At 46.4% G+C, this 71,936-nt stretch overlaps 1 non-coding gene across 1 annotated transcript; it reads right to left on the bottom strand.

Annotated features, from left to right (window-relative positions):
• Positions 1–55,692: 55,692 nt before the first annotated feature.
• On the bottom strand, positions 55,693–55,799 carry LOC118989006 (U6 spliceosomal RNA). Its single transcript, XR_005066908.1, has one exon. It is a non-coding gene; the product is annotated as a U6 spliceosomal RNA (small nuclear RNA).
• Positions 55,800–71,936: the final 16,137 nt, after the last annotated feature.

Below are 71,936 nucleotides of genomic sequence, written 5' to 3'. Positions count from 1 at the left end.
CCATCCCTGGGTGGAGAGTGTCTCTCAGCTCGGAGGGCACAGCCTGCCTCTCACAGCGCCTTGCTGTTCCTTCCACTGGGATGTGCTTCCCCATCTCCATCTGGAAGAATGGACGACCTTTCCAAATATTATCTCAGAAGCCCTCTCTTCTTCCCCCAACACCATGAATTTTTTGCTTCATTATACTCCGGTAGGATTTGTACACATTCCTTTGGAATAGCTCTCGTGTAGTTTCATTATAATTACAATGTATTGGTCTAGATTCTGTCTCTCTAGCTAGAATGCGAGTCTTGTAGTCACAAGTGCATATTTTATATTTTATCTTTGTATTCCCAGTCCTTAGCACAGCATCTGGCAAAACATATTTGCAACTAATAATGACTAAACAGTTCCTTGNGCTTCCCCATCTCCATCTGGAAGAATGGACGACCTTTCCAAATATTATCTCAGAAGCCCTCTCTTCTTCCCCCAACACCATGAATTTTTTGCTTCATTATACTCCGGTAGGATTTGTACACATTCCTTTGGAATAGCTCTCGTGTAGTTGCATTATAATTACAATGTATTGGTCTAGATTCTGTCTCTCTATCTAGAATGTGAGTCTTGTAATCACAAGTGCATATTTTATACTTTATCTTTGTATTCCCAGCCCTTAGCACAGCATCTGGCAAAACATATTTGCAACTAATAATGACTAAACAGTTCCTTGAATTTTTACTATGTGCCAGGCACTGCCCTCAGTACTTTCACGACTTAGCTGGATTACTTCACTTCACTTCACTATGAGGAAGGTTGTTAAAGTCTCTGTTTTGCAGGAGGGAAAGCTGAGCCTTGCAGAGGTTAAGGAAATTTCTAAGGACACACAACTGGGAAGTGACATGCGCACCCTAGTTTATTCAATTTTTCCTTTTAATACAAGTTACTAGTATTTCTTTTTTAAAAATATTTTATTTAGTTATTTCTAGAGAGAGGGGAAGGGAGGGAGAAATAGAGAAACATCATTGTATGGCTGCCTTTCACATGCCTCCAACTGGGGACCTGGCCCGTAACCCCAGCATGTGCCCTAACTGGGAATCAAACCTGTGGCCCTTTGGTTCTCAGGCTGGCACTCAATCCATTAAGCCACACCAGCCAGAGCAAGTTGCAAGTATTTCTTGCTTGGGTGATGATTGAACAAATGAGTGAATGCAGTAACCGAGTCTGTTATTTGAAAAGTTAAAGTGTGTATCTTGAATCGGCAGAGCATGACGATTCAGCTGGCTTCTTTGAAAGGGAGAGGAGGCTGCTTTGCCGAGACCTGCAGAGCCTGAAGAGGAGGGGGTGGAGACTCAGAGAAGTGCAAAGACTTGGCCCAGGGTGCGAAGCAGTAAGGGACAGAGTTAGGATTTGAACTCAACTAGGTTTCCAGCGTGGGGCCCTGAAACTTGGCTCCTGCTTCTGTCAGCTCCCTTCTCCAGGGAAATTCCCACCCTAAGGCCTTTCCAGTTGTAGGTTTAAGGAGTTAAGGCGAGCTCCAAGCTCTCCGGGGGAAACCACCTCTGCCAGGCCTCCCTGCTCTACTGCCAGTAGCCAAGAGGCCCCTGGGCTTTGGGTCCTTTTCTGGCCTCCATGTGACCTTGAGAGGAAATTCCAGAATTCCTTGTGCTCCTGGCAAGAAAGGTGTTTCTCCTTCAACACTCACAGCCTCATCCGGTTCCCGCCTTGGGGCCCTCAGCTTCAGGCTCGTGTGCCCTTTCTCACTGCTGACCCCAGTCCCCTGGTCCCCAGGTTCCCTCGTCCCCACCCAGGTCTTCACACCCCTCCACAAGCCCATCCTTTGCTGCTCCCTGTCTCTTGAAACCCTTTGCTGTTGCCCTGGGGCCCATGGTCAGCCATCAGCAAAATCTCCCGTACCTTCAATCATTGTCACTGAGTGTTGTCTTTCCCTCCTGCTTCCCGCAGAAGCGGCATCTCACCCAGGGCGCAGTAGCACATAGGCCCAGGGTGTGGAGTAGGTATCCTGATTGATCCTGTGGTCCTTCTGGACGATTCTACCATCCCCTTACTAAAAATGTCAAACTTTCAATCCTCTCAAGCCAGCTGGGGTGCTCATCTTACTGCCCTCAACACCTTGAAGATTATAGCTCTTGGCTCACTGTCATTCTCTCCAAGACTGCTCCTGCCCCAGTTTTTGGTGATTTCACTATCTGTGTAGACACTCCAATGCCCTCCAGTGATCTGGCCATCATCTTACCTGAGCCAGAAACTGCCACAGTCACACCCTAGTATGGTGGCACCTAGTAGGACTTAGTATTGAGGGAACTGCTCTTTATCTGCCCTGTGCAATACAGTAACCAGTAGCCCCACATGGCCACTGGGCACCCAAATGGAAGCTAGTACAATGAAGAGCTGGATTTTAAACTTAATTTACCTTTAATGAATTAAAATTTATGGAGTCCCAGGTGGTTAGTAGCTACTGTATTGGATCATACAGCCTGAACCATGAAATCACCACTGATTGTACATCCTTTCAATTCCAGTTTTAAGAATCCCATTCTCTGCTACCTTCTAGTTTCCCAGTTTAATTCTTCCAGTCCTGTCCCCAGTGTGTGCTGGGCTTTACTGGGACCGGCAATTCTGTTACATTTTCACAGGCCCTTACCTGTTCAACTGGATTCCTGGTTCAAGAAGAAATCTTCAACAACAGAGGGCACTAGCAGGAGTTCCCACCACCTTGTCTACTGGTCGACCCACCTCCGGGCCCTTGTGCTCCACGCTCCCTCACAATGTTGGTGGAACTCCCCAGGCTCGTCTTTGGGGCTGTCTTCTCTCGTGTGCTAGTGTCCATCCTCCTGTACCTATCAAAGATGTCTTTGCAATGCTTCCCTCCCCCCGCAGTCACCAGTGGATCACCCTTATCAGCATCACTGTACACAGCCATCCTTCGGTATCTCAGAGGATTGGTTCCAGGACCCCGCAGGTACCAGCATCTGAGGTGCTCAAGCCCCTTATGTAAAATGGTATAGTGCTTACATATAACCTGTGTACATTCTCCTGAGTACTTGAAGTCATCTCTAGATTACTTATAATACCTAATACAATGTAAATGGTATGCAGATAATTGTTTACTGTATTGTTTAGGGAATAATAACAAGAAAAAATCCCAAACGTTCAGTACTGATGCAGCATTGTAGGCCTCACAACAAGGTCATTTATAAAATGTTTTCAATCTGCAGTTGGTTGAGTCTGCAAGTGTGGATTCTGTGGGTACAGAGGGCATACTGTACCCACATGCTGTTAGTTACTCCTCCTCAGAGCTTTGCATTTTCTGTTCCCTTGACCTGACATGCTATTCCAGTAAATACCTGTAAAGCTTGTCTCTTCATTCATTTTGGGCTTTGCACATATATCATACTATTTAAAATTGCAAAACATCCCCCCTTCCTATCCTGTTTAAATTTTTCTTGATAGTGCTTACTACCACCTGACCTGATAAAGAGTCTGTTCATCTGAACTCAGGGATTTTTCTTTTCTCCCCTCCCCTCCCCTCGCCTCCCCTCCCCTCCCCTCCCCTCTCGTCTTTTCTTCCTTCCCCTCCTTTCCCTTTCCCTTTCCCCTTCCTCCCTTATTGCTGTATCTTGGTACTTAGGACTGGTTTGTAGAAATGGTGTGATTTTTCCTTAGAAAGAGGGATGGCTGTCACAATAATGTTACCACCCATCACTCTCATTCAGAAGTTCTTAGAACAGAGCTTCTCAAACTTTAATGTGCATTTGAATCATTGCGGGATCTTATTAAAATGCAGTTTCTGCTTTGGCAGGTCTGAGTCAGGGCCTGAAATTCTGCGATTCTAACAAGTGCCTAGTCACAGAGATGCTCTTGATCCAGACCGCACTTGGAGTAGCAAGGTTGCTTCGCTCATCTCAAGCCTCATTCTTCTTTCTTTTTTTTAAAATGTAGAGTGAGCATAAATCCTCACACAACTTATTTATGAATTTATAACGAAGACCTGACCCTGAGTTCAAGCAGCGCTGTGGTCAGTGCCTCCATCGCTGCAGGTTAGATGTTTGCGCAGAGCTTTGTCCGTCACTAGATCCACTGTAGGAGGAGGCGCTGGCCCGTTAGGCTGTTAAGTGAGTGTTCACTGTCCTGAGCAAAATGGGCAGAATTCGTTTTTATTTTCTTTTTGTGCATGTGTGCAAGAATATTACTATTGATGTTAATAAGTGTCTTAGCGGTTGTCTGATGTCATTTGCCATGTCTTGGCATGAAATCCATGCAAAGACAAGCCCTGACTGCTCAGGTTATTATTACGTCACTCTACCTCCATCCAGAGAACAAGGTGTAGTGTTTCCTATGATAATTACCGCCATCAATTAGTTTTAAAATCACAGTCAGGGCCACTCTGCACAGTTTGTACAGTTTGGAAATGCCTCAGAGAGGCCCAGCTGGGGGTGGGGAGGACTGAAAATCAGTCAGCTCCCTTCTGCCAAGCCAATTGCGTTACCCTTTTTTACCTAGAGGGGGCGCCCGTTTCCAAATGTCATAAAGCTGGAGAGAGCTGTACAGGAAACTAGAGTGTGCTGAACACAGCACTTTGATTTTAGGGATGTGGAGACACCGAGGGCTAGATTGCTTGTTCCAGCTGCCATCATCACCGTCACCACCACCATCTGACACAGGGTGCTGGGTCAATTGCTCTCCGTACATTATCTCATTTGTTCCCTATAATAACCGCTCCAGGAGCTGTTCATCACTATCATAATTATTGTTAATTATGATGGCATTCTTATTTACAGAGATGGAAACTGACACGTGGAGAGGTTAAGCACCTTGCCTCAGGTCACAGAGCTATGTGGAGTGTAATTTTCAAACAGGAGGATCATGACTCTCAGGCAGATACTAAATGATTCCATGTCAGAGACTTTCTGTAACTCACTCATGAGTGAGGAAACAGGTAAGGTCCTTATACAACTTATACAAAGGACATTGGAGGATTTAGCCATATGTGGACAATATAAGGAAAGTATGGTAGGCTGAATGGCCTGCCTCCCCCGAGGAGATCCACATCCTGATCATTGCGAACTTGAGACTATGTTACTTTACATGGAAAGGGGACTTGGCAGGTGTAATTAAGGATTCTGAGATGGGGAGGTTATTCTGCACTACCTGGGTAGGCCCAGTGTAATCACAGCATCTGTATAAGAAGGATCCAGGAGTATCAGAGGAACAGAGAAGACTGAAGAATGGAGGTAGAGGTTAGAATCGTGTGCTTTGAAAATAAAGGAGGGAGCCACACGCCATGGAATGTAGGGGGCCCTGGAGTCTAGAAAAGGCCAGGTAGCGGATCTTTTTCTAGAATCTCCAGAGGAAACCAGCCCTGCCGACTCCTGATTTTAGACCAGTGAAACTGACTTTTGACTTCTAAACTCTAAGATAAATTTATGTTGTTGTTTTTTCTTCAAATTTCTGTTTATTTTTAGAGCGAGGGGAAGGGAGGGAGAAAGAGAAGGAGAGAAACATCAATGTGTGGTTGTCTCTTGCGCTGCCCACACCGGGGACCTGGCCCACAACCCAGGCATGTGCCCTGACCGGGAGTTGAACTGGCGACACTCTGCTTTGCAGTCTGGCGCTCAACTCACCGAGCCACACCAGGTAGGGCAAATTTGTGTTATTTTAAGCCCTAAGATGTGGTGAATTTTTACAGCAGCAGTAGGAAATTAATGCAGAATGATAAATGGGTTAGATAGAAAGCTGGTTAATGTCCAACAGGGATATAAACAATAACTCTTGGAGCAAATTCTCCCACCAGAGTTAAATTATTTTCATCTTTCCTGCACCAAAATATTCAAGTTAACCTCTACCCCCTACAGAGATGAAAACTGCCTAGTCAGTAGAAAATTAAGTTCAGGGTTGCAGTGAAAGGACACTCAGTAATCTCTTCTGCATATCTCAAGTTTAGGAGCTGGGATTTGAACCGGCCCTTTCCAAGTGCACCATTTATGCTTTTAATCATTAAAGGACATAGAACTAGTATTAACTGGACTAGCAAGGCAATCTGAGGCAGAGAAAATTATACATGGGAACTGAGGACATAGCTCCAAAATTGCCACAGTGAGTTCCCCAGCTCCTTCATTGGCTGCCCCCAAACAGAAGACCCCAGAAAGAGCCTTGCTCCTTTCTTAATGTCAACAGTGGGAATTCCTGCACCAGCTCTCCGAAAACTTAGACTCAAGCTTTTAATAGGTGGTTTAGATAGGTCCCTGGTTGGTGTAACTTAAGACCTATGGCGGGAAGCTGAACTACGTACGCAGCATCCCTACTCCTCCCCATCTCATTCAGGAGCAAAAGTCCCTAAAGTCCCTTCTTCAAAACTATATTTCATGGTTATGCATCATAACACTTTGCCTAATAAATGCTTGATAAATGTTTGAATTGCAAGTGGCGTGGGGGTTGGGAGAAATGGAGACGTTGGGATTGGGGAGCCACAGAGTGTTGCCCAGAACCAGCATGGCGTTCTTAAGAGGCGGTGCGGTGAAGGTCCTGACTGCAGCTGGGAACTTCCATAAAGAAGTGGGGTCTGCGGTTGGACAGGTGAAGTGTGGCCAGTGTCTTGAAGGAGAGCTGGGGAATGTAGGTTTACTTCATAAGCCAATCATTCCTGACACCAACTGAGCATTAGAAGAAGCTGGGGAGAGTTAGGAAACACGAACGCACAGACCCTGTATCAGTTTTCAGCGGCTGCCATAACAAAGTACTACAGATCGAGTGGCTTAAACAATAGAAATGTACTTTCTCACAGTTCTGGAAGCTAGAAGTTCAAGACCTGATTGTCAGCAGGGTTGGTTCCTTCTGAGGCCTCTCTCCTTGGGTTGTAGATGGCCATTCTCTCCCCATGCCTTCTCATGGTCTCCCCTCTGTAACGGTGTCCAAATTTCCTTTTCTTATAGGCACACTAATCAGACTGGGTTAGAGTCCATCCTAAAGACCTCATTTTCACTTAATTACCTCTTTAAAGACCCTGTCCCCAAATACAGTCACCTTCTGAGGTACTAGGGGATTAGGACTTCAACAATAGAATATGAGGGGGCACAATTCAGCCCATAACAGACTCCATCCCTAGAGACTCATTTCAGTGATCAGGAACAGGGCTCAGGTTTTGGTGTAGAAGGTTCCATTTTAATGTTTGCCCAGGCATGTGAGGACCATCACTCTGGGGTCTACAGCCTAGACAAGTGGGGATAAAAGCTTGAGATGAAGTGGGCAGTTATCTGCTGGTGAAGCCTTTTCCCTGGCCATCCACTGCTCTCACCAGTGCATGGGGCGGGGCAGGGGGCAGGGCGAATTACTCAAAGACGTTGGGTTTCAGTGGTTTGACCTGCGAAGGGGAAACAGTCACACTTTGCCTGCTTTCAAGCAGGGGGCCGGGCCAGGTAGTTGCTGGAAGTTTCTTCTAGTTCTAAGATTTTTAAATTCTGGAAGCAGCTAGCTATAACGTCAGTTCATGGTGGTGGTGAGGGTTCAAGAAAACAAAAAGAAAGTCACTTTCGACATGTTATGGCCACCACCGAAACCCCTCACCGACACCTCCACAGCCTGCCACCATTCTCGTAAGCTTTATGCCTTTCCTCACGGCTCTCTCTCTACCTGCTGCCACCACCCTACCCGCACTGTCCCCAGCAAGGGGAAATATAATGGCAACAATTGCAGCAGCCATGGCCCCCCTGTCAGTAGAGACATAAGCAGTTGTACACATTTTACCACTGGGCCAGGTTATTAATCTCACACTGTGAGAGGTCTGGAACTGAGGTCTGGAGAGGCTCATGGACTTACTCCAGGCCACAGAACTATTTCAAAGAAAAGCTAAGTCTGTGATCTGGTCTCTCGACCTCACGTTAAGAGTTCTTTCTGAGGACCCACATGACCTCATCGCAGCCTGTCAGCATGGGGGCTGGGCTGTGCCTTCTAGGCAGGAACATACCTTCATGGAAGGCAGGCCCATTAAACTCAGCTCCCCTGTGTCACGGCTTCATGGTTCCCTAAGTGGTCAGATTGAAAAGGGAGGCATGATCCTTTTTATTTTTTCAGTTAAGACTTGGTCAATCAACATAAACCCAACCAACCATGGACTAAGCAAAGCAGAAACGTATTGCCTCATGTAACTGAGAAGCCCAAGGGCAGCTCTGGCTTCAGGGTTCTCCTGTTATAAATGTGGGTCCCTCCTTTCTGTGTGGCTTGTGCAAATTCAGGCCACAGTGATACATCCCTACACACCTAGTAGACTGTTGGCTCAGTGTTGGGTTCCTGGTGATGGCAGGATGGTGGCTCCAGCCTCTGAATCCTCTCGGGAGTCTAGTACAACAGGAAAGATCTAGCCTGGTTTTCAATAGCTCAAAGAAAAGTCATGGAATTAAATAATTCAAAAAATATTCATCAAAGGCCGGCTATGCACAGAAACTCTTCTATATGCTGCGAATACAGAGAGGAAGAGAGAGAAGAGCTTTAGGTCATTATGAAGTTTTCACATGAGAGCTTTTGAGGGCTCTGATTGGACTGTCTTTGGGCACATGTCATCTGTGAACCAATCATTATGGCCAGGAGTTTGTGATGTGCTGATTGGCTTTGGCTGGGTCATGTGCTCCACTTAGAGAACACAAGCTTCTTTCTGAGCGCAGGCACCATGTCATAGTTATGTTTATGGTGTGTCCCCAGGGCATAACTCAGGGACACGCCTATAATAAGAATGTGAGCAATGATGTCGAAACAGTGACAGTGTGGAGGACACACAGGAAAAGGCAAACTAAATTATGAAGAGCTCCTTAGCAAGAGCTCAAAGGATATGAACTCAAGTATGGAAAGACCAAGGCTTTAAAGACATAAGCAAATGCTACGGATTCACAAAGGGCTTGGCAAAGATGCCTGTAGATAAACTTGTTCCCTGAATTCCAATACAGCCAAATGAGAGGGGCACTCAGGAAGTTTTAGAAGGCCAGAAGAATTATTAATATTGAGTGTGATTAGTTTCAAATAGTGGTAATACACACTTGGAATTTATTACCTAGGAATTGGATAGTTATTTAAATTACCTAAAAGAAGTTCATGGGTGGCAGAACAAAAGTAAATCTTCAGAGACTGGAGGATGCTTTAAATATCATCTTTCTCTTGGGGCATGATCACGCCCACGCCCGGTTCTTCTGTCGGAGACAATGTTAGACAAGTGTCCAGAGGGATCACAGACAGGCCCAGGACGGGTCTCAGAAATGCTCTGAGAATAAACAGGGGTTTCTGCTATGTGTTTGAGGTGTGTGTGTGTGTGTGTGTGCATGTGTGTGTTTGATAGGGACGCTTACATTAAAATTAATGTATGAACGAATGTTTAAACAAAAATAACTAAAGAAAAACAATGAGTGGAAGGCTTTCTTAACCTTTACTTTTGAAATAACTATATCCTCACATGAAGTCCCAACAGCAGTAGAGACACAGGTACCCTTCCCCCAGCTCCCCCCACTGGTGACATCTTATAAAGCCGCAGCATCACATCGAAACCAAGAAATTGATTCGGGAGCATTACTTTGGACTACGGACCTTATATTGCTTCCATCGTTATTTAAGCCTTCATCCATTTGCGTGCAATGGCTGGGTGACGTGCTGAGTGCGTGTTTGGTTTTGTGAGAAACTTCCTTCTATTTTCCACAGTGGCTAAACCATTCTACGTTGCTTCCGGCAACATACGAAAGACCTAGTTTCTCTGTTTTCTCACTGGTGTGTGGTACTGTCACTCCTGTCACTCGGCTATTCTACTAGGTGTGTAGGGATGTATCACTGTGGCCTGAATTTGCATTTTCCTATCTTTCTTGTGGCTCTTTGCCATCTGTATATGTTCTTTTGTGAAATTTCTGTTGATGTCTATTTTTCTTTGGAACATCCAAATTAATATTTATTTTGGAAGGCTATTTCATGGATGTTGGTATAACCCAAAACTTTGGGCTTCTCTTTTACATTTTCCTTTGGAGACAACTGATGAATCACACATGTCTCTGGGTCATTTTCTAATTGCATAGTTTGCCTTTTCACTGTGGAGTTTTAAGAGGCCTTTATATAGTCTTGATACAAGGCATTTTTCACACACGAGGCTTGCAAATATTTTCTCCTTGTCTGCAGCTTGTCTTCTCACTCTCTACACGTGACTTTCACAGCGCAAAACAAGCGGAAGTTTTAAATTCCCACCCAGAAAAGTCTAACTTCTCCTCGAAAGTGCTGGACATGGTCTTTCCCTTGGTTGCCACTCATGAGGGCAGACTGAAGGTCTAATTCACATTCAGGTGCCCTTGTTCAGATTTCCAGCAGCTCACCTGCCATGGGCTTAACTCTGATCAGTGGCCACAGCTCTGTGTTTTCCCGGACACCACAAAAAGATGAACTGAGAAAGCGGTGTCCACCACTGAAGGGCAAGTTCTCAACGATCCAGGGGCGGGGGCCTGTAGCACCCTCCCCTTCCTGGCAAACGGGAAAATGCCCCATCATCAGTACGGCGTGAAAGCCAGCATTCAAAATGCCAGGAGGCTTCTCAGGCCGTTTTACCACAACATAAAGTAACAAACAGACCTGATGCATTGGGTGCATTTAACCAATTCAGAGAGCCAAAACACACACCGAATTCAACAGCAGAAATAATCTCAAGTTTGAGTCATCCAGTGTGCCTGTCTATTTTGATTGCATTCACCAGCTCGAAGTCAGATTCAGCCCATGAGCCTCAGTTCTGGTTGAAGTTTGCTGCCATGGAAACCACAAGCGATTGCCTGCCATGCGGTCGGCGTGGAAGGAATGGAACACAAGCTCCACCTTATATAAATTTCCACCGAGGGGAAGAAGATGGAAAGTGATCATGCTTTAGTCACTTTCATTTAGGGTCATAAGACCCTCCAATTCCTTCCTGGAAGCAGAGGCAACAGCTGTACTGTCAGAAATGGTAAGACACTTTTCTCGACGTTTTGCGGGGACCCAATCTTTAGCCAAAATTTTGACGTAATGGCAGCATTGAGTTTCTTTTTAAATGAAAGATCAATTTTCTTTAAACGTGCGACATAGGCCAGTTGGCCCCAGACATGAAGAATTAAGAATGAACGGCACTAAACTGAATTTCTGAAGTGGACGGAGAAATCTTTTTCTTCCGTCCTGTGTCCAGGCTGCCTGGGTCTGCCGGAGGGTGAACTACTAGGTAAGGACTATTTCACAAGGTTGGTAAGTGAACATCAGGCGTTTGCTGATACAGCATTCACTTGCTTTTCATTGTGGCTGCAGCCCTGGCTTCCATGCGCAGATGCCTCTCACCCCAGCTCTCAGCCCACAGGGTCACTCTAATGAATGACTGCATCTCATTCATACAGATCTTTGATGTAGGCATTATCATCGTCATCATCACCACTTGCCCATAGGGGAACTTCTTCTCAGGCAGGATGACTTGTTCAAAGTGTCAGCCAGGCTTGGCACCCAGGTGGTCTTGCTCAGTGTCCAGCCAGGCTTGGGTCTCGCTCCAGAGTCCACACACTCAAGTCTTCACATTCCCTGCGCAGAATAATGGCTTCTGTAGGTTGTGTTTCTGAGAGCAACAGGACGAGTATGGAGGTTTTTTGGGGAGGGTTATCTGGAAAAGTTCATCTTATTTGGGGAAATCTACTGGCAGCTTGAAGGTGGGGGACAATTTGCTTTTTCCTTAACTCTCTCTAGGTTTTGCAAGGAAGGGAAAAAAGATGGTGAGGGAATGAGATAGAAACGACTGCTTTCTCTCTTTGCTCGGGCAATGAGTACGCAGGTTGCAAACTGTGAAACTTAGTGTAATCCAGGGTTACAAATGTCCAGCGGCCAGGGATGGTGCCAGTGTCTGGGGACACCCGTCTGTGGAACCAGAAAGACCTGGAAGTCAAGTGCAGGGCTCTCCTGGGAAGGTAGGAGAGCCTGGACTTGTGCATTAGAGACATTTAGTGCTCGTGAGGGCAAGGACTTTGTCGGTTCTGTTCGCTGCTGAACCACTAATGCTGGACTGGCGCCAGGCCAGGCAATGGTTCCATAAGAACTTGTTGAATGAACAAATGAATGACAAAGTGAATGAATGTAGCAGGCGCTGGCAGGGCCTCCCATTTATTCAGTCACCACGGAGGTGAAGGACGTAAAACCAGGGGTATTCAGACACTCCTCAGCAATTTTTGGCTCATACACCCTGGCTTGATACTCCTAATAATTATCTTATTTAATTCAATTTTTCTTTTTAAGAAGTCACTCCCTTTCCTTTTGTTATCTTCAGATTCTCCTACCTGCTAAGTCAAGTCCTTTATAGCCTAAAATATCTTAATGTGATCCTTTATTTCTCTCCATAACCTATTTGTTCTTTTTGTTTCAGCCAAATTTCTTACGTCATCTACAGTTTTGTCTATATTTTCTCTCCTTCTCTGTACTCCTCAAACCCACATCTAACTCCCCCTCCCCCCAGTCCCCACAACTCCACTAATGTGTTGTCATCCGTGTCCAACAAATGCATCGCGGTTCTTTATTTTATTAAAGATTTTATTTATTTAATTTAGAAGGGAAGGGAGGGAAAAAGAGAGGGAGAAAAACATGCAAGTGGGAGAGAGACATCGATTGGTTGCCTCTTGCAAGCCCCCAACTGGGGACCTAGTCCACAACCCAGAGATATGTGCCCTGACTGGGAATCGAACCCGTGACCTTTTGGTTTGCAGGCTAGCACTCAACCACTGAGCTACACCAGCCAGGCTGGCAATTCTTTATTTTAATGAAATATACTTTAGTCACCTTTGAAAGAGCTGTCTATTCCATGTTAAAATTCTCCTTCCTTGTTATCTGTGACGTCATTTGGTTTGGATCCCCCTCTTCGTTCTCTGACCCAACTTCTTTCACGGATTTATCTTCCTTTGCTCACATGGAGGTCCTATGTGGTTCCATCATCCGGCCTCTGTGGGTCTTGCTCCCTACATTCTTCTGACATGAACCCTGTGTTTTAACTCATGAATAGTCAGTCACATGACCCAGCCAGGCCAATCAAAGGTTTCCCTGGGAGTTTTGTAAGAATTACCAGGAGCACAACTTTCCCTTTCTTGAAGACAATTGGCTGTAAGTATCACAACAGCCTGAAGCTGCCTGGGACTGTCTTCTGCGGGACCAGAGAGACGGCCTGAGTGTAAAGTCCGAACCTGGGAGAGCGCAGGGGAGATCCACGCTGTCACCAGGTTGCCCCTGGGTCTGGGTGCGTCTGAAATTTGTAACTTGAATGAATGCTGGACTCTAAAGCCCTGTGAATTAATACATTCTTTTTAAAGCAGACGTAAGTAGTGTTTCTTACCCCTGCAACCAAAAGTCCTGAAAACTATACTTCCTGTGTCCAGTGTGGCCCTCGTAACTATGACTGCCCCGCCTCAGTCCGGAGGTTAACAAAGCCATAGAACTGGCCACTCCTGAGGGTAGGATGTCTTGATGGCTCCCCCCGCACCTACCCTGGGGAGGCCAACTCGAAAGCCCTGAGGAAACAGGCGGACGATGTGAATGAGGGAAGAAGGTCCATGGAAAAAGGCTCAGCGGTTGAGTAAGCCCTGCCTCCAGCCATTATATTCAGAAGGCAAACGCTGTGTGTCGGCTTCACAGAACACGTCTGGAGTCTGAGTTTGACCTCCAGGCTCCAAGTCTGCAGACCCAAGCTCCTGCCCGCAGCCCAGGAGGCCATTGCGACTCAGCCGCAACACTTCCCAAGACTCGGCTCCTGTCATTTGAGGCTCTGGTAATACCAAGTGGTTGCTGGCATCTTTCACCATCGCACGCTTTTGCTTATGTTATTCCTTTACCTGGACCTTTGTCCACTCCATCCTTTCTGTCATCATCTTCATTTTGCTCAATCCTGTTTGTTCTTCAGTGTTTGTCTCGGGGGTCATCAACGCCAGGGATTCTCCTCTTGAAGAGACAGGTGTCCTTCTACACGTTCCCACAGCTGGCGATATGCTTTTCTGTCACTGCACCCGACATACACACCAGATCCTGTTGATCACTCACCCACAACTGTTCTTTTTCCTGTTTACTTGCTGGCAGAATTTGCCTCTTTCGACAAAGGCTGAAAAACCTGATATTCTCTTTGTGTCTATGTGATTCTTTTTTTCTGCTCAAAGGGATTGGATGGCAAGGCTTCTAAGGGATTTAGGGGAGATATTTTCCTCCATGACATCGAAGAAGTGGGGCAGAGAACACCCTTTCTTTTCATTTCTGCCACTAAATGTAGTTCAGTGAGGAGTGATGTTTAGAGCTGTGGCAGCCATCTTGCAACTATGAGTAGAAAATCAAGAGACTCACAGAGGGTAAAGCAGATCCCTGCTCGATCTGAGCTGTGAACCAATGAGGAAACTTTTTCCTCCAGCCTTTTTGATATACAAGATACAGTAATAACTTTTTCTTTGTTGCCAAAGTCACATTTGGGGGGAGTATTCTGTTCCTTTTAGGTGAACACATTCAAAATGATGCAACATATTATGTTCACAGTGCCTTTGCGTGTTTTCTCAGGCTGTGCTTCTCGGGGACTGCTCCCACAACATGGCAGGGGACGCTAAGAGACGTAGGAGTCCTTGGCAGGACACTTTGGCTTGAGTGGTCTCCGAAGGTCTTGCCAACATTTTCTTAGAAGTGTATTGTCGTCTAAGACCCTCCCTCTTCCATCCGTGTCTTCTTCCCTCCTTCCCTCCTCTCTCCCTTTCCCTCCATTCTCCTCCCTCCCCCTCCCTCCTTTTTCCTTCCCTCCTCCCCTCCTCCTTTCCTCCTCCTCCTTTTCCTCCTCCCCTCCCTCCCTCTCCCTCTCTCCTTCCCTCCCTCTCTCCTTCACTCTGAAGCATATATTCCCTGCATCCCTCCAGCCCTCCCAGTCTGTCCCAGTTCCCTCCAGTTCTGCTCATGTTCCCCTGAGCACATTCTGCGTCTTATCCTTGGAGGACCTGGATTAACAAGACTGATGCAGCCTGAAAGAAAGACTTGGAGTAGGGGCTATTTTAGATAAGTGGGCAGCAGAGGCCTCTCAGGAGAGGTCACCTTTGTTTAGGGACCTGACGGGAGGGAGGTGATGATTCATGCAAACAGAGGGGGAGGCACACCGGGGTGGAGGAAGAAGAAGGGCCCGGGTCAGACTTAGAGGCTTGGGTCTCCGAGGGGTCCCTTCGAACTGCTGAGGCATGAGAGTGGGAGGATCTCTGAGTTCCCTCCAAACCCCCTTCCATTTCAAGAGGCTCTGCTTTTGTCTGCTTTGCACATTTGGCTAGAAATGTTCTGAGAACCACTGCTCTGGATGAAATGGCTCTATGAGGAGATTGGCCATGGGGAGAATGGGCAGTGGAAGACATGCCCTCTATTTGGAAGCCTAATTGTTCCACAGAGATGCTGGATTAGTGTGAGGCAGGCGGAGACAAGCAGGATCAGATCAAGCGACTCGAGGACTTGCTGCAGGGAGTCTGGTGGAGAGAGTAGGGGCTTGGTGACTTGGGGAGCTGCACGTGAAGTTGGACGGCAGCCAGAGGAGGCCAGGGTATATCAGGCAGGCAGACTGGATGAAGGGTGGCTGTGAGTGCTAAGGCCTGGGAGGGTGCGGGGGTACAGAGGTCTCCTCCAGGTGGATTGGAGGCGTGTTTAGAGAAGCTTTGGAGAATAACAGTGGTGCACAAGGACTTTGGTTTCAAAGTGTAAAATATTAATATTGTCGAGGAGAAAGGTGACAGAATTTACCTGTTGTTGCTGTGGGGGTGAGAGGTGAGAGGTGGGGGGTGGTGGTGGTAACTGAATTTACAAAAATTTCCTGGCACTTCTTTGATGGCAAAACGTTGTATATTTCCCCTTTGTTTTCAGCAGAAAGAGGTTAGAAGTGGTGATGCCAAGACTGAGTTCGGTGGGAGAGGCTTTTTTGTTTTCTTCTCTCCACTCCTTTAAGACTGTGTAGGGAATGCCAGAACCATTGAGGAGAAAGTGTGTGTGTGACACTGAGATGATGCGTTCATCCCATGAGGATTCAGGGGATCCTTGAAGTATGCTTTAGTTTGTTTGTTTGTAAATATGAAGCTCCGTTACAGTGGCTAAAACACACACCAGTTTATTGTCTCATGTAAAAGAATTTTGGAGGTAAAAAGTACAGGGCTGCTAAGGCAATTCCATGAATTGTCAGGGACCCACAAGCCTTCTATCTGTCTGATCTGCCATGTGTACCTTTTATCCTTATGGTCCAAGGTGGCTGCTAAAGCTCCTGTCATTACATCTGCATTCCAAGCAGCAGGGAGAAGGATTGGAAGAAGGTCTGTTTTGTCCCCATTAGGAAGCCCTTTAAGATGTCCCATACAATGTTTCTGCTTGTATATCATTGGCTAGAACTTAGTGTCATAGGCACATCCCACCGCAAGGGATGAAATGAACGATAATGTTCTCAGGTTAAAAATCTAGGTTTTGGTTCATAAGGAAGGAAGAAAGGGAGAATGGCATTTGGGAGCCAACTAGCTGTCTGAGTAAACTAATAAGAAGCATGCACACTAGAAATGGAACACATCATTCATTCATTCATTCATTCATTCACTGAATCATTCATCTACTTGCTGACTCATTAACTCAATAAATATTGAGTGTTTAGGTGTTGGGCACCTGAGAATGAACAGGGCACTGGTTTTGCCCTGAGAGTGCTCCTGAAATGTACGGAGACAAGGACAGGACATGTGAGAAGTGATCTGACGGGTGATTCTATGTATGGCGATAGAGCAAAAATTTAGCTCTGATTGGGCTGGAGAGCTTGGCAGCAAGGGAGACACATGAACTGGGACTTGGAGAAGGACAGGAATTCTTCAAGTGTGGATGGGGGAAAGGCAGTCTGGGTGGGAGGGGCAGGAGGACTGGCAGCATCCGCAAAGCCCCGTTGGTGTGGAGTGGTATGAAGGACCCATCTGGGAGCTGCAGGGACAACTACAGTAAACTAGAGAGATGGCAGAGATGGACAGCGAAGGCCTTTGGTCTTCTGCTAAAGACTTAGAAATGATGATCGGTTATGGTCTGTTTGATTGCAGTGATGGGCGGAAGGCTGTCTAAGGCATATAGACTTTATGCTGTAGGTAACCGGAGCGACAGGTGGGTGTGGCCAGTGGAATGGGGGCTGAGCGATAGTAGTTCTGAGCCTTAGGAGGTTCCACTGTTTCTGCGCACCCCTCTGCGGGCTTCTGAAGTGGGAAGAACATGCTCAGTTCTTGGGGTCCCTTCAGCCTGGGTTTCAGAATGAAATGCATGGGCAGACCTGAACCTGACCCACAGCTTGAAGCAGAAATACCCCAGCCGCTTTGCACAGCTCTGAGCAGCAAGTAAGTGCTGATTCTGTTTGCCCGACAGATTTGTAAGGCTGCGTCATTGTAGAAATCTGCTTATGTCCCTGGCGATTAGGGTCCTCTCTTCTGTCTAGACAGGGGTGTGGCCAAACCTACCTGTTTGGTATGCCAGATGGCCTCGGAGGGAGGGAAATGTCACAGAAAAGTGACATTCCACAAAATAAGGGTGTGGGGCCCATTAGGATATGAGAGCTGGAGTGCAGGTGGTATGCCTGCATGGGCTTAGCTCAGGGCTCCTCCGCCCCAGCGGTGCTGACATTTTGGGTGTGTGTGTGTGTGTGTGTGTGTGTGTGTGTGTATTGTGGGGGTGGTCTGTCCTGTGCCTAGAAGTTTAGAAGCATCCCCCCTGTCTACCCACTAGGTGCTGATGGCTCCCCACTCCCCAGTTTGTGACAACCAAAAACATCCCCAGACCTTGCTAGGCTGGAAAAGTCACTCTCAGTGGAGCACCGCTGGTTCGGCTGAGTGGGCTTCGGGCTTTCTGTTAGAGAGAAACACAGAAAATGACAACGAGTGACACCGTTTACTGAGCACTTACTCAGTTCCAAGCATACTGTTCAGCACTTCCAGGGCTCACTCTAATTTGGAAAGTTCATTACGTAGCTCAGGCTGCCATCACCAAACCCAACAGACTCGGTGGCTTAAACAAGAGAAATTTATTTCCTCACCATTCTGAAAGGCTCTGTCATTGGCTAGGCGCTGGCATCTCCCGAGACAGGCTTTGCCCTGGGCGTGTCTGTACCCTAACGTCTTCCCCTTCTAAGGGCTCTGGTCCTGTTGGATGAGGGCCCACTCTACTGACCCGGCTGTGGCTTAATGACCTCGTTAAAAGCCAGTTGACCAACACAGTCTCATTCTGAGGTACTGGGGTTTGGAACTTCAACATAGGAATTTTGGGGTGCAATCCAGCCATACAGAAAGTTTGTGAATGAGAAAATTCACGACACAGGAGTAAAGCAACACTTGCTTTTGTAACGTGTTTAGAAGGTGGAAGAGCCAAGGCCGACCCATCCAACTCCAGCCAGGATCGGCGCTTCCGACCATGCGCCGCACTGCCTCACCAAGAGATCAGTCCTGCGTGGGACTCGGGAAATGAGGCACTGTGTAGTGTCACACATAATGAATTCTGTGTGTGTTTTATAGTTAAAAAAAAAAAGAAGAATGGGCTTGTTTTGGTATGGTGCTCACTCCCCTCACAGGCTGGTGTGTGGGAACACCCAAACTCAGTGTTTCCCCACTCACCTGGGAGAAACTACTCCGACTGCAGCAAGCTCCCAGCCACACAGGGCTGGGCTGGACAACTCAGTCCGACCCAGTGAAAATACGCTTCCAGAGCCCGTGCTTTCTCTCTATTACCTTCAGTGATAGAGATAAAATCCCTTAAAAATTCCCACCTGTTAATCCAGCAACTCTGCTCCCTGGAATTTAGCCTTAGGAAGAGATCAAGTATGTGTACAAAGATTTGTGCATAGGATATTTGATTTTAGCAGAACAAACACTGGGTAGATGCTGCATGAATAAATTACACAGGTCCATATGGTGAGATGCTCAACTTGTAGATGAATAGTTTCTTCCAAGGGAAAAACTTCGTGATATATTAGTCTTGAGGAAAAGCAGACTTGAGTGCCTTACAGAGTATGATCCCAGTTTCTGGCACTGTGTATACACAGCACTGTCCTATTGGACCAGCAGGGGACCAGTCGGGACGTGTGGGACACAGAAGAAATGACTGGGATTCGTGGTCTCTGATGTTTTGTGGAAATCGTTCTGTAGACTTTAGGCGACTTCTCAGTAAAGTTGGGCTGAGTCCCATTTGGGAAAATTGGACTTCTTTTGCCACTTTTTTCTAAGGAAGACTCACTCATTCACTTCTTTTTAAAAATCCAGTCTCCATTTAGTAATTAAAAGGTTTGCTCAAGAGTAAGGTCTCAAACCCTCCAATCTTCACTAAAATTGACAATTTCTGCTCCTTCCCAGCTTGAGGTGTAGGGTTGACCCCTGAGTGAGGAGGGTGCAGGACTGTTGTGTCTGTCTTTCTTCCCATGGTGGTTCTGTCTTCCTTGCACGCTCCCAGGGTTCTCTCTGGCTCCTGAATTGAGAAACAGGAGAGAGTAGGAAAGGAAAGGGGAAGACTTACTGGACTGGGGTTGTCCTAGCCATCGTCTGGGTTTGACAGTGGACTCATTGTTTCCTGTGGTCCTCTGTGGGTCCTTCGCAGCCGCTGGAGGGCATCGGCATCTGGCTCTTTGGGGAGCATCTGTCCCTTCTGATGGTTCCCAAAGTTTCTCCCTCAGGGCAAGATCTGACGGCAAACCTCCTACACCAGTTCTGTGTCTCGGGAATTTCACACACCCCTTGCCGACTACTTGGGAGAAGCCAGCGACCCTCAGCACAGCCTCTCCTCCTGCACCTTGGGTGCAACCTGTTGACCCTTTAGATTTCTCTGAGTGAGTCAGACATCAACATACTGACTCCCCCTCCCCCACCACATTCCAGGGAACACGCCTGAAGCCTTTTAAGAGGTCTCATTCAAGTCCCTTTGCCTCAGCTCTGGTGAGAAGACAGAGCCCCTTCCTGTGGGAGCATGGCTGGCTGGACATGCCACTTTCTCCCCAGATCCTTATCTAACGCCAACCCCCATCTCTGCCTCTCCAGCTTTTTAAAAGTTCCGATGCAGATAGACTGGTCTTGTAAAATACGGCTCCTCTCTATGTCTTTATTCAACCCAAGATATCCAAAATACTATCTTTTTCACATGTAATCAATATAAACCATAATGAGATATTTCACATCTATTTTTTTTGTACTAAGTGCTCAAAATCTGACTTGTACTTTACACTTAAAGCACATTTCATTCTGGATTCTAAATTTGCATTGAAAATACTTGATGTGTATTTTGAATTTATAAAATTTACAGTCGAAAAAAATAGATTTGCCTGCCCACAGTGTTCCTAACACACTTGAAGTTTTCCAATAACTGAATTAAATATCTGTTTTTTAAATTTAGGTTAATTAAAGTACAATAAAAAATTCATTTCTTCATTCCACTCATCACTTTTCAAGTGCTGGGTAGTCACACACAGACCCTGGGGGGTGGGTGGGAAGTACTGGAAGAGGGGACCGAATCAGGGAACGAAGCTCAGTGCCTCGAAGGGGGCGGAGGAGGCCGCGGCGGTGGCGGCGGTGGCAGTTTCCCTCATCATTTCCATGCTCCCAAACGCATTTCACTTATTTTCCACAAGACTCCTGGGGCTGAAGGTGGGTGGCAGTTATGGTGGAGGCCCAGCTAGCTTCCCACGGTCTTCAGTGGGATTTCACTCCGCTGTTTCCGCAGCATCAGGAAGTTTGGACAACCCTGCCGCTACTGAGGGGACGGGGGTTATTGAAACTCTGGGGAGAGTCTCCTCGACCGGGGACCCACAGGAATCCTTGGAGGCTCCAGAGTCCCCTGACGCTGACAGAGGAAACAACTGCTCCCCCCACTGGGAGCCAGGGGAACAGCAGTCCTGTCTAGTATTAGTTCACTGTTTTCTACCCTCCATCCTGAGCAGGAGGCAGTGATAGGAGCGTGGTGGAGTCCGGGGCGCACGCAGCAAAGAAAGGCTGCGTCCCTTTTGGGTTTCCAAGTCTCAGAACACAGATGCCCCTGACTTTGAAAACACAGAAATGTTAGTGCAGAATCTTGGGAAGTGAGGGTAATTCAATGAAGTTCTGTGATTTCTAAACTCAAAACAAAAATGATTTGTTTTTGTCTACACTTAGCCAGCCAACAAATACTTGTTAGGAGTCCATACTCATCATTAAGAAAAACCTCACAAGGGAGTATACATTTAAAAAAATGACACATCTAATACCTTCAGTGGTTCCTTCTAATGTATTTAGAAACTGAAAGCGATAATGTACATAGTAAAAAATTCAAACTGTGCCAAAGATTTTACAGTGAAAAGTAAAAGTCTTCTCTTCCCTTGAATGGCACATAGTAGCTGTTCAATAAAGGTTAGTTTGCTACCGATGCATAGTGAAGTTAGCCCGAAAGCTAACAGCAACAAAAGGGTGTTATTAAACCACAGACTAATAGTCCTCTGTCCAGACATACCACCAAACATTTAGGTAGGGAGCCCTGATTGAGTTTCTCTGCAGGGAACACAGGCGAGTGGGGTCCAAAGGGCATTCTTTTTCAGGGCCCTTTGGGGACAAGTGGGGTGTAAGGATGGGTGCTAAGTATGACAGACATGCCCCTAGAAAGGAAGCTCCTAGCCATTTCTCTTGTAGGCAAATTTGTTGAGTGACCTTGGGCCAGTCCAGTGGATTTTGGGCTGGTGGGTGGGTATTCAAAGGGGACTGAGAGGCGGTCCATATCCTCCAGGAGCTTCCTTCTGGAGGAAGACAGTGACTGAAAAATGGGACACAGAGCATGCTGCTAGCTGATGGCGAATTTCCTAGGGCCCAAATGAGGGGTCACATCCATCCCACCACCTGCCTCTGTCAATAAAATTGTACTGGCCCATGACGTGATCAACTTTAGTGTTGTCTGTGGCTGCTTTCGCCCCCTAATGGCAGAGTTGAGTAGTTGCAAGAGAGACTGGAGGGTCTTCTGAGCCTCAAGTATTTACTATCAGACCCTTAATAGAAAATGTTTGCCAACCCCTGGTCTAAAGGAAGAAACAGCTATTTTCAATAGAGCAGGCATGTTGGAATGCCTTCTGGGAATAAGAAAAAGAAGAAAGGGGGGGTGGTTCTGGGCATAGGCATTCACCTGAGCAAAGGTGTGGCGGCCTGTTCCAGGAAGGAGGAGCAGACCAGGCTTGGAGACTCAGCTCTTCAGGCTGCTCCTGAGCTGAAAGGGATCAGATCCATTTATGCACGCCTTGAAGGAAAGGGAGAGAGAAGGGGGGTGGAGACAGAGATAGAGAGAGAGAGAGAGAAAGAGAGAGAGAGAATGAGAATGAATGAGCTGAGGTCTGGAAATGCTTCTAGAATAAAATGAGAAAAGCAACCATTAATAAAAAGATATTTGTGTTTTATTGTTCAATGGATGTTAATCTGTTTTCTTTTTTCTTCCCAGCCTTAGTCGTCAATTTCCTCCTTCCTGTTGTTCTACCCAGAAAAACAAAACAAAAAACACCAGGCATGCCACCACAAACCACAAATGGGCTTACGTCAAGAAATGTATTTTTATTCCTTTTCGAAGAGGTTCACAGGATCCAGATGGGTGCAGATGGGTTCCCATGGGTTTCATAAGGTCCAAAATTTGAAAGGTTTTGCAGGGGTGTCCAACCCGCAGTGCGTGGGCCACATGAGGCCCAGGAGGGCTATGGATGTGGCCCAACACAAAATCACAAATTTACCTAAAACATTATGAGATTTTTTTTTCATGATCATGTGTCACAACATGAATTGAATGTGTGGCCCAGGACACCTCTTCTTCTTTCAGTGTGGCCCAGAGACGCCAAAAGATTGGACACCCATGGAAAGCATATAAGGAAAAATCCTCCCTCCCATCCTCCAACCTCTTTGTTCATCACCTGGGAGGCAGCCAATGGCGTCAGTTTCTTGTACTATCTGAGGTCTCTTAGGCAGGTACAAACATGTGTGCATATGTTCTTTTTTACTCCTTTTAACATAAATGATCATCTCTTATATATACCGTTTTGCCCTTTGCTTTCTCCCTTGCCTTTTGGAAAAGCGTTTCATACCCATACCGCCAGAACTCTCCCATTCTCTTTTATTGTTGCACAGTGTCCCATCAGGTGGATGTACCATATGATATTTAAGTGTTTTAGCTTTCCACAGGGAAATGGTGGGGCAGAGGGGAGGTAGAACCCAGGAGTCCTGCTGGCAGAGTCTTTTTGCCTCCTTCGGCTGACAGAGAGATTAACTCTGTCCCCGTGATTGCCCTTCTTCAGGCTGCTGTGGGAAAAACAGATTGTAACTGGAAATGGAAGGTAAGATTATTCTGACGTAGTTGGATCAGGAGGGGGTGACGGCATTCGGCAGGTGTATTAGTCATGGCTTATTTTTCACTGAAAGTTATAAACAGCTACCTCAAGCTAGCTTAGGCAAAAAGGGGGCACTGTGGACTGATATAGACAAACAAGACAATTTAGGAGTTGTGGTAGATGCCACCAGCTGCCTCGCCATCTTCTCTATGTGCCCAGTTAAAAACACTCCGCTCTCCTGACTCCCTTGCAGCTAGGGGTGGCCATGTGACTCTTTTCTGAACATTGAGATATAAATAAAAGTATATAGGATGGAACCTATGGACAAAAGGGGAAACATTTGTCCTTGTCCTTGTCGTATCCTGTGGAATATAACAAGGACAAATAGAACAAGGACAATATCACATTCCATAGCCTGTGGAATGTGGATATAACACACAGAGATACAACAGTCATCTTGGGAGATGAGAAGGAGAGCTAAGTGATGAGGATGGTAGAGCAAAATGGTAGGAGGAGGCTGAGTCTTTGGGGTCATCATGGAGCCAGCCAACCAGATCCCACCTGCCAGTCTTTTGATCCTGGAGTTGGGCTCTTGGTTAAACACAGGCCTAGCCCTTATTCAGTGCAACTGTATTGGGGTATGTGCAGTGTCAAGTTCCTCTGTTTCTTTCTATCCAGTGTAGTTTCTCAGAATCCCAGAAGGGGCAGGGACGTGGTACCAGCAGTTCTGGAATCCACACTGAGAGCTTTAAATCCAGGAGAAAGAGAGAGCTACCCACTTCGACTCCATATGGGAGGAAAAAATAACTCCAGGGAAGAAATTGGATTGACTTGAGGATACTGCTTGAACCAATCACTGAGGACAAATGGGTGAAATAATGTGACTGGCCAATACGGTATCACCTAAGCCCCCCTGGAAAGGAGAGTACTGAGCAGTGTCTAAAGGAGAGGGAGGGGGAAGGTGGGCAAGGTGATGAAAACAACGGATGGCTCTCCCACAGGCACCGAAGACATGTGGAGAGGAGAGAGGAGGACATCCCAGGGGGATTGTCAGCTCTTCCAGGAAGTCTTCCCTGATAGCCTGACTTAGCCACTCCTTCCTCCACCCCATTCATTCCCTTGCTTACCCTCACTGTAGTACCTGTCACTGTGTATTGCTGTCTATGTCCTCATGGTGGCTTCTCAAAGGTGGTTTGGTTGGAATCCTAAGATTCTTAAGGTGGGTTAGGGGTAGGTTGTAGGTAGACCTTGAATGTTAGGCTAAGAAGTCTGGGCTTGTCTTATGGAAACAGGGACCGCCTGAGAGCTTTTGAGCAAGGGAGTGGTGTGATCAGAGCTACCGTGTTCCTGAGCCTAGATCCGCTGGATCTCTGTGGCTGTCTGTCTTTTCTGTGATTCTTCTTGGCCTGGTTCTTCCTCTGACTTGGCTTTAGTCCGTGTTACCCATCATTGCTCCTCCCTTTCCTCACCTCCTCCACCAATCAGTTCTGGGCTGATTCTGGCTTTTGTCTGTGCAGGTGGAGAGTGGGGAGAATGGGCACCAATTGGGTGCTCTTCCAAGGAAGGCTCCACCTGAGCAGCTCTTGTCTGCCCTCTTCTGGGCACTGGCGAGTATAGCTCCCACCTCTTCCACAATGGGATATGAACTGGTCATGGCCTTGCCTCATGACATGACCTCTACCTTCTTGTATCTGGCCCCACTTCTCCCTTAAGTACTTACACATCAAATCAGAAGGGTTTTTTTTTAGTGACTACCATGTATGCACTATTTTTAGTGATAGCTATGCCTAGAAAATGTTTCCGACTTCCCACTGACCTAGATATTTTTCATTGTGGGATCTAAGAGCCATATAAATGTCAGAACATTAATTTTTGCTAATGTGCATGTCTACCCTACTTATTTTTTTGAACTGAGGTCACTTCAGTTTATTTCATCCACTGAAGAGGTGATGTATTTGAACTTTATAAAAATGTGAGGCCGTGCATTTATATTCCCATGGACAACAGTATTCTTGATAAATCACACACTGATGTTTTTTATCAAAGCACAGAAACCCATGAATATATTTTAATTATTCATAAGAAAATCAAAGAAATGCCCCCAATTAATGACTTTGCTGAGAGCTAACTGCTGTTTACAGGGAACTTGGGCCTGTAACACGGGTCAGGAACCATCCCGGGGTTTTTTAAGCTCATAAATGATGGAGACACCTCCCAGCAGAATAGCTGACTGCATTCTTGGCCTCACTGTGGGTAGTGGAATTGTTTTTTTCTGAATATGTGGTTTTCCTCGGGCCAAGCTTGAACTTTGCCTCTGCAGATGGGTTAGCAGACTCTCACTCCAGTGCCTTGTCTCAAGGCCCTAGTTTCAACCTGGATCCATGTTTGGAGTCCCTCCTTCCCCCCTCCATTTGCGTCTAGCCCATCGCTCAAAACACACTTCTAATCTTCTTCCTCCGAGATCCCTTCTGTGCATCGTGGTTTTTCTTTCTGCTAAACAATAACACTTCTGTAAATTCATACTGTCATTTAACTTTACCAAGGGTTGTGTCCTGTGTCTTTCCTCGAATAATAAAATCTTTATTTTTAGTGCCAGAATATCTTACACTTGGTTGTTTACCCCACATACAGAATGTTGATTATCTATTGCTATATACTCAATAGATGAGCAGCAAGCTGTTGATGGATGAGCTGTTGTATCATCTGCCTATCCTAGCTCTAATTAGTATACTTTCCTGAGAACTATTTACAAAAGACAGATTGGTCCAGGCCATCATTAACACTTCCCTGAAATATTTGCTTGCACTTAGATGCATCTCAAAATGTGTTGCCCAAACGGGGCTGTGTGTCTATGGGTGTACATGACAATGGGAAGCCAAATGAGAGAAATTCTTTTTAATTTATTGTTGATACATAATCTCTTTAAAATTTGTTTTTCTCTTTCATCAAAACTATGCACTTACATAATTTTAGGGGTTGTTTGGTCTGTTGGGGCTGCTATTACAAAACACCATAGCATGGGTGGCTTAAACAATAGACACTTATTTCTCCTAGTTCTGTAGGGAAGTCCAAGATCATGGTGTCAGCAGAGTTGAAGAGTTCCTGTGGTAGATGCCACCAGCTGCCTCGCCATCTTCTCTATGTGCCCAATTAAAAACACTCCGCTCTCCTGACTCCCTTGCAGCTAGGGGTGGCCAAAAAAGCCAATGCAGCCACCAAGGTTCTTCAGAGAAACAGAACCAATAAGGTACATATAAATAATTGTTCATGAGTTGGAGGCCCAGGGTGATGGTCCCTTTCTGGCCTGCCTTTTTGGTGTGTCCTAGAATTGTGTGTGTGTGACAGAGAGAGACTGAGTCTCAAATTCATCCCAAACTCTCCTCAGTTGTTTAAATCTCCTCTCAGTACATTCACTCTCATCAGGTATTCCAGTGAGGCCATCCTTTTGGCCTTCTCTTCTGTGTCCTTCTAAGCTATTCTTGTCTGTACTGTTTTCTTTCTAGGCTGAGTGCACAGCTTTCCTTCTTGGGCCATCCTTCGCCTTCATCGCTGAGATTCCTTTGGCTTTTTCATGGGGTGATGCTCATATTGCCCAGATCCTGTGCCTTCCCATCTTTAGGTTTACCTTCTAATGTTGGATGGATACCTTCTCTAGCAGATTCTTGAGTACAGCAGAGGTTTTGAGACTTGTCATGTCTGAATTATCTCTATTCCACCCTAACATTTAATCGATAACTTTGTTGGGTATAGAATTCTGGGCTGGAAGTGATTTTTCTACAGAACTCTGAACTCATTCCTCCCTTATCTTTTTACTCTTGGTGAGGTTACTGAGAAATCTATCATCCTGATTTTCAGAGTAACCTCTTTTCTTTTCTTTGGAAACTTTTAAGATAGTTTCTTTGTCCCTATTGTTCTGAAAATCCATGATGATAGATTTTAATATGGATTTGTATTTATCTATCTGCTGGGCATTTCATATCCAGCTGCAAATTAGAAAATCATATCCTTCTGTATTGGGAAATTTCTGGAATTATTTCTCCTGTTTTCCTCTCTTCTATTTCCATGTTCATTTTTTCTGAAACTTTACTTATTCAGAGAATGTACTCCTAGACGATTTTTTAAAGTTTCTTTCCTATTCTATCCTCTATCTCTCTGACTTTCCACTCTATGCCAGTTCCCTAACTTTATCTTCTGACCCTTCTACTGAAATTTCCAGTCTGGTTCTCACAGTCTGACTTTATAAGAAAGGTCTCTATTCTGTATTTGTTTTATTTAATAAACACAATAACTTCTACTTCTCTGAGAATATTAATGATAGTTTCCTTCAATTTTTGTATCTCCCCGCACAGTTTTCTACAAGTTGCTTTCCCCCTTAATACTTTGGCCTCTATTTTTCAAGTTAGAGACTCTCCTTGGGGGACTGGTGACCATTGGCACCACTGGCTAGTGCTTGCATTTTAAAGTGAGACATGTTAAAGCTAACTGGGAGCTCTGTGTGTATGGGCGGGACTTGTTAACTGTAGACTCTGCAAAGGCGATTTGTAAGCTGTGAGGTGGTTCGGTTGGTTCGATTCTTCAGGGGAATTCTGCTGTCAGCAAGCACATCTGTGTCTTCTTTTGGAGTGGATTGATTGGGGGATAGTCAAGGGACAGCAAAAAAGCCAACGCAGCCACCAAGGTTCTTCAGAGAAATAGAGCCAATAAGGTACATATAAATAATTGTTCATGAGTTGGAGGCCCAGGGAAGCCTCTGGTGTAAATCAGTCTGAGTGGAGAGCTGAGACTTGGGAAGAGCCAACAGGTAAATCCTAGTTAAGGGGCTGGAGCAGACCAACATCCCAGCTCATTCAGTCTGGCAGAGAAGGGCCAATCCTCCCTTCCTTCACAGTTTTGTTCTATTCAGACTCTTAGTCGATTGGCTGAGGCCCACCCACAGTCTGCCCTTTGGGGAGGACAGCCTGCTTTACTTGGTCTATTGAGTAAAGGTGAAGTCTGAGAGAAAGAAGAGTTAGGAAATACTCTAGGGCTTTGGTCTGAGCACCATAGTGAGTGGTGGTGTCTTCCGAGTTGGGGAAGATTAAAAGTGGGGCGGGTGTAAGGAGAAAAATTCAGAGTTCCATTTCAAACAGGTTGGGTTTGAGATTTTGAGTAATGGAAACGTTAGGTTTGAAGATAAAATTTGGAAGTCATCAGTATCTAGGCTGCCTTTGAAGCCATGGGGCTAGATGAGATAGCCCCGAGGAAAACAGGAAATAAAGCACGTGGGGTGGCCTGAAAGGCAAAGCAAAAAGTGTTTCATGAAGAGAAGGATCGACAGAGTCAGCTGCTGTGGAGCTGTTGGATGAGATGAGAATGAAAATGCATTGTTGAATTTGGCCAGGTGGAGGTACTTACTGGTGACTTCAACAAGCCGTTGGTGAGCTGGGGGTGAAAGTCTTGTGCGAACGAGTTGAGAAGAGTGAATCTGTCCTTCTGACTCAAAGTCCAGGCTCCTTGGTTCGCTGCACCTCATGGAAAATTCTCATGTGCCGACTGCAGTTGTTGGGAGAGTTATGGAGCCAAAGCGTTTGCGCCTTACTCCCGGATCCCCTCAATCTGCAGGAGCAACCCCGTAAAACTGGAATATAAGCACCCAAGTGTAACTGGTTCCCTGGCTTTTCTTCTGTGTGTGAGTGGAACAAAATATATGCAAAAATCTCCGTATCTCTTCCTCTGGGCTTTAGTTTAAGCCTCCATAAATGATGGGGGCATGTTAGAAACTTGTTAGCCTCTTGACCGAGGGGACATCAGGGGAGGCCGGGAAGTATTGGGAGTAGTAGAAGCATCCTATTTACTGTCCAGTATCAAGTACAGGAAAGAAAACCTGCTGCCAAGAGCAGCACATTGAATTGAATGAGGCAATTTTCCTCCCGAATAATACTCTAAGGAGCACTGTAAAGTAATAAACTCGACAGCAAGCCCCATGAAATAAAGTGAGAAAGAGGTGGGAAGTGGAAAAAGAAAGGAAATGTGCACCTATTACTGTGTGTGTTTTTGTTTGGCCTATGGGACATGTCTGCTGAGAAATATTTCTGGTTGTGGGTGAGATTTGCCATGGAGACGAGGGAGGACCAGATGCCGCTCTGTGTCTCAGCCTCAGGTGCTGATTCACCCAAAGCAAGCAGGTTGGTGAGGCCAGGAGAGCAAGGCTGAGGGTGTTTTCTACAAATGTGAGACACTCCCAACGTTTTCCCAAGATGCTTGTGCTCTTGCTTCTTATAATTGTGTGCTCCCAGTTAAGGGCAGTATTCCAAATATTTAATAACTAGTAAAGAACAGGCTGTGACTATTTGGAACAGACACAGACCAATCAGAATAGAGGCCTTCTGCACCCAGACTTTTAGCTCATACTAGGTTTGTTCTCCATGTCTAGTCTTGGCTCTCTCTTAGACTCCCTTATAGCTCTGTGCCTTTGAGCACGTTAAGCCTCTGCTGAGTGTCGTTTTCCTCATATGTAAAAAAAGAGAGAGAGGATAATATTTGCTTGTAGGGCTATTTGAAAAATGAAGTGAAAGGTGTTTTGGTTGTCATTATATAACCAATCATCGAGAAACTCAGTGGCATAAAGCAACACTGATTTGTTATTTTCCGTGATCTGGTGGGTTCAGAATGCAGGCGGGTCAGCTGGGTAGTTCTTCTGCTCCACGTGGCGTGTGCTGGGGGCCACTCACTTGGCTGCGTTCAGCTGATGCTGTTCCTCCACGTGGCCTCTTTCTCCCCATGAGGTATCTTTTCATTCAAGAATCGGAGCTTCCTTACAGCATGGTGGCTGGTTTCTCAGGGCTAGGGAGGAAGCCGCCTGGTACCTTTAAATGCAATCCCAGAATGGGCACAGCATCACTTCTGCTGGTCTGCAGGCCAAGGCAAATCACAAGGTGAGGCAGGATTCAAGGGGAGTCAGACTACTCTAGGTGGGTTGAATGTCATGTGTGTGCAAGGAGGCAGGGAATTACTGGTGGCCATTGTTGGAGGGTCTTGACCTCAAAATGAGGCATGTGAAAGGACCTAGTGCAGTGTTGGGAACACCCTGCTGGAAATCCTTCATGGCTCTCAATGTGTTCAGGCTATTCCTTGATGTGCTATTCAAGGCCTTCGATGAATCCCAGCCCCCATTTCTCCAGCCTCATCTCTCAGTGCTCAGAGTTTCCACTCAAGTGGTACAAGCCTCTGTCATACTACATTCCACTTTTGTGTCTTTGTATGGGCTACTCTCTAAATAAAACCCCTTTTCTTCACATACTGCCGGCAAACTCCTGCTTATACTTCAAAACTCTGCTCCGTGGTACCTCCTCTGGTATGCCTTCCCGACTTGCACCGTCTGTCTCACTTCTGTAGCCCCGCTGTCATTGACCTTCACGTACAAGGACAAACTCAGATAAGTGCTTCATCTCTCCGTATGGTAAACATCTGTCTGCTTCTCCCACCAGGCTCATTAGGGCTAGACCAAGTCATTGTTGTATCGGTGCCTGGCACACAGCAAGAGCTTTCCACATCTGGTAGTTGAGCGAATGGAAGAACATACACGCGGCAGCTCTTAGCTTGTGTGCCTTGGTATGACTTGGTGTAGAGATCTACTAATTTCTTTCACATGAATGGGTAGCCGAGGTGCAGGGAAAGAAAAGATGGCTGGAGCGAAGGAGTCCAGGGAGCGAAAGCCCAGCACGTTGAATGTGTCACTTATGAGATTTTACACTCACCAGGAATGATCAGGGGCACTGCAGAGGGGGACAGTCAGGCAGGCTCTCAAGTCTTCAGTGAATTATGAAGAAGGGCTAGGGGTCCTGAGAAAATAGCAGTGAGAGAGTAAGTGATGATAAAGCTGGGCAGTTAAATTTCCAAGGTGATGAGGTGTTTTTTACTTTTTTATATTTTATTCTATGATTACTTTTAGGGGAACAAGAAGGAGACATTGCTTGGAAGAAGCTATGGTAACTGAAAGGGACATTTGCCCCCCCTCCCCCATCAGGTTTATGGATTATGGGAGAAAAAAATTTCTCTCTGCTTGAGAGGGCTGTGCAAGAATCAGTGCCCCCAGGGACTGGCTAAATTTTAGTGAGTAAAAGAAGGGAGGGAAAATGTTCAGAGAAGAGGTGGGGGATGAAGGGGAGTTTGCTGGTGGAAGTCTCAGTTCCAGAGGGCTCTGTGGGGAGGCGTCGGGAGGAGTAGCAGGCTGGGAGTTTGTTTTGATTAGAAGGTGTACAGGCAGTATGAAAAGTGCTGTGTGCTGCTGGGACTTCCAATGGTGCTTGAGATGACAGATGTGGAGCATGTTGAACTTGACCCTGGATGGCTCTTAGAAGAGGGTGGATAATCAGCCAAGAATGTTGGCCAGTATTTAGCTTGGGCCATCAGGCAACTGCATAGTCCTGGGGCTCATAGGGCCAGAACGGGGAGCAGAAAAGAGTCAGGATTAGGGAGCTCAGGAATTGTGAGTGGGACTTGTACATGGCTGGTCTCTCCCCAAGGTGGAGGTCTCAGGGCAGCTGAGAGCTGTGGCAAGGTGAAAACTGTATCCAGTAAGTTTTTCCTCTGGTAGAAAGGGCGTGCTCACTCAAGTGGGCAGACTGAAGGTCTGGGTGTGTCTCTCATGGTTGGAGTGGGACATGAGGAGCTCAGAAAAGGAGCAATGGTTTGCCTAAAGTCACATAGTTCGGACTCAGGTTTTCTGAATTTGAGTTCATTTCACTTTTCACTACCCTCTTGGGGGCTGGGGGAGGGGTCGGGTTCAAATGTAGGGAAGAATGGTGTCTGAGGAAGAACAGAGACACAGGCAATTGGAGGGGTTTCTGGAAATCCCAGACACATTTTTTAAGCATCTCACAGCAGAAGCAAGTCTTGTCCAGGCATCCTGGGATGTGCCTTGTGAGACCACAAGCCTAAGAATCTGAGCTTCTTAGTAGGATGGTGGCAGCTAGATGAGAGGAAGCTGCCTGGTGCAGCCTCACCATGGCACCTGGAGGTGAGCAGGAACAGCTGAGAGAGGTGCCTTAATAAGAGACAGAAGGTGGCTCTCCTGGTTCTCGGCAGCCTGACAGTGTGGTAAGGGGAGTAAAAAACTTACTAGTAGCCACGTAGCCCTTGGAAGGTATAATGGGTTGAACTGTGGCCCCCAAAAGATGTGTCCAAGTCCTGTTCCTGTACCTGTTGATGGGACCTTATTTGGAAACAGGGTCTTTGCAGATATAACCAAGTTAAGGATCTAGAAAGTAGATCATACTGGATTTAAGGTGGGCTCTGTATCCAGGGATTGGTGTCCTTATGAGATAGAACAGGAGGAGATTTGAGACACACGTGGGGAGAGGAAGGTCACATGAGGAGGAGGCAGAGATTGGAGGGATGGTTCCTGCTTCCTGCGCAGGCCCAGGAAGGCTAGAGCTACCGGAGGCTGGCAGAGGCAAGGAGGGTTCTTCCTCCCAGCCCAGACTTTGGGACTAGCATGGTCCTGCTGACACCTTGTGTTTGGACTTCTAGCCTGTAGAACCGTGAGCAGATACATTTCTATTGTTTTGGGCCAACCCGTCTGTGGCAACTTCCTACGGCAGCCTTAGAAACCTAACGCTGTAGGGGGAGGTGGAACCTGAACTTAGCGCTGAACCAGCAGAGGCTTGAGTTCAGGACCAGCGATCTGAAGACTTCTCATCAGGAGGCCCATGGCCGTGAGCATGGACTTCAGGAGGTGGTGGCTGCTTAATGCCTCAAAGGCATGGAGGGGTGCCCTCTGCCAAGGAGATATCCATGGTGGGCTCCCGGGGTCCAGCCCAGCCCAGCTGCCTCCAAGGGAAGACTCCCCAGGCTCCTCCCTAGTCACTGTGAGATGACAGCTGTCCTCAGCGCTGGGCAGGGGAGAAAGCCTCAAAGACTGAGCCTTCCCCTCCCAGTGACTCTGCAGGAAAAGACGCTGTTTTACACAGGAATTGACGGGGAGGTTCGGTTGGTGAGTTCTGACTTTCCTACGGAATGAGGCTCATGAGTAAGTTTAGATAATGTGTTGGAAACAAAATGGTGACCATTTGGAGGCACAATTTAAGTTATATATGTAATTTATATATCATGATATAATAACGTGTATATGAGTTCTGTCCAGAAAAAGTCCAGCCATTGTTAGCATAACCAGAATGGTTTGTGCAACATCAATGTAATGTGCAGCCAAGGAGAATGGACTAGAATGTGCATGTGTCAACAATGACAACTTCACTGTACTAGTCAGTGGGAGTGGTAGACACTATTGAGGGAGCATGTGTACTGTTCAGGGACATTACATTCAACGCGACTGAGCAAGCAGAGTGAATGAATCTGCATCAAATTTTGCATTCAGCTTCAACATTCCTCTGGGGAAACTGTTTGGATGATTTAGGAGGCCACAATCATGGGCAAGTGGTGATTGGCAACTTCGTCACAACAATGTACCCACTCCTGTATCACATCTTGTGCAGAGTTTTTTGGTAAAACATCAAATCACCAAGGCGACTCAGCCCTCTATAGCTCAGATTTGGTGCCCTGCAACTACAGGCTTCTCCCCAAATTAAAATCACCTTTGAAAGGAAAGCGATTTCAGACTATTGGTGAGATTCAGGAAAATACAATGGGGCAGCTGATGGGATTGGGAGAAGTGTGTGAGGACCAAGGTGCCTACATTGAAGGGGACTGAGGCATCACGTACAATGTTTCTTGTATCTTGTATTTGCTTCAATGAGTGTCTCTATTTTTCATATTACATGGCATGATGCTTTCTGGACAGACCTTGTACATGGCAATATCTATTGCTATCTATCTATCTACAAACCTATCTATCTATCCATCCACCCTTCCATCCGTCTATCTCACAAGCTCAGACTCCTTAATATGGTAATGAGGAGCAAAAGGAATTTTGTTTCTGAGCCATGCTGCAGTCTCCCCACATGTGAAGAAAGCATCCTCAGTTGCCAAAAGGTTGCATGTGGGCTTTGTTGCTAGGCTGTGGGATTGCTTTCCTGAGCTCTCTAGGGAAAGGGGGGAAAGGGGAGAAGTGAATTACCAGTCTTGCGGCATCTCTGTGCTGGGACTTGGGCGAATTATGTAACTGCCCTTTGCATTCAAATTTGCTTTACTTCTACCAGATATTTTGCTGAGGGGGCAAGCGAGATTCCAAAGCCCAATTCACTGGGGTCTGCAAAATGCAAATGAGCTTTCACAGCCAGCAAAGTGGTAGAAGGGCTGTCCCTCTGGAGAAGAGAGGAGGGAGGGCGAGGAGCCCCAAAGTGAGAGCCAGAGGGGTCTGATGGACTCCGTGAGCCCTGTCAAATGCACTTTCCTCCTTGTTTATTGCCAGTGTCTGGAGGCATTTTTGGTTACCATAACTTGAGGGTGTGTGAGGGTTGCTCCTGGCATCCAGGGGGTAGAGACTAGGGACGCTGCTAAACATTTTGTGCTCAAGACTCCCCGCTCTCCTGCCACAACGAAGAATAATCTGGCCCAAAATGTCAATAGTGCCAAAATTGAGAAACTCATGCTATGCCACGCTGCCTTGGATCAGCTCCCAAATCAATTTTTTTGTTTGTACCAGAACCTTTGTCTTAGCATCTTTGTTTGGAGGCTTCCAAACTAAGAAAATGGGGGGTGGGTATCAAAGCTCTAAAAGACAAAATAATTTGCTGGGAGTCGCACAGCTTGTGGGTGGGAGAACCCTGGGCTTCCTGTGTCTGAGCCCACATTCCTCTCTATATATCGTGCTGGAGGGTGGGCCGGTCTCCAGATCTCAAAACACGTGTAGGACCTGGTGATGGGGAGTCTTAGCATATTCCAGGCATTTCAACAAATTCTAGCTCATTGACAAATTTGTTGGCTGTGTAATAATCAGATAGCCCTTCTGAAGTAGATGACAGAACATAGACAATGATTTGAGGGACTATTTTTCAATTCTCCCAGAGTTGGTACGTAACAGGTACCCTATAGATGAATAGACAGGATAACTCTGTCTATTCATATGTACAATGGATGCCTTTGAGCATTAAGATTTAATTCTCTTGCAGAAACAGCATTGAGACTGAGCTTCCATTTATTAATGTATTCATTTNAGGCTTCCAAACTAAGACAATGGGGGGTGGGTATCAAAGCTCTAAAAGACAAAATAATTTGCTGGGAGTCGCACAGCTTGTGGGTGGGAGAACCCTGGGCTTCCTGTGTCTGAGCCCACATTCCTCTCTATATATCGTGCTGGAGGGTGGGCCGGTCTCCAGATCTCAAAACACGTGTAGGACCTGGTGATGGGGAGTCTTAGCATATTCCAGGCATTTCAACAAATTCTAGCTCATTGACAAATTTGCTGGCTGTGTAATAATCAGATAGCCCTTCTGAAGTGGATGACAGAACATAGACAATGATTTGAGGGACTATTTCTCAGTTTTCCCAGAGTTGGTACGTAACAGGTACCCTATAGATGAATAGACAGGATAACTCTGTCTATTCACACGTACAATGGATGCCTTTGAGCATTAAGATTTAATTCTCTTGCAGAAACAGCATTGAGACTGAGCTTCCATTTATTAATGTATTCATCTGTTCATTCAACCAGGCTTCTCTCACCTATTCATTACCTCATTAACAAGCAGTTATGTTCAGTGATAGACACTCCCATGTTGCAGGCATAATATGTAAGAAGAGAAGGAGTCTTGAGCTATCATTGTCAGATGATTCTACAAATGATGGAGGCAGGAAATCCAGAGAGGCTGAGCAATTTGCCCAAAGGTTTGAGAGTGAACTCAAGACAGAGTTAAGGTTAGAACCAGGTTCCAGAAGGGGACAAGTGTGCCTACGGCAGGTAGCAGTATAGTCTTTTGCTACAAGGACAGGAATGTGTGGCCCGTATTAGTTCGAGTTTTATTAAATGCATCTCATAGGAACGACCTCTGCCCACTGCCCAGAGGTAGCAGGCGTAGCCTTTCCTCTGTCTATGATTCCCTAGAGAGCTGTGTTCTAGTGGGAGCCATCTACACGGCAGGTCTCATCATCCTGGCTTTGATCTGAGTTGAGCCAAGGGGGCTGTTTAGATCCTGGACGCTCCTCTTCCAGCTTCATTCAAAGTTCAGGAATGTGAATGCTCCCAAATGCCTGGGAAATAATGGCTCGAGCTTGCCCTTCAAGGAAACATTCTGTGAAACTACCTGCTTTCCCCGAGCATTAAAACAAGCCAAGTTTATTTCTGGATAAAGTTGTCTTTTGAAATTTAAAAAAAAAAAACAACCAAAAAAAGAAAAACAAGCAAGCCATGTTTGATTTTTGCCAACCTTGATGGTGAGCAGAGAAGCCATTGATGAGAGTCTGTAATTTGGGATTGTCCTCAGGCTTGGAACCTTGCTCAGGAGCCATGGTGTTTGCCTGCTTTGTCCCGGTCCCTGGGCAAACTCCATTGTCTCATTTTTCTGGGACTTGCTATGCACCTTTTGTTGCCAGTGCAGTGCTGGGGAGAAATCTGATTTTGTTTCTCCTGACACAGAGACCAAACTCATTTTTGACAATTTCCAATCGTGTGATCCTGTCCAGAGTATGATACTGTTACTACCGCAAAGGCACTTCCCCTGGCATTGGGCTGCTGGCCTCATGCCGGAGAGTCACATGGGTCACAAGGAAACGGTCCCTAGGACCCAGAACAGGAAGTTAGCAGAGATGTATTTCCATGGTAACCATACATGTTGGGCCCACCAAATTCCAAATTCACTACCAGTGGATTTAAGCCTAGATAATTACCCTAGGTTCAATTTTTAAAAGTTCCTACCCTTATATTAAGTAAGATTTCAAGGTAGCAGGGAAGTAGCATTTGGTTCTCAGCAAGGGGGATGATTGCTTCAGGCACATCAGGGGTCATAGGTGCAACTGGCCTTGGTGATACCTGCAATCAGGGGCTAGGAAGCTCTCGGTATCTGGTGTGGTCAGTCCATATTTATCAGGGGAACGAGCTTCCTCAATGCTGGTGCATCCTTACCTATGGAGGTGGTGCCACTGGCTAACACTCTGCCCTTTCTGTATCTCTTCCCTTTGCAGAGAGGGATATTTATTCTGGGTCATAAGTTGTTCTCAGTTCAGCTTCCCTATTTGTTACCACGTCATTGAAGATCACTCTTCTCTGCTCCTCCTGTGGTTTTCTCGTCCTTCCAGGACTGGGTGGGAGAGTCTGCCCAACTCGATGGTTTCCTACTCCTAACTTCCTGTTTCCTAAATGTTCCCGTAGAATCCGTGCTCTCTAGCAGGAGCTATTGTTAGTAATAAAGGTGATATTTTGGCCTCCGTTGGTCTGATTTTGTCTGTTTCTCAAATGATGTTGAACCTGGGTGGAGAAAGAAGTATTATTTACTAGTCTTCAATCCCTCCATTAGTCATTCACTCAGCAACTGCTTATTGCCTGATTCTTATGCACCAAATGCAGGATCCACAGAAAGAGAGAGGAAGGAGGTAGTTCCTGCCCTGGGTGGACTCAAAGTCTGGTGAGAGTTGCTCACTGATGTGCTTCCGGGGCCTTGTGCACTTGATAAATATTTACTGAATAAAAGGAAGAATGAAACAAAAAAAGTCCCCCAGGTACTTCTGAAGTACTTACTCATCCGCCCCCAACTCCAATCCTCAATCTTCAGATTCACTATTCAAGAGAAATGGATTAACTGATTAGCCTTCAGAAAATCTTTTATAAATACTCTCTCTCAACAAAGTTCTGGAAAAAATAATTGGCAGTGAAATGGTTAAGTGCAAAACCATAAACCTGACTAGCCACCTGAGCTAAGGGAAAGGCTGACATTCACAGACTGACACGGATGCACTGACATGTCATTAAGATTTTCCAGGTGCTCTTTTCTTTCCCCCAGGAGTGTTGGCTGCTGCTGACTCTCAGCTGAGTCTCTGTCCAGGAATTGCCCTTAGTGGAAGGAAGCAGCCTCACTCAAGGTCATGTCCCCTCCCCAAGCACAGCCCATGACTGGGCAATGCCAGGTCCACAGGCCTGCCCCATGTTTTCGAGTGGGCAACTCTAAATGGCCAGCTCAGGTCCAGGGCCCCCTGGAGGGTTGAGATGAAGCTCTTACGTGACTGTATCACTGTTGAGCTTCTGCTTTGCCCAGTCCTGGTTCCTTCATTCCTTCAGGTGTTGATCCCGACAGCATCCCTCAGTGAACTTCCCACATGTGAATTTGCTCCTCAAAGAATGATTCTAGGAACCTGGTCAAGACATAGGTGCAAACTACTGTGGATCAGGGGAGGAGCTATCTGGTCAACCCCCGGCTTTTGAAGTAGAGACAGTACTGCATCATCGCATCCTTTACCCACTCACCATGTTATAAGGCAGCATCTTCATGCGTCCTTATATTCAGTAGATACTTGTCAAACGTGCAAGAAACAACAGTGGATTAGAAGGGCGGATGGGAAATTTGGGCAAAGGATGGCAGGCGACTGGCCAGAGAAAGGAGGGAAAGGTGTGGTTTGGGAGGAAAGGTGTGAGTGTGGAGCTCCTGAGACAGAGGAAGCTCATACCCACTGCTGGGATGAGATGCTTTCCACTTGCTGGTGCTCTCAGGTTACACTGCCCTTTCAGGGAAGCCACTGGGCTGCAAAGTTGGGGAGACAGATGCCTTGACCTTGGGTTGCAGCAGTGGTGGGGTTTACCCACGGCAACGGGCAGAGCGAGTTTGGTGTTAGGAATCTGAAGACACTGGAGAGGGCAGCGTGGCCCGTGAGGGGGGACTCCTGGGTGGAGAAGATGTGTCAGAGTGTCATGACCGACTCTTTGACTGTATCTGGCTGACTTGGGGAGGCCTCCCTTCACCCTTAGGGTTCCCTGGTGTCATGCCTGGGCCTGCACAGGCTGCCAGAAGTGGAGCGAGGACCAGGGTTCCTGCTGTGGCCAAGTGGGGCTAGTCAAGATGAGCACCTGCTCCTTCTCTGGCAAATAAATGCAAGGGCAGAGGGACTAAGCCAGCAAAAAGCACACAGGGCAAGGGAGACAGGGGGGAGCCAAAGCTGAAGGGGCCAGAGGAGAGAGCCAGGCGGATGCAAAAGCCTCTGACTTCATCTTCTTTGTCACTGATATAAAAATCAGCCCCTCCAGCCCCAAGCTGCCATAGAGAAAAGCAAGCACCTTCAGCTTTCTAGAGAGCCCGAGGCTTTGATCCTAGTCACCGCTCTACCTAATGTAAGATTTGTGAAATGAGACTCCAATCCGAACAACACTGCATATCTAATACATGCCAGGAGTTATGCTAAGCAGCTTGTCTTCCTTTGCTAATAATTATAATCAAAGAAGCAGCTCCTGAAATATTTACATTTAGCAAGAGAAGGATAAACAGGACCACCACTTGCCATTTGATTGATTGTTCTTACCACGGACATTGGCTAGGTTGGTTCTTTAGCAGTGAAGACCTATTCATTTCATTAATTCATGAAACAAATGTTACTGAATGTCTTTGTGGTGACAGACACTGTCATGTGCTGAGAAGACACGTGCACAGTATAATGAAAAGCAAAGAAATGAGAAGCTCAGCACCTAAGGACAAAATAATTTGGTTTTGGATATCAATGCATGTAGATTTGAGCATCTCTAAATTTGAACTTCAGGAGGATCTAATGTTGGAATATGCATCTTATTCTGAGAATTTGATAATGGGATGTCTCAAGGCTGTAATCATTCTGCATATACTTCACTATTGGGGCATGGCAGTGTTGCCATTTAACGTCATTGCCGAACCTTGCATATGCTCTTTTGGATACTGTGGCTGCACCTCTTGGGACTTGGGGAATGGGACAGGGAGCAAATTTTTAACCTTGGTTCTGGAATCATCCTGGTGCTGACTGGAGCCAGGTTTTGTTCCAACACATTTCATAGCCTTCTGGAAGCGATGCCTAGGTCCCCTATCAGGGTCCCATGAATGGAATTTGGTACTGAAGGTGCAGCCTCTTCTTCTGGTGATCTATCTCATGAGAGGATCGTGGCCACACTGCGGTTGACCACAGACTTCACAGTGAAGCCAATTGAGTTGAGAGCAAAAAGACCAAAGAATGGTAAGGAAGAACACTTCTTCCCACTTCTGAAGTTTCCTTTTGTTAAGGAAACTCAGGTTGGTTTCGCGCCCCCCTCTGCTCCAAGGGAGGTAGGGCCACGTGTCTGGCTGGGAGCTTCAGGAAAACAAACCGGCGTATTTGAATCACACCCACCTTCTTCCTCTGGGGAGTGAGCTGCCCTCATGGAGCAGGTGTTCCGCTGGGTTCTTCTGCCTTGTCAGGGTGGGTAAGCCCACCGAGTGCACGTTGCCCACGTGTGTTTTGTTCTCACCTGTTTCGGAGACTTCTGGAAACAAAACCAGAACTGTGCACCAGTGGTCTCAGGAGGGCCCAAAGGAACAGAGGCCGGCCTGCAGGCTCCACAGGTGGCGGGAAGCCGAACCCTCCCATCCTTGCAGTAGTAATGCTGAGAATATTCTGAACTCCCACCTGGAGCTCCTACTTTCCAATTTGAAGTTCAAATACGAAAAAATAGGGTTTCTTGATTGCTCTGTCAAAATCCCAACAATGGGATATAAAAGAAACCTGTTTGTATGTGGAACAAAAATGCGGGCTGTATACCTATGTGCTAATTTTGAGTCCAGAGGAAGTATTAGGCAAGTGGAGGCAAAGGAAGTCAGCTTTGCATCCTTCACAGTGCACTTGGCCTAGTCTCAGGTCCCAGTGCAATTCTGAAACACCCCTTCCCTGAAGCCAGGGTGGCTGCCCCTTCGACTCACTTTTGGAAAGACTGGGAAGCAAAATAAAGATCCTAGAGTCTATCATTAGAAAGATGAAAGAAGCTAGCATTATTGAGCTTTTCTCCTGTGTCAGGCCTAAGTGCCAAGGTTATTTTATTTTTAACTGACAATAGTTTGGGCTAGGTGGTTTGAACATCCATTTCTTTTCCTCCTAAGATGAAGACTGTAAGGTACACAGGGCAGGGTTGTCTTGCTTTTTATTTTATGGGGGAAGTCGAGGGAGGTTAACCGTGTTTGCTCCACTTCGCTGTATTTTAGTGCCTAGATCGGGGCTTCATTCATTAGCTGCTCAGCACGTCTTTGCTGAACAGAAAAACTCAAGTTCACTCACCCAGGGAGCAGAAGAGCCAGTGTAGGAGCCCAGACAGTTGGATTTCAAGGCTCTCGCTCTGGCTGTTACACGACAACGTGACCTCCTGTACACGTCTGACACTTACTAGCTCTGGCATGTAGTGTTTGCTAAGTATTCTGCGCTTACTGGCCTTGCGGCCCCTCCCCCACACTGTGAACGCCCCAAGAGAAGCCTAGATTCCTCCCGCACCTCCGTTGCTGTGTAGACAGCAGGAGTGGATCACACGTGGATTGGTTGCTAGGCTCTGGAGGAGGCGGCCTGTACCCGGCTGGGTGGTGGGAAGGGCAGCCGCCAGTTCTCGGCTGCCGGATTCAACTTGCCCCAGCGGTTCGTCTACCCTACTCTCCCGCCCGTGCCGCCTCCTGGAGGCTGAGCCGGTGCACCATCGCCGCTCCACTAGGGGGACCCAAACGCACAGGAAAAACCTGTCCTGGCCTCAGAAGGTCCAGGGTTTCTGGGGAGAGGGCTTGGACACCGCCAGCCTCGCCACAGGTGCCCCTGCTCAGCTCTGGTTCTGCTTTCCCCATGCCTGATGGCAGCGTTTACAATCAGGGCTTCTGGAGTGAATCCCACCCTCGTGGGTCCAAGACCGCTCTGTTCCTGGCGGTGCACACATAGGCATTTGTCCCGGGAGCAGAGAAGATGGATTTTGAAGGGCTCCCAGCCTGGTGATGTGGCTGCTCTGGTTTCACATGGAGAGCCCTGCAATTCAGATCTCGTGAAGGGAAGGCACTCCATCTTCTCCAGCTTTCTTCTCCTTCTCTCTGAAATCAGGGGGCCTTAACCACGTGGACGGGTCAGTGTGAGGCCATTCAAAATGTAGTGCTTTCCTTCCTCCAGAAACACGAACGTGGTTCTCACTAGGGCAACCTGGCTTGTTGAGACAGAGAGAATGATCGATTTTGACAACGGCCCTTACAGGGCTGGATGGATGTGTGAAATGTTGGGCAGTTTCCATTTTTTATTACTATTTTAACACTGCGCTGCTGTGCTGGGGAGCAACGCCTCTTCTGTTTTGGAACAGCTTGCAAGCAAGCCGCAGGCATTTGGGGATAGTCTCAGTTGCGTGTTTTCTGCCATAAAATCTGATACAAAGTTATTTCTCCCTATGATCTCTAAGTAAATCATTTGATTTAATTTTTGTTGCAGAGGTTTTATTTCTTTTACAATCTCGTTTTTTTCTCAAGGAGCATGTTACAGATGTTCTTCTCAGTGTGACATACTTAGCATTGTGGACTTTAAAGAAATGGTAGCCGTGGAGGCAGAGACCCAAAACAGAACAGGCAGAGAAGGGGTTCACGGTTCCTTTGCAGTAAAGATGGGGTGCCAAAGATGTAGGCATTAGAGCCAGGTAGGGTAAATCTTTTGATAGGCTATAAGCTCAAGAGGAATCCTTAGAGGTTGTTTTTACTTAAAACTCGCATCTGACAGATGAGAAAACGGAGGTCCAGAGGGCAATTGAACTTGGACTTGGCCAAGTCACAGAGCTGGCATGTAGTGGAGCCCTGCACGCATCTATCTGGTCACCACTCTTTTTATAATCCTACAGACTTCTGTTGCCAACTGAGGATGAAGTATTTTTTCTGCCCCCCGCCCCCCGGCCTTTTACTCTACATTATTCTGTCAAGGGAGCGCCTGGGATAATGGATGTAAAGCAGAGGGGGAAAGAGACAAAGGTCTTTGACCACGGTGTGATGATAATGTCCTGGTGGCTCAGAGCCTGGCGACCCACAGCTGACACGAAGGGGAAGTGGTGAGTAGCTCTTTCCACACCCAAAAGGCCGCGGGAGCCTCTCAATGCGTGCATCTAAGAACAGAAGGTACACTCGGCAGTCTTGGCCCAACCATCATTTAATGAGACACTAGGCGGTAGATGCAGTGCAATGTTCTTGAAAATACCACCTAGCATTGGACACACCCTTTACATTCTCTAAGCACTTTTCCACACTCATGGGATGCTGCCTGTGTCAGCCAGGCTCCTGGTGACTCTGCCTCACCTGGGCATTGAGAGGCCTTCTTGGAAAGATGCGGGTGAGTTGCTCGATTACAGGACCAAGCTTCTCTGGAGACGAGGGTGCAGGAATGAAAGGACAGTCTCCCTGGGGCTGTGCCTTGGGCCGCCTTGTCTCTAAGTGTCTTCAGCTTCTGTGTCACTCTGCTCAGGGTCCCATGCCTTGGCCTGGAGCACACCTGCATTCCTTGACTGGGGGGTGCTGAGGCCCCTGGATGGGCAGCTTTTCTAAGGCTGATTCCCAAGCAAAACCTGAGGGCTCTTGACAGAAGGAAGGGCAATGGAATGATCGATCAATGTCCCCTCTAAATCCTACGAGGTGGGACGCTAGATGAAATGATTACCTCCAAGGAATAAAGGAGAAATGTGAGGCTCAGAGAGGTGAAGTGACTTGCCCAAGGCCACACTGCTATATACAGCATAGACACGTTATTTCTCCCGATCCTGTTCTTTTTACTGAAAGAACTGCCGGCATTACCTTGTTTCCTGCCCCTCTTCCACAAGGGCCCCCCGTACCCCATCACCTGCCATCTCTGGACCGTGAAGCTTGCGCTTTCACTCCACTGCATTCCTGGATCCCCCCCGTCCTGGGCACCAATGGAACAAACCAAGGAATATTTCACACTGTGTGCTAAGGGGAAGAGTCTCTCCCAGGCTGATGTTCCAGACACTCTGAAAGTCTCCTCTCACTTCTTATCCTACTGGTTAACTTATTGCTGGGGAGGATCTGGACCTCATAGGAGGGAAGATCAGGGAATCCAGGCAGACACCCATGTGGATTTCCTCGGGGGACAAGGTCTGCCTACAAGTGGGGCCTGGCCACGGAGTCCCAGCCTCGTCACAGAATCATTATTCAGCAGTGGGTGAATCTTTGGGGACAGTGGTTCAAAAATGGATGGTTCTCCACGGTCCACAGAAAGGTCCACGCTCCTTAGCTCTCTGATGGGCCAGTTCTGATGTCTGGGGTGCTGGTTTAAAGGAATTCTGAGTCCCAGGGAAGAGTGGGGGAGAATCACCTGTCCTCCTAGTGATGTCTGCTGGAGGCGTGGCGTGGGGAGGGGTGGCGCATCCATGCGGATCTGATGTTCAAGACCGGAGCTTGACGTGCTCTTCTCCCAACCTTCCGTTCTCGTTGTGTCTCCTCTTCCTTATCTGTGCTTCGTCTACGCGTTGGGCACTGTGGTTTAAACAACGAAACTACCAGAAACCAAACTGTTTCTTCAGGTGAGTTGTATGTAGAAGCCCAATATGCAAAATAAAGGAAAAGCCTGAGATGAAGTGGAAGGGGCTTCAGCGTCTCCTGCGGCCTTGAGTCCCGGAGTCTCCTGGAATCCTCTTCCATCTTTTCTTTGGACATAGTCTCCCTTTGCCCCCCCCCCCCCCACTGCTTTCCCTCTCCCTGCTCCCTGAAGCTAGAATGACCTCACCAGTCCCTCAAGGTCTCAGAGGTGACTTCTTCCCTAAAACCTTCTCTGATACTCCCCAACTGAACACAGTCTCTCTCTGAAAACCACAGCAGTTTTCTCCAATGCCTCTGATCGCTTTTAGAGTTGCTCATTTGAGTAGAGTTTATTCTGATATGTTACAGACACTGCTGGGGAGGTCCCTGTGTGGTGGGGAATCTCGGGTCTGTGTGGTCAATTCTAGTAAAAATGCTTGTATTTTAATGTATGACATTGTGTACTTCGTTGTATAGCTCTTGCAAACTCTTTGTAGTTTCCTGACACCTACATCCACCTACACTTGACCTTTCTGAACATCTTTGTTTTTGTAAATTTGGGGTAATATTTATTATTGACTTCTGAAATGAGTTAATTTTAGTTATGCAAAGTGCTTATAACAGTGCTTGGCTCAGAGGATGTGCTCAGTACATGTTGGTTATCATTCTTATTGTAATTACTGCTATTCCCTCAGTACCACTAAGATAACACGTCCCCCCTTGACTTCAGGCCCAGGCTCCTGCCCGAGGGGATGCCTGCCTTAGCTTTGTAGTGGGATGCAGGAAGAACTGAACGTTTTGACTCTTGGCCTGGCTCCTGGGTGTATGAAGTGCAAATTAGTCATGGTCTCCTTCACACTCTGAGAACATTTACACTTGTTGCATCTGCTTGGAGAAGCTTCCATTCAACCGGTGAATGTTACAGTGCCCAGCCCCAGCCTGTGTTCTAGGGAAGAGCTTACTTTCAAGGTCTTGCAAAGGCATCCTACCAATGGCTCAGTGACTTGGTTCAGGAGCTGGCCCTACTGGGGGAGCGACAGAAGCTCTGCCATGGTAAGGCAGCAGAAAGCTGCAGCCGTGGTTTTTCAGGCCAGGTTCTCTGGCTTACCCCATCTTACCTCTTCCCAGGGTGTACCTCTAACCCCTAGCAGTAAGGGTATGTTTTTGCTAAGAGACCAAGCACCTTTCAGGAACCTGCTCCCTGGAGGGAAGAGGTTGGGGTGCCAGGGGGCACAGCCCTCTGCTAAGTCCTACACGATAGGAGCTCACTCAGTCTTCACTGTGCCAAAGTGGTGACTTTATGGCCCTGTTTTCACACTGGCCCCAGAATCAGCTCTAGCTACTCTTCTCAGAGGGTTATCAAGGCCACCATTGCCAACAAAGGGGTCAGGTAAAAAACAATTAGCCCTGCATTTGCAGACCTTTTGTTATAGGCAGACTTTTTTCCTTCTTCTTTTGAGAGAGAAGCATAGATTACTCGGGAGCAATAATGCTAATTAGGCTTCGCTGCCTCAGCAGGATAAAACAAATCGACCAACCTACCTTTGGAAAGCAGGAGGTCGGAATGAGTCTTCTTCTGAGCTGGCTGCACACCAAGAGATAGATACTTGTTTCACATCAACTGTCTGTGAAAGTTCCTGTAGACAACCCGGGAGGAAAATCTGGCACAGTTCCTAGAGCTGGACAGAGATGTTTGAAACACCTTTCAGAAACTGTAGCTCAGATGCCCCTTCCATCTGCCTCATTTCCTCTCTCACAGGATTCTCAATGCCCTGGAAGGGTCCAGAGTGATGTGCATACCAGGTGGGAAGTATTGCTGCTTCTCACGGGGGACAATTTGAAACCTCATGGACCCTTTTCCAATTAGATTCTTGGGGGCTGAGAGCCCTGTGTTGAGAAGTGTAGAGATGGACTTATGTTAATGGCTGTCCCTGTACCCCCAGCCTTTCTTCAAGGGGTTCTCTGTGGCTAATGAAAGCATAAAGCCTCATCTAGCACAGCCAGGAAGAAAAGGACCAAGGGCAATGGAACCTGTTTTAAAAATCAGGAGGATAAGATTCTGAGGCTGCTCATAAGTATTTTGATTCTGTTCTTTACTGTGGTAGGATTGCACTTACCTCACCCCATTAAAATAAGGCATGGCTGTGTGACTGGATATGGACAATGAACTGTAACAGTGATATCTCTCAGTTCTGGGAGAAAATGTTGAGAGACAGGACAATTCATCATGTTCTCTTTCCCTCTGCCATAAGTACAGTCACCATTTGAAATGGTGACAAATTTTTTAGCCTGGTAGTGAGAGTTAATTTTATGTGTCAACTTGGCCAGCCTATGGGCCCAGTTGTTTGATCAAACAGTCTAGATATTGTTAGGAAGGTATTTTTAAATGCAGTGAACAGGTACCGTATTTTCCTGTGTATAGTGCATATCCATGCTTTTGTGTGCATTATACATGGAATTATTATATCCATCATTACAGCCATGGTATATAATCATTATACCCATGTATAATGTACATCCTTATTTTTCCCTCAAAAATTTGGACAACAACATATGCATAGACTTGAGTAAAGCAGATTGCTCTCCATAATGTGGGTGGTGGGCCTTACCCAACCAGTTGAAATCCTTACGAGACCAGACTTAGGTTTCCCACAGAGGAAGAGATTTTGCTCTAGACTGCAACAGAGAGACCCTGCCTTATTTCCAGTTTGCTGCCCTGTGCTGTTGAGACCCAGGACTGCAACATCAAACCTTATCTGAATTTCTAGCTTACTGGCCTGTGCTATAAATTTTAAATTTGGCTCACCACCATCATGTGAGCCAAATCCTTAAAATAAGCCTCTTTTTCTGTATGTATATGTCCTACTGATTTCTTTTTGTTGTTGTTCTTCTCTGGCCAGGACACTAGGTGAGGATAGACTGGAGCAGAAACTTCAGCCAACTCATGATGAAAATGTAGGCTGAGCAAGAAATAAGCCTTTGTGTGTAACCTAGATGGTCCTTCCTGGTAGGGAACATAATGTGTTCCACTGTGTTTTTTTCTTATAGCTTTTTTTTTTTTAGGAGCCCAACTGAATCTCAGTTGGACTTCAGGATTCAACTTGGCTTAAACACACTTGAAATCATTCTAGTGACCTCAGAGTCAGAATGGCATGTTCTAAAGTTTATGGCAATTCCATCATTTAGGATTTTGAACAGCAGAAAAGGAGTTCATTGCAATGGCATCAGATAGCTCACAGAATTAATGGGAAGAATGAGAAAACAAGTTCATAAAAGAACAGGTATGATGAGGGCACCAAGGGCCTAGGCAGCAGGAATGCCTCAGTGGTTTCACTGTAAGATGCTGCTGAATTGCACGGGCTCTTTCTGGAGTTTTTGTTTTTGTGTGTAGAGGGTACCATTAGGCAGCCAAAAGGAAGAGCCCTACTGTCCTGATGTCATATTGGTAGAAGCCACTTTCATTCTTAAAAATCTAGTTTGGAGAATAAGTAATGGATTTGCAGACATTTGAGTTTAAAACCTAGATTATGCATTTTCCTTGGACAGGTGCATGAGTGATCTGTTTTTCTAAGTTTCCTTAAGAATAAAATAGGAATGAGAAGAATGATTAAATCTCACTAACAAGGGAACGTACGGTGGAAAGAACACCGCTTTGTGACCAGAGGCCCTGGTTTTAAACTCTGTTTTACCTCTTCTGGATGAACCACCTTCGGGAAGTGAGCTCTCTCTCTGGGTCTCCTTTTCCTCATCGTTTGCATTGTACTAATAACATCTCCTTCAGAGCAGGTGGTGAGTACAAAATGAGAAAACCTTGGTGAATGTGCTACGCTAATTACATATTCAGTAATATCATCACTAAGAATGGCAATAATGACTTTCTTCAAAGTCCCACCTTTCAACTGTTTGTACCCATCTCTTTTCAGTTTGGGGGACAAAATATGAATCAGCTTCCCTGATCTATTGCAGCACAAGTAAGAGAAAGCTGAGCTGTATCTTTCGTGGTAGCCTCCCAGGTCTTTTGGATGTGCTGTTGTTACTAGTAAGGAAATCACAGCAGCAGGTAGGTGGCACCTTGCACAACAGGTCAGTGTGCCCAACCACATTGCTAGGTCCGCTCTGACTTGTGCAAGCAAAACAGTGAGAGCAGGGCTATGTAAGCCGCACAGACAAGCACCGACACGTGATGGGGTGTGATGTGAATGGAACCCCATAGAATGGTGCCGTGCAAACTCGTACAATTGTGTAACTCTGGCACCTACCTCTCCTTCCATAGGCCTCTAAATTTTCTCCTTTTAAAGTGGTGTCTAGGCCAAAGTTCTGGCTTTTCTGTTGGGGTTTTTGTAGTGTTGGAGGCTATACTGGAGAGTTTTTTCTCTTCTTAGTCAATGACCCCAAACCAAGGCAGCATGCAGAGAAAAGAACTGTGAAGGAGGCTGAACTCTAGGAGTCAGGAAGTGAACCCAGGTGGCTGCCCAAAGGGGCCTGAACCAGCTATCAAATCTTAGAGGGGAAATGAGTAATCCAAGAATATGGTAAAAGAACAAGTTCAAGTAGAGAGAGAGCAGACGGAAGATGTGTCAACTCCTGGGAGCAGGCAATATTTGTCTGAGATTTGCTTTAATGTGCTGGTTGAGGTGTAATGGACTGCCAACCTGCCAAGTTAAAGGGCCAAGACTTTGGCTTGGCTCTTTATACCAGAAACCATCAAGCTATAGTTTATTCTAAAGGTTTTCTCTTCTCATGTAAGAGAAGACCAGGCTAGGCATGGCAGAGCCAGTACGGTGGTGTATAGGATGATCCAGGAGGCAAGGGCTATTTTCATCTTTCTGCTCCACGGTGTCCATCTCAAGGTTGCCTCATGGTCCAAGGAGGCTGTTGGAATGCAAGCCATTACAGCAGCATCTCAGGTACTGGGATAGAGAATGGGAAGAATGTCAAAAGGGGTAAAATTCATGGCTAAGTCAGTTCCTTTTAAGCAATCCTTCTAGAAGCTCCTCACACTTCTGCTAACCATCTTTGGCCAGAATTAGTCTCATGGCCACATCTAACTGAAAGGAGGGGGCCAGGAAATGTGGAATTTTTACTGAGTGCATTTTCTGCCCCCAATATAACTGGGGTGTTATTTCTAACAAGGAAAAGCAAAATGGTTATTATAGACAAGTGACAGACTCTGCCGCACAGGCCTTTTGCATATCTGTTTCTATGACTGTTTTGGTTGGAATCACCCCTCTTGAAAAGCAACTACAGGTGACTGTTGCTCGGCATACTGTTACTGCTCAGTCAGTGCTAACTGGTTATTGAGTTAGAGCCTTTGTTAAACCATTCCGCGGACTGAAGGGCAGGGGAAATATGAGCCCCTCTGTTTGAAGACCTGGTGGTCAGGGCCAGAATAAACATTCTCGGTAATGTCAACCTGGCTTGCAGAAAGCCCAGCGGTTCCAAAAACTCAGCGTGGGTGAGAACTTGATCTTGCCTTTGTTGCTGCTTCAGATGACAGTTCCTCATTAGGACATTGTGTATGGTGGCTACTGGTGCCATGAGAAAGAGGTTTGTGATTCATGAAGTCACCTCTTAGCCAGAAACATATATAATACTAAAGTAATGAGGCAATGGCATATATATATATTTTTTCACATATATTCCAAGGCATTACCTGCCAGTGATTGCTCAAAGAAACTTGGCTTTGAGGTGGCATACCAGAATATGTTGAACACTGCAAACTTTTTAGGGTCATCCAATAAGTGGAAAAGCCAGACCATATGTGTTAGCCAGATCATTAGAAGTTCAGCTTTGTTGATTTATGCTTTGAAGTATCCATCATTAGCAGTAAAAAAAAATCATTGAGCATATTCTCTGGTATAATTATGAGGGGGCAGCTACAAAGAGAAATGATGCTTGGTTGTTGCTTTTAGAAACCTTTCCACTTAGCATAGGAGATAAGATGTGGATGGCAGGGTGAACCAGGTAGAATGTGAGGAGGGCTCTAATAGGGAAGCCGTGGGGAGCAGAGAGAGCTGTTCCCACTGGGACGCGGAGGGGGACTCCAGGGGATGCTGCATGGAAGAGGTGAAGACTGAAACCTCCAAGGATGGGGAAGTTTTGGACCCACAGAGAGAGGAGCTGAGAAAACAGATGGGCCTTCACCAGGAAGGGAGCTTCGTGAGCAAAGGCCTGGAGAAAAGCTGTCAGGAAAGCCAGCCAGGTGGGTAGAGGCGAAGGTATTCAGGGGGGAGGGTCCTGTGAGCAAACATACTTGGAGAAATCGTAGAGATTTTAATTAAATACTAGCATATCGAAGGCTCCGAGAAGGCCTTTTCTTTAACGGCAAATTTGCATCTACAGTACGTCCTCACTGAACATCGCAGGTAGGTTTTGGAATGCTCAATGAAACCAATTTTACCATAGCGAAATGACGTTAAGAAGTAATGGTATTTGAGAACCGGCTGTCTTTGACTGTGTGAAACAGGTAAACAGATTCATATGGGCAGGAGAGACTTCCATCACCCAGACGCAGAGTGTTGGAAGTGTGGTTCAACTCTATGTCCGGGAAGAAGGAATGTGGCTGCGAGGCGTCTAGTGGTCTGCCTGCGAGCACGCTGCTGGGGGTCCGGGGTGGGGGATGGGGGATGGGGCTATGCGCGCAACCGCGGGACAGGGTGCCAGGCCACGGGTCTTTCTTTTCTATCCCACTGTCTGCTGTTCATCCAAGAAGGAAGTAAAAGGCAATGGTCTTTAAAGATTTTTGCTCTTGTATGCCCTAAAAGTATTTTGAAAGATTACGTACTCCCTTACATATTCTTTAAGTTAACCTATGTTTTTTTCTTCATAAACTTACATAATTGCAAAGGATAAAACTTCTATATCTTGTATTATTGGGAATTTAAATATAAAACAATACATCACTTTTTAAATTAATCCAGTGACATAAAGATTCCAAAGTCTTTTGACACCATCATCTAATTAAAAAATAAAAGAAAGAAACATGGACAGGCTTTTATTTAAGAGCAAAAAATTCCGAGACAGTGTAGGGACTTCAGCACAGGAATGAAAAATACTGGGTGGCCCGGAAGCCAAATTAAGACTAGGGTGTCAGAAGGAAGGCCACATAATGTGACCTACGAGGGTCACCACCCCTGCGCTCCCTCCCCAAAAGTACAGGCAGCTGATTTTATCTCTTCTACCTGCCCCCTTTGAAACCACTGACCCACATGCACGTTTGATTGAAGTGTGACGGTTACACAACCTTTCTAGGGCGGCAGTAATGAGGACTGCCGCATCCCCCGCCACAGCGCAGGCGCAGACTTGAACACAGTTACCAAGCAACGTGGCTGGAGAGATGAATGCTAATGTGGAAAATTCCACTTCTGAACCCTTCACACGACCCCCTTGTCACGTTAGCCCACTCTGTCTCCGGCTTATGGAGGCGCGGCCCTCCCCTGAGCCGGTTCAGAGGACTTTGCTTTCCTCCGTGTGCTCAAGCTTGAGAGCTTAATAAGATCGGCCTGGAAATTGCTCCGGGGTTTCCTCTCGATTTCTGTCCTGGGGAACCCAAGAACCCAGACACTGGTAAAAATTCTGTACCACGTCTTTTTACCTTGAGAACCGCATTTTCATTCCTCTTCCATCACAGAATTTTTTCTTATTGTAACATATTTTCATGTTTGGAGATCTTTTATTGATCAACCATTAAAACTTTTTGGCAATAAAAATGTGTTTCCACATTGAAAAATAATTATTTCTAGCAACTCCAAGGTTCTAAGTTATAAAACAAATTTTGTTTGGATTGAATCATCATTATAATTATGATTAGTTCACAATTGATCAAAATAACATGTGTGTGTATGCTATACATTTTAATAAATATCAGTCATGGGAGTGAAGTGTTTTTGGAACTGCTTCTGTAAATGATAAATATGGGTTGAGGTTGTATTTCTCTAACAATGGCTCTGCGGATATCAGAACTTTAGATTGTCCTTTCGATTGGTATTCTGGGAATTCTTGCATTGTATGGCTGAAAAGTTTGTCTTTTTTTTTTTTCCAGAATGGGTGAAAATGGGGAAAGGGCCTCAGAAAGGAGAATTGGCTTGCTTTCCGATACACCTGGGCCATGTAAAAGAATAAGCATTTGCTCACTGTAGACCTGAAAGTTGTTTCCTTTAAAATGGCTTTGTTTGTGCCCGTCTGTGCCTTGGGAGGTTGTCACGTATGTATAGCCCAGTTTGAAGACCGCTGGTGCAGAAGAAAGAGAAATGGCCCTGATAGCAGGATACAGGGTCATTTGCTCTGAGTGGCTGTATTCCCCTAAACACATCACTTAACATCAAGGAGGGGGTCAGGCTCCTTCTGTTCTGCAGAACTTCCCTCCCAGCACTTACAGTTGGACCCCCAGGCACCCTTCTGGGGATGGAAGTGATGATATCACCGTGTTTGCATTTATTACTGAATATCTCCATCAAACCATCTTTTCCAAGCAGTTAGATTTTGTAGAGGTCTCATCTCAACAGATCAAACAGATTTATGAAATTAATCTTTGACCTTTGCAACAACTAGAAAGGAACTTAAATGAAGAGAACAGAGCCTTGGGGCATTTCTTTCTTTCTTTTCTTTTTTGATCAGATATTTGGTTTCCACAGCATGCATGACTGATTCTGTGCTTCAATGACTCTCTTATAACCTTGGAAAGATGGAAAAATTCCCCTGACATTTTCAGGAAACATTTATTTCAGATGATTTTATATGGCTGGTCAGAATGGGCTGATTTTTCACGAGAACAGGATCTGGCAGAAGGCCTGGCCTCCTTTGGCCCCCTCTTGCCAAAACTCACTCCAGAGCTGACCTGCAGGCCTCTTGATGTCCCATATGAAGTCAGATTGAAAAATAGCTTGGGTGCGGGTAACCTTTTCATTTACAGTGAGGTAGAGGCCCTCTCCATACCCATGTTTCTGGGAAATGCAGGGCAGGGCTCAGTGGCTTTATGTTCCTGGCAAGAACACGATGTCCCACCTTACGTGGAAGACTGGGGAAGTCACGGAGGAGCCAGGCCCCACTCCATCCTCTAAGCTAACACAAAGGACAACATAGGAAGATGAATACACACTTTTCTCTTTCTAATCTCCCCATATTGCTTGGGTTCCCTGGCCCAGCCTGGTGCCCAGCCTCAGCATCAGCTACTTTCCCCCCAGGGTGGCCACTTCGACTCCATCAGAAGATACATCCTCACTCTGGCTCGAAGGGCAAAGACTGACAGGAAGCAGGAGGTCCCTAAGCCACAGGAAGGGTTTAAATAGGGGGCATCGGCATCAGAGTTCAGCGTTAGATTTACTGCTCTGGCTGCGGCTGTGCGGAGGGTGTTCAGTTGTTGTTCTGCCAGAGCAACCCAATGATTTTGACGTGTGGGCGTTGCCCATGCTTTGTGACGAATGGTGACAGTACCCCTGGCTTGTGGCAGAAGGCTGATGCTGTCCTTTCTGGAGATGAACAAGCCAGGCTGCATTTCCGAAAATGGAGATTTTTTTTTAGAGTGTCTTTGCTGAGCCATCTGGGTAGGCCTTGGGCTCTTGACTCAGGGAATCCAGGGTCTGTTTGCCCTCACCTCTAATTACTGTGTGACTTTGGGCAAGTTACCGAGCTTATCTTAGCTTCTCCCTTATCTATAAACCTGGGAGAATAATTGTATCTATAACACAGAGATTTTTGTGATGTTTACGTTCCTGGCCTGTGTAAATATTATGCTATTATCTTTCCTGAACCAGTGCTGATGGAAGGGTGGGAGGAGGGGGAGGCTGTGGGTAGGAGAGCGAGCGAAGGGGAAGTGCGTGTGCGCTGGAGGGGGTGGTGTCTCTGAGTTGATGGGCAGAGACGCCACAGTATTGCCTAAGAACAACCCTGGTCCTCTCTCTGTCTCGGGTCTAGCTCAGACATCTGAACGGCTGGCCTCTAGGTTGGTACGGGTCTAACACTTTTGTTTGGACCCAGGATCAGGTGGATCTGTGTACATAGCTGGTTCTTTGAGGCAGGTGAATTAGTCAGCGTTCTCCAAAGAAGCAAAAGCAACAAGGTTGTGTGTGTGTTTTTACTTAGTTTAAGCAAATTGGCCAGAATTGTGGGGGCTTGGCAAGTCTAAAATCTATAGGATGGGCTGGCAGGCTGGAGACCCCCAAAAGAATCGGCGCTGGAGTCCAAAGGCAGTCCACTGGCAGAGTCGTTTTCTGCTGGGAGGGACTCAGTCTTTGTTCAACGGATGGGATGAGGGCCACCCACATTATTTAAGGCAATTTGCCTTATTCAAAGTCCACTGATTTCAATGTACATCTCATCCAAAAAACCACCTGTACAAAAGCATCCAGAATAACATTTAACCAAATATCTGGTTACCATAGCCCAGCGGACTTGTCACAGAAAGTCAACCATGCACCACCAGGGGGTCGTGGCCTGGACTGTCTTACGCCTGCCCCACGCCTCTCAGTCACTCGTCTTCCTGATGCTCAGAGGTGTGTGTGTTTGCGACCCTCACTCTAGAACCTCTCCATGATTATGTATAAGATTTTCTCATCGGATAGTACGGGATAAGATTTGCCTTGTTGGAACCAACTAGCTTTCTGGGCAAACATGCCCACTCTCTCTATGCTGGTGTTGAGCGTACCTTCTATTATCCTGAACTGGCTAGAGGACAAATGTACAGTGTGCTAGGGTCTTTGACTTGGACTGATGTGCTGTAACTCACATGAGCTCGTGTGTGGGATACAGGGATTATAACAGTGCAGCCCAGGTGGTGGAAAGGAAGCTGAACATAGCAGGAGGACACTGGGAAAACCAACAAGCAGGAGCTGCTGCCCCAGGGGACAGACAGCCTGGGGAACCACCCCTCAGTGTCCAATGGACACGTTAATTTCTTTTTTCAATAGTGAAAAGGCACGATATTGCTGTTGAGTGTCACACATCGTGTTTGACTCACATTTTTTCTGAGCTAATAATCAAAGGGTGTGAGGACAGCCACGGGGGCACTGCCCACAATTCGAATGTTTCACAAATTTTCACACCATCCTTGCACAGGGGTCATGCTAATGTTCTCCATATTGTTCCAATGTTAGTGTACATGCTACCCAAGCGAGCGCTAGATGCGGTAGGTTCTCATGTGTTTGTGCAGGTGTGTATTTGGACAGGGAGGTTTAATCTGAAAGTGAGCTTCCCCCCTCCCACTCCACCACAGTGGGAGGTTCCAGAAGGTTGTCAGGACTCTAGGAGTCTGGGCAGTAGGGCCTGAGCGGGAAAGAGCAGCAGGAGCAAGGATGGGAATGGGTCTTCATTCAGAAAGCTCAGGTTCGGGGGAGGATGGAGCAGAGATCAAACCCGGACCTACGGAATGGCTACAGTAAACCCCAGGAGGCAGAGTTAAGGGTTCTGTGCTTCAGAGGCCATGCGGTGAGCCCAGGCCCACCCCCACACAGTCTAAGCGACTACAAGCAATGAGACTCATCTCAGGCCTTGCCTGTTGTTGCTGCTCAGGCTTCTGTCCTGATCCTCACAGACTAGAGAACAGGGGACTGAAACCATGACAAAGGCAGACGTCACTATTGACTGGGCCAGGCAGTCAACAGGGCCAGCAAGTCTGTGTGGGGGAAAGAGTGTCGATGAGAGTGGCCCCCTTGCTCCCCGAGGTGTTTGCCTTGCGCCCATCCTCGGCTGAGACCGGGAAGGGGAGGGCGGATGCTGAGGAGGCAGTGGCTGACTCCTCCATGAGAGGGCGCTCATAGCTTGTGTTTGTGCCTGCCTATGGGTGTTCTTTTTAGTTTTGCTTTAATAAACAACTCATCCTGTAAATGATAACATTTCAGAATTCATAGAAATATGCTTTGTCTTCGCATCTACAAAGCAGATTCATGTCCTTTCCTGATTCCTAGGAGATCACATTTCTGATAGTTAACTTCTTTTTCCCTATGGGATGCGATGGCAGAGGGTTACAGTCTCCTTGTCCCCAAACCCCTGCACCCCACCCCTTCCCCATGGAGCTCACAGTCTGGCTGGAATTGAAGATCCATCTCCTCTTCTGCCTCAAGGTGGACTTGGGGGTGTAATGTGCTGGAGATCAAAACANATGGGTGTTCTTTTTAGTTTTGCTTTAATAAACAACTCATCCTGTAAATGATAACATTTCAGAATTCATAGAAATATGCTTTGTCTTCGCATCTACAAAGCAGATTCATGTCCTTTCCTGATTCCTAGGAGATCACATTTCTGATAGTTAACTTCTTTTTCCCTGTGGGATGCGATGGCAGAGGGTTACAATCTCCTTGTCCCCAAACCCCTGCACCCCACCCCCTCCCCATGGAGCTCACAGTCTGGCTGGAATTGAAGATCCATCTCCTCCTCTGCCTCAAGGTGGACTTGGGGGTGTAATGTGCTGGAGATCAAAACAAGATGGTGTTGCTGGGTGAGGGAGTGGGGGGGGGGGACTCATTACCTGGAAGCTGTTTTGAGGAAAGATGGAGATATCAATGCAGCCTGAAGGAAAGATAATATTTACAGCAGAAATCACTTTTTCTGAAGACTCTGAAGTAGAAATGTCACAAGTATCTCAGTGGCCACAATGCTCAGGGCAGACCTTCTCCTAAGAGCTCTTTGGGACAGAGGCATGGTGTGTGGGTCTGAACTCAAATGGGAAAAGGTGAGAGGAAGGAACAGAACTTTACAAAAGCCACGAAGCACGCTCAGCTTCTTTACAGAAAAAGGGTCCGGTGAACACCAAAGCAAGGCTTTGGCGAGTGGGAGGAAATGTTCTCCTTTGAAGTTATTTAAGGCAAGAGTTAGCAAGAGGGGAAGTAAAAATGCACAGCTTGGGAATCAATAAATAATTAATCACACACTTGTATTGTACTTTGTTTAGAAAGCAGGGTGCCAGTGTAGGGATTTTTGATATTTCTGTTTAACAGATGAAGACGCAGAGACTTGGCGAAGTGAAGTCAATTACTCAAGATCTCGTAAATGGTCAGTGGCCAAATCCTATTGAAAGAATGGGTTCTGGAACATTTCTTGATTTATTTTTAGCAACTTGTGAAACTCTAATCTCTCTTTCTTCCGTAAACATTTATTGAGCATCTATGTGTAGATATGAGGTATCTGATGGTTTTGGAAACAGTTCCTTCCATCTGAGAGCTCGAAGGTAGTGAATGGTTCTCAACTGGGGTGATCTTGCCTCCCAGGGGCCATATGGCAACATCTGCAGATGTTTTTGGTTGTCATGACTGAGGGAAATGGGTACCACTAGCATCCAGGGGATACAGGTCAGTGATGCTGTCACATAACTTTCAGTGCATGAGACAGCTCCCCGCCCCCCCCACCCAACTGCCTCCACTGCCAACAAAGAGTTATTTGGCTTAAACTGTCAATAGCTCAGAGGTTGAGAAACCCTGGTCTAGTACACCATGCATTCATGCATTCATTCAATCACATATTCTATTAGCTTTCTGAGTGCCTATAGTACTACACACACTCTGCACTGTGTAGAGGACACCATGGGGAACAAGATGGAAGAAGCCCTGTTCTCACATCAGGTTCTGGGTGAAGAGTGAGGATGGCAGGGAGGGAGAGTTGCATGTTAACAAAAAAATACATTAGCAGCAAGGAAAGTATCAGGGGCGGGGGGACTAAGTATTCTGCAGAAAGTTCAGCTGTGTTGGTTTAATGACGGATGACTTTGGTCTTCTGATCACGGAAGGCCTTTTAAAGAGCTCATAGTAATGACTAAATGGAATGGTAAGAAGCCATCCGAGGAAAGGGCATGTCAGTCCAAGAGGAGAGCAAGTGCAAAGGCCCGGAGGTGAGACTGATGTTGAAATGTAATTTCCAGGGACAGAAGAAAGGCCAGGCTGCTTGGGGTGTGGAGGGAGGGGGAGAGGGTGAAGGAGGTGTTACTAGAGAGGGTGGTGGGGGCTCCGTCCTACCAGGGCTTCGTTAGCCAAGGCAAGCTGTGCGGATTTTCTCCTAAAGCTTTACATGAAGCTGTTCTCGTGGTGAAAAATGACAAGGGTTATGAAGAAAAGGAAATAGAGTCTTGGGGACAAAGTGTCTGAGGTGTGTGACATTGAACTTGATGATCGGAGAGGGCCTCTCTGGGACCGTGATGTGAAGAAGAAAACAGTTGTGAGGAGGCCGTGGGACCAGTAATACCCCTGAGGTTATGGGTCAAATCATGCCCGATCTAATTTGTCTGTTGGAGCCCTAACCCCTGGTACTGGAACATGACTGTTTTTGGAGACAAGAGCTCCAAAAGGTGATTAAGTTAAAATGAGGCCAGTAGAGTAAAGCTTAATTCAATCTGATCTGTGTCCTTCTGAGAAGGAGACGTTTGGACAAAGACACACCGGGGGTGTGCACACCAGAGAAGGACCGTGTGAGGACACAGAGAGAACGTGGCCGTCTGCAAGCCAAAGAGAGAAGCCTCAGAGGAAATCAGTTCTGCTGACACCATGATCTTGGATGACCGGCCTCCAGACCCGTGAGAGAGAAATTCCGTTGTTTAAGCCACGCGGCCTGTGGTAAGTTGTTATCGCTGCTCCCCCAGGCTGATCCGCCTGGGGGTTCGATTTTCTGATCTGTTGAGTAAAGGGCTGTTGAGAATTTTTGAATTAAGTTTCTTTCCATTTCTAAGAGTCTTTGCGTCTTAGAAATATGTGAGCTCCTTCTCAGGGCTGCCCGAACTCTCGTAGCCTTAGAGTTGTTCCTTCATCGGAGAATGACAGAGCAGTTGTGGGGGAAGGCGAGGAGCCCTAGGGAGGGGTCTGGAGTAGATGCAGAATTCCCATCAATTTCAAAGGGCGCCCAGGCTGGGAGAATTGCCCGGTCACTCCTCTCCCACATAAAGGGGATTTGAAACCCCAGAGGGGGATCCATGGGATCACAATGGCATGTTATGTCACCCTCGGGGGCGGGAAGAATTCTGTGCCAGAGTCCCCAGAGGGGAGATGGAACTTTAGGAATTTTCTCCTAGAGACTTGGGGGACTTCCACCAGAGCCCACAGGGGACTCTGGGCTCCCCTGGCGCTGGCCGCACGCACCATCCCGGGCATCGCGGGGGCCCACCTTCTGTGTGAAGGAGCCCCTTTGGCCCCTCTTGTCCTTTTTGCCTCTGAGAGCGAGTGCTGGAGGGTGTGACTGGCTCCAGGGCTCAGGAAGGAGGTGGGTGAAGCTTCTTCCAAGCTCACGGATGCCCTGCTTGCTGAAGGAAACTCTGACCTAGCAGAGAGTGCCATTGTCCTCTAAATGGTGACTGCTGTTTGAGCAATTACTTTTGTTTTTAATAATTTTTTTTACAAGTTGAGATACATCAGAACATATTGAAGGGGAAGACTGTACCCTGACGCCCAGCCTTTCATATCTAACCATCTGTCCAAATACTATAATTCAACAAGTGTTTACTGAGCAATTCACATTGCTTACCATTTGGGGAAGAAATATGTGGGGAGGAGACACAGACCTTAAATCAGTATTTGACACGTGTGTGTGAAATGTTTGAATAGAGCGGCTGGGAGGGAGTAGTTGTTCATTAAGTGGGTAATGAGTGAATGAAGGGAGGAAGGAACAAGCAAATAGCTTCGACATTTGATACTTTAGGTTCTGTTTCTGTTTCTGCTTCTGTGTACGAGTGTAAAACCCCAGCCAGCACGGAATAATGCTGCATCCCCAACACCCAGAATAATACCTAGTACATATAAGCATCTAACGAATACTTGGATGAATGAACAACTTTAGAGAAGAANTATTTGACACGTGTGTGTGAAATGTTTGAATAGAGCGGCTGGGAGGGAGTAGTTGTTCATTAAGTGGGTAATGAGTGAATGAAGGGAGGAAGGAACAAGCAAATAGCTTCGACATTTGATACTTTAGGTTCTGTTTCTGTTTCTGCTTCTGTGTACGAGTGTAAAACCCCAGCCAGCACGGAATAATGCTGCATCCCCAACACACAGAATAATACCTAGTACATATAAGCATCTAACGAATACTTGGATGAATGAACAACTTTAGAGGAGAAATGAACCTTTTCATGGGGGGGTCTCATTCATTTATTCAGCACACGTGTGCTAGTTCTATGTGAGGTTCTGAGGATGCAGAGGTGACCCATCTAAAGTCCCTGTCCTCCAGGAGTGGCTTAATTGTAAGCGAGCACACAATTCGTTTTGGTGATTTCTATGACAGAGGAGAGCACAGCAGTGTTGAGAGCATGGAGGAGCCAGAGCTTTAGCCTAGGAGGAGGTGAGCCCAGGAGGAAGGGGGTGAGGGGATTGGATGAGCAAAGACACACTGCTCGGATGTCTGAGAAGCCTGGGCTGTGGGGTGTCTGGTATGGCTGGACTGTGGGCACTTTTCTGGGGGAGTGACAGGAGATGGGGTTAAAGAGGCAAGTGGGCAAGATCATGGGGGGGGGGGTGTTCCTGTCCACAGGTGTGAACTGTATTGAATGTAGTGAGGAACCATTCAGGCCGGGAAGTATCAAGATGAGACGTATCTTAGAAAGATCCCTCTGGTGTCGGAGTGGAGAGTGACTTATTCTTGGAACCAGAAGTGAAAGACCCTTGGGGAAATTACTCCAGTAATCCAGGTAAGAGATGATCTTCCCAGGCAGAGGACACAGATATTTAAGAAGCAGAAAAGACCCTACTAGGTAACTAATGGACTGTGGGGGTCAAGGGAAGACAGTACAGGGCATCTTCAAGGATTCTGGATCCAGGTGGATAGAGCACCAGTGACAAAGATAGGGAGGAGGTGGGCCTGACCACTGGCTGGTGACAAACAGACATGGGGAGCTTGAGAGGGAAATCAGTGTCACTCAGTGTTAGCATAAGGTGCTAATCAGGGCCTGAGAAAGGTGGCTGAGCAGAAGCCTGAAGGTAGAACCCTCAGGAAATAGCAACAGCCAAATGGGGAGGAATGTTGGGTATTGGGAGGAAAATGAGAAAGTGGTCCCTCCTAAAATCAGATGATGTCCCCTAGCTACTCTGTAAGCTCGTTGGGCCCTAGAGATAAAACCTTGTCATTGACATGCCAGGCAGGACACACTGAAAACGGCCAGCTTAGAATGCATCCCTTTGTTACTTCCTTCCTAACCACATCCTGATTTGCTCAGCTATTCACCCGGACTTATTCTCACGGACTCAAGGAGGCTGGCTTCATTTTTAAACCCAGGACAGGTCCTATCTACTCTTCCCCAATCTACATGTGACAGTCTCTGGTGACTGCTGGTGACCTAGGGACCAAACATGACCTAAAAGGTTCCCATCAAGCTGAAAACAAAACTTCCATGCCATGCTGGAGGTGAACGAGGAAGACTGGGACCCCAGTTCCATGGGTAGCCACAGAGGGAATGGAGATTTTGGATGATGGCATAGCTTGCACTGTTATTATAGGTACTTTTAATGGTTCTTTGTCACCACCCTGCTCTTGTCATACTGACTTTGGCATTGGCCATGTGACATGCTTCCCCTGTGGCTGTGAATAGATACACCATTTGCCTTTCCCAGCAGAAGCTTTACGTATGATTGCGTGGGGTGGCTGGGACTGTCTGGTTTCTGCTGTCCACCCAGCTGTGGCCCACATAGTAGTTACTCCTGCACCCTGGGCAGCAGAATCAGACATGAGCACTGAACAGAGCTGAGAGTAGTTGAGCCAGGTCCACTTGGAGTCCAGCAGAGCCCAGTCAAGTCCAACTGACAATAAGTAGGTGCTAGTTATTGTAAGCCACTGAAATATTGTTAAACAACTGCTAGACAATATATTAAAAAGGTTGATTTAAGCATCTGCAATGGCGACTTCACCCTGGACTCCTGGCTCCATATTGATGCCTTAAAGTTGTATTATCATCCTGCGTAACTTAGTGAGAGTGGATGGGAACAGGAGACTGATGAACTGAAAAGTTCATCAGCTCAGGGTGTGGGTGCTTTCAGATAGTTGAGAACTTTTTAAAATCATTTAAACCATTGTGAGTTAGAATTTTCTGTTACTTGCAGCCAGAATGGTCTGCGCCTTGTATCAAGCTATTCATGACTCAGTTTTCCCGGTCTCATGTCCCTAGACATTTTGTGTCTTTGTTAATATGGTTCCCTCTGCTTCATCTGACAAAACTGTATTCATCCTTCACAATCCAGATCAATGCTTTCTTCTACGTGAAATCTTTTTTGACTCTCTGGGAACAGTTAGTTATCCCTATAGTATTTTAATCTTTCTCTTATTATGACCTTTATCTCATTGTGTTATACCTGTTTATAAATTTGTCTGGCACACTAGACCATGAACATGGTCTGTGTCTTATGCATTTTTGTATCTGTTGCATCAGCACATACACAGTGTATAGTAGGTGCTCAGGAAAATTTTGCTGAATAGTTGAGCAATATCTTTAAATGCATTTCTATCACGCATTAATGGGAGAAAATTAAGCATTTGGTTTATGTGTTCCCCCTGAGGTGCAGGTCACTAATGGATTTAGACCACACTGGGTATATAGGAGCATCATTCTTCCAGATTTGAATGGAAAAGGGAGAAATAGTTATTTCCTGAAATACCTCAGGAAATACTTAGGATCCAAGACTGTCTAATCATCTGACCAAAACATTCCGACAGGTCAGCAGGCTCTGGGATTTGGCACCAATTTTGTCCATTTGGAGACTCAAAGAATTTACCAACCGCTTGAGAACCATTTTTGCAAAGATTATGAGATTTCAGGTCAGCTTGTCTGACTCATTTGGCCACAAATGTCCTGAAGACGCTTACGTCAATGAACACCATTTAAGTCTGATTTTTGTCATCTGGCCATACAGTTTAATATTTATTAGCCCCTACCATGTTATAGATGCTGTTACAGGCATTTCAAATTAAAATCTCTCTTAATACCCGGTACCCATTTTAAAGTTAAGAAAACTGAGGCTCAGGGGAGAGCAGTGAGGCAAAAATTGGGACAACTGTAACTGAACAACAATAACAAGAAAAAGACCATTCCAGTTAAAAGAAAAAAGAAAACCAAGGCTGAGGGAGGCCAAGTAAAAACTCAAGGTCACACAGAGTAGATGCTCTGATTCCAAGTCCAGTTTTTGTTGGTTTTCTGGCCTACTAAATACAGACAACAGCTGCCTTGATCACCTCCTAGGCTTGCAGGAAGAATTGTACGAGATTGGGTAAATATATTTTTAAAAATTTAGATAGCAGTAAAACCAGTGCTACTTAGCTAGAGTTTGTTTTTAATGCTTTTACCTGCACTACTGAGAAACACGGGGGCTTCTGGCTTCCTGCGATGCCTGTGGGGAAACACGTTCGGTGGGAAGAATGGGGCTGCCCAGGCCCCTCTCACATTCATCAAGGAGGAAGGTGTCTAGCCCCCCCATGTTCCAGGCCCTGGGCTACCCAGTGTCCTCCCTGCTAAACATCTAAAGCAAATCATGGCTACTTTTTGGTAAACGCCCACGTCTGCCGCTATCCCCGTATCATTTTAACCCTGTGATAAGGTCAGTTTCATTATTTATTTCTTACCAGAGAAGATAGGGAAGTTCAGAGAGATGCAGTAACTTGTCCACTGGTGATGAGGACAAAGTCAGCTCTGAACTCAAGTGTGTCTGATTCTAAGGAGCAAGATAACCTGACCTGGTCCTTATTCTTTATTCTAATAGTGTATGGGCGTGGTTCTGGGGCATTCCTCTTCCCGATGTGTTATCATGACTCAAGATATTTAAAAAATCAGTGTCCTTCCTTAAGTGGAAACTCTCTCACCTCGCCACTCATTTGATGTGCATTTGAAGATACAGTGTTAGCCACTGGAGATCAGAAACTGAATTTAATTCTGTGTGTGTTGGCTGTTTGCACTTATAATTTGAACATGGGTTGAACAAAACCATTTAATGATTTGGGAATTCAGTTGGTGACAAGTCATTGCCTCTCACCCTCCTCTGCCTTGATCAAAGCAAGTTCAGTGAATTAGGTGTTTAAACAGGAAAAAGGCAGATGGGCCTTGGGTGGAGCAGCTGAGGAATAGGCCAGGGCTTGACCAGCTGTGGCCCACAGGACAAATCAGGCCCACTGCCTGTTCTTGTGTAGCCCTCAAGAGCTAAAGTGGTTTTTACATTTTTAAGTGGTTGGAAAAAATTATGAAAATTTGGGTGCTTTTTTTTTGTTATGAACATACCCCCATAAGATCTTGATTTTGCTTGTGGGACTATAAAACCTGAAATACTACCTATCTTCCTAGAGTAAAAGGTTGCTGACTTCTGACTTAGGTCTTTATCTCTCTGAGGTGAAGAAAAAAAAGAATATTTTCTGTTTTCTTCTTCTTTCAGTTCATGATAACAGACATTCCTGAGTCAGGCTTTGTTTGGAAGCTGTGGGGAGATGGGAGTGTATTGAGCCAGCAACTCACTGAGCCCTTGGGTGCTGTGGCATTGTATGCTTTTTTGGAAGAGGTTTGTTGTGGAAGAAAAAGAAAATATTTCAGGGAACCCATTCTGCGGTGAGCAGAACAGACTCTTTTGTGAGTCCCTGGCTTCTAATCGGAGCCCTCCATGAGCCTTGCCTGGGCTGGCCTTCCTTGTGGCAGAAATGCCTGGAGACACCTTCATTTTTGTTGGGAAAAGAAAGACTTCCTCTTTTTCTGCAGGGCTGAGAAATTAATGGGGGAATGTCTGAGAGAAGCTCTCCTTTCTACATGGAGAATGAAAGGGAGTCTTGTTGTTTGAACAGCCTTCAGGCGAGAATCAGCTCTAAGTCAGCGGTTGGCTGGACAGCCGGGCTTTGTGGCTTCTTAGTCTATTAAAGCTTCCCCAGCCAACTCCTTCTGGTGGCCTGTCTTCTTCTGAAGGGCCAGATTTTCAGAGGGACATGTCCAGAACAGAACACACACTCCTCTAGAGTCAGCGGTGGAGAGCCTGGTCAGGAACCCTCAGAGCAATTGCCCCGCTTCCTCTCACACCCTGTGCTTTGTGGCATTGGTGTTAGAGATGTAAAGTTGAGTGTCTTCAGATCAGTTTTGGAAAACCAAGTGCATTCAGACCCTTGCTTTTCAAGGTCAAGGTCAAAAACGTCTAAGTCCTTTGCTGTGGGACTCCATTCCTGCCTCCAAATTTCCTCCCTCATGTGTCTACCTTCCCGGTCCTGCCACGTCCCTCCTACCCCAGTGCCCCTCCGAGTCTCTCCTCTGCCTCTGAAATGGATCCTTGGCCCTTGTCTCCACAGGTGAACCATCCCAGGTGACACATGGAGATGGGGGTGTGTTTTACTTCCCAGGCATGGAATTCACATGACAACACCTTTGCTCCCAGGAATGCGCCATTAACACATCTAGGAGTAAATAGCTGTAATATGCGTGCTCTGGGCTGCTCCACTCTGAGGGCACAAAACACAAGTCACAGTGACAGCAGGGACTCTTTTCTGGCTCTGACTTCCTTGGTCAAACAGAGCCTCCAAGTACCACTTGTCCCCATTTCCTGGGTAGTTTGTGGTGGCTCCTGTGTGGTGAGGAGTTTAAGCCTGTTGTCACACTGTCTTTGCCACCTGCCCTTGTCCTGGTCTCCTGCTCTGGTCTGGGCTCTGAATTACTGGATGGTGTCCCTAACCTAGCTCTCAGAGGCTAAGTCACTTTCCTACCAAGGCCGCTACTGGGCTGCCCAAAGCTGCTCAGCCTGCCAGGGCTGTAGCTAGGGTGCAGAAGCCTCGCTATGGTGGTCTCCGGTGGGGTGAGGAGACCTCCTTCTCTACCTTTGGGATGCTCCCCCGGCTCTGTCTCAACATAGGGCAGCCTTGTGTTGTGTCTCAGTGAGGTTGGTTGTGGAGATGGCCCTGTTGTTTCTTGCCGTCCCTCTCCCAAAGGCTCAGGAGCGAGTTCCCGGGGGGCTCAGGTGGGAGCCCAGCTGAAAGAGGGCTCCTAGGTAGCCTCAAACTCTCTCCTGGCCCTGAGTGGGACACTCTTGTTGAACCCAGTCATACGCCTGGCTGTCTCTCTGTAGATGGTGGATCCCTTCCTAGGAGACTTCTCTGTCCCTCATGAAATAGACTCATGGCTGCCACGCCCCTGCCCCTCATCCTTCAGGTGTTTCCAGACTTACGAGAAGAGGACAGCTAAGGGTCAACCTAAGATCCCCGCTTCAACCAGAGTCCTGTCTTTTTATTTGCTATGCTCAGTGGGCTGCCCGACCCACACCAGATTCCTGGTGTGATGGCCACATTGGCAAGCTCAATGCCTTTTCCTGATGCAAGGACACACAGTACACATTTCAGTGACAACCAGTGTGTCTCCAAGACCAGGGTACTAGGCAAGGTTCTCCAGAGGAACAGAATCAGTATGATATCTGTATGCACTGAAAGAGATTCAACATAAAAAATCAGCTCGCATGATTATGGAGGCTGGTGAGCCCAAGGTCTGCATCATACTCCTGGAGACTGGAGACCCAGGGGAGCTGATGCGAAGTTCTAGTCGGAAGGAAGAACACCAGGCTGGGTGATTTCCTCTTGCTCCCAGAAGCCAGGCTTTTTGTTCTCTTCAGGCCTTTAAGTGATTGGATGAGACCCACCCGCATTATGGGGGGGTGGGGGGGCGTTAATCTGCTTTGTCAAATTTCATAGACTTTATTGTTAATCTCATCCCAAACTTCTCACCGTATGGATACATGAAATTAACCACAGCAACCAGCTAAGGCACATGTTTTAAGAATGGTCCCAGCAAAACAGTTCTTTCCCTTGGGAGTTAAATTGATGAGGAAAAGGGTCAAAATATTAGAATTGGAAGGGGCCAGAGAAGCCCTCTAGTTCTGACTCCTGCTTGTATGATGAGACCCAGAAGGGTTAAGTGAACACCGTTGATTGATTGGTTCATTGGCCTCTTCATTTACTCAGCACACATTCATTTATTCCATGTTTACTATGTGCCAGGCACTGGGTTTGTACTGGGGCTGCAGTAGTGAGTGAGGGTTTAGTCCTTGACTTTGAACTTTCAGGCTGCTATATGCGATTATATCATTCGTTAGGGCTTACAAAGGGCATTTGCAAATATTACCTCATTTAATTTCACACAGACTTTTTTAACTTAGTCTCATTTTGATGTGCATTTTAGAGATGAGGAGATGGAGGCCTATGGAAAGGAAATAATTTTCTCTATATTACATAGCTAATACACAGCAGAGCAAGGATCTGAATGCTTTTTTTTAAAAAAAAAATTTGAAAGCCCATGCCCTTGGGTCACACGTACAGTTAATGAGTTAGGAAAAGCAAATACAATTTAGGATTTGGTATATTCTTTATTAAGTTGCATTGTAACTCTACACAAAACTGTAATTTGTCTTTTATCTGTCTTTTACTCTCTAGACTATGAGCAGGGACTGGGTCCTTATTGATTTTTAAACACCCAGAGAGAGGCAGATTGCCTAGTGCATAGTAGGTGCTCAGGACACAGTTGCTGAATAAGTGTTACTGAGGGTCCTTTGTGAGCCAGATGCACTCTGATTTTAATTATGAGTGGGAAGCCAGTCCAGGAGGGGAGTCGGGGGGCCCAGGTGGAAGCTTTCCGATAGAACGGCAGCACAGGGGATGAGGTGAGGAGCAGGCTGGAAGGCTGGGGCTGGCCCCTGGTGAGCTTTGATATTCAATAATCTGGACTTTGATTTCCATGCACGAGGCTCAATTGCTGCCTTTGTGTACAGATTCATCAGGAAAAAGGGGAGCCCTTTCCAAGTCGGTTTTCTAGTGAAATCTGTACGGTAGGGACAGAAGTTAGGTCTACAGTTCCGGCTCCCTGGCTTGGCCACATTTCAGAGGAGATCCACGCAGACGTTGGGGGTCATTGGAGCAGAAACATGTCTGTGATTACTGGTGCCAGTTTGGGAGCTGGAGGGATATTTGCTGGCAAGGGCCGGGCTGGGGAATGGTGGTGGTTCTTTCCTTTGATTTCTTTCCAGATTTTGTCAAGGTAGTCCATGGACAGGAGACGTGGTAGCAGCAGGACTGGGGGTGGGGGGCGAGGAGGAAAGTGTACTCACTCTCCTGCTAGAAAAGCATCTGCAACAGTTGGACACACGGCAGAACTATCAAAGGATGGGAGAAACCTGGCCGCCACAACTGGGAAAGTCAAGCTGTTGCTTGTACTGGTTTGTGACAACGTAAAGTTGTACATTGTCTTCCATATGGAAAAGAAAGAGGAAAAATGGTGAGCACTGTGTTATGGAGACAGAAGCCACATAGTCAAGAAACTGGGTTACCTTTTCCCACCCCTCCCTTCTGGGCTCACCCTCCTCATCTTAGACAAGCACTGCTACGAACTACAAAAATTTAGACAGAGGTTGCCGCCTTGTTATCTCGAACAATGGTTTCTCTTCTGCACTATGAGGACTGATCCAGTACACTCTGTGGACCCGGAGGCTAATCAGAGCTTCAGCCCTTCATATTTGGCCACCATGCTGTTAATTCATCATTGTCCATGACCGAGGCAAATCTTGTTGGAGAGCTTAATTTATTCAGTATCAGCACACTGATCATCTACAGGGGATGGTGACAGGAACACTTGAAAGAGATTCAACTCATACATGTGTTATTAGTTAGATGTGTGAGTTTGAACAACAAATACATCACGTTGGAAATTTATTTCTCCATATTGAAAAGGAGAGTGTTGGGGGGAGGCCCTAAGAGAGAAAAGCTGAAAGGTTGGTGAACACCTGCCTTTTTCTGAGTTATTCTCGTCTCTTGAATCTCATTAGCATCCAGAAGCTGAGATTGTGAGCCTACTCATGAATTGGCTCTATTAAAGGTAATGGTGATTCAAACAGGTGTTTGTTGTCTCAGGAAACAAACACATTGCACCTCAGTCCTAAAACTTTTAAGTTAGGGGCACATCATTTCTCAAAGTAAGTGGCTAAGGGGCGTGTTGGCCTCGAGGGTTGGATTATGATGAGATGCACAGGCATGCACATGGCCATGTCCAAGAGATGGGAGCAGTTCCAGCTTCAGAACATTCCAAGGTTGGAGAACGATGTCATCAGAGGAGAGGGAGTGGAAACTGGCATCCTCATACACCCCCAGGGCCAGTGGAAAATGGTATGATCCTTGTGGAAAGCAATTTGACCTCTGTATAGAGAGAGAGCCATCAAAGCACTCATACCGCTGGCTCATTCTCACTTCTGGGAGTTTATCCCAAGATAATAATAAAAAAGAGAACAAGTTACTCATGAAGGTGTCACGGGAGTACTGTTTTCTAATGGTGAAAAATTGGAACTGTCTAAAGCAGAGGCTGGTAAACTTTTCCTGTCAAGGGCTGGATGGTAAATGCTTTGGGCTTTGTGGGCCATGCTCTGTCTGCCTGTCATAGTCGCCATTGCCACTGGTGTGCATGAAGAGTGATAAACATAGTGTGAATAGATGGGTGTGGCTGGGTTCCAATAAAACTTTATCTAATTCCAATTTTGTGTAATTTCTAGAGTCATAAAATATTCTTTTGATCTCCTTTTCAATCGTTAAAAATGTAAGAAACACATTTTTAGCTTATGGGCCTTTGAAAAACAGGAATGGCTAAGATTTGACTCATGGGCTATAATTTGCTGACCCTTGGTCCAGATAGAAGAATAGTTTATTAAATTATTATATAACCATGTAATAGAATGTTACATAATCAGTAATATGAAAATTGAGAGAAGCATGTAATAACATGAATTACATTTATACTATGTGAAAAATTTAGGGCATGAACTGGTAAAAACATCCCAAACTGTAAGAAATGAAAATAACTGTGGTTAGGATGGAAAGATGAATACATTTTCTTTTTATTAAATTTTCTTTAACATTTTTATGTTTTCTTTATTTATTTTCTTCTGGAACTCTAACTAAGTATTAGTTGCACGTTCCCATTTTATTCTTCATGTTTCTTAACCCCTAGTTTTATTCCAAAAAACATGGCTCGATAGGATAATAAAAACATCAGCATCAGCGTTTAACATGATTGAAAGACCTGCCCTGTGCAGAGGGCTTTACATTCATTCTCTCACTTGACTTTTGCAATAATCTAATAAGTAAACCAAGGTTCAGAGAGGCTGAGACTTTGCCTGAAATCCATACCTGGAAGTGGTAGATTATGGACTCATTGCTCTGGAATTTAAGCTACTGGAGTGATGATCTCTCTTGATCAGTTGAAGTCACTGACAGCTCAAGGAGGGTCTGAGTGAGGGCCTCTCCAGCTCAAGTCCAGAAGTTCTTGGTGGCCCTTTCTAGCTCTCTCCCAAATGTATGCATGTATGCATTGAACCAATGATCATGTATTGAGTACCCGTGTCGTACCAATGCATAGGACCAAGCTAGCTCTGGTTTCATATGTAAAGCTACATAAAAATATTTATGCAAATAAACCCCAGACTAAGAGTCACATTAGTCAAGGGGGTGCTGCAAGTTGAGTGTTCGAGGAAACCCTATGGAAGAGGAAGAGAACCACGAACTGGAAGGGCATTATGGCAGAGGGAACAGCCTGCGCAAAGGCATGGAAATGTGAAATGGCTCTGTCCATTCGGTGAACAAGTATTTTGGCACGGCTTTAGCAGAGCGGCCTGCAAACGGTGTTGGGCAAAGAAGACAAAGAGGTATGTCGGGTTAGAATATGAAGATCTTCCACACTCTGCTAAGGAGATTGGATATGATACTTTAAAATCAGTTACTGTTGCCAAAAATACACTGTGTGACAACCCCCCACAACCTCAGCAGCTTACAGCAGTGACTGCTCACATCTCCGGGTTGGGTGGGTGGCCACTGCTGACACACGATGGGGCTCATTGCCACGGTGCCAGAGCACACTGGGGAGAAAGCCCTGTCACTCTGCGGCCCTTATCAGTCTCTGCTTCTACCACATTTGTTAATGCCCTGCTGGCCAAGGCTAGTGATGGGCTCTTTGAGATGCAGGAGTGGAAAAGTGAACTGTGTCTCTTTAGTGGGAGGAACCCCAAAGTGTTTGGCCCAGGTAGAAAATGCAGATCCTGAATCAGAATGGGAGGTGTCTTGCCAGGCACCTGCATCTTTTACACGATGGGTGATCGATTCTTCTACTTAGAAGCTGTGAGAACTGCTGCTGTAGGCGTTTACACAGGAGAGACACAGTTGGATTTACTCTCAGAAAAGCCGCTCCAGTGCCAGTGTGAATCTACACCGGGGCGGAGTTGGAGAGGCAAGACGGAGGACAAGAAGGCCAGTTAGAGGCCATTGCTGTAATTGGCAGTTCAGGGTTGGGTTCGGGCTGGAGGTAAGGCAGGCTTGGGATT

This window comes from Sturnira hondurensis, unplaced genomic scaffold (genome assembly GCF_014824575.4).
Source record: "Sturnira hondurensis isolate 20B ecotype Veracruz unplaced genomic scaffold, ASM1482457v3 Scaffold0006413, whole genome shotgun sequence".
In the NCBI taxonomy this organism is placed as follows: domain Eukaryota; kingdom Metazoa; phylum Chordata; class Mammalia; order Chiroptera; family Phyllostomidae; genus Sturnira; species Sturnira hondurensis.
Note: the sequence above shows the minus strand (reverse complement) of the source record. Positions and strands in the feature narration are given on the sequence as shown.